At 43.4% G+C, this 60948-nt stretch overlaps 1 protein-coding gene across 1 annotated transcript; it reads right to left on the minus strand.

The window, feature by feature from the left end:
* Positions 1 to 19888: 19888 nt before the first annotated feature.
* LOC137439874 (uromodulin-like 1) lies at positions 19889 to 57632 on the minus strand. The gene is made up of 5 exons (XM_068136072.2): positions 57525 to 57632; positions 35913 to 36158; positions 35018 to 35177; positions 22106 to 22199; positions 19889 to 20146 (listed from the first exon to the last, which is right to left on the minus strand). Exons 1-5 carry the CDS (start codon positions 57614 to 57616, stop codon positions 20013 to 20015), a joined length of 726 nt encoding a protein of 241 aa, XP_067992173.2. The 5' UTR covers positions 57617 to 57632; the 3' UTR covers positions 19889 to 20012.
* Positions 57633 to 60948: the final 3316 nt, after the last annotated feature.

Raw genomic sequence — 60948 nt, forward strand, 5'->3', positions numbered from 1 at the left:
CTTCCAATTTTCTTCTCGTTTTTGCATCCCAGTCTTAAATGATCTTAGCGACTATGGAAAATGAAATCAGATGATGAATTAGAGTTGAGATAAAGTTGTGAGAGAGTCAGAAAGCACGACCCTACAAAAAAGGCTCATGTATTCTTCAGAACTATGCCGAACAAACAAAATGGTGGAGATTTGTTTTTGCAGCCCTTTCCTGAATGGATGAAGTCCCTCACTGAACGAGTGAAGCCCCTCCCTCTACGGGGGATGCCCCACCCTGAACCGAAGCCGGACGGACAGACAGACTGGAGGAAAGTATTATCATGTCGATTCAAGTGGCGCAATCATTGATCCAGCTCACCTGTATTTTGATTATGCACTAGAATCCCACAAAAATATGGGAATAATTTGGGCTGTTCTAGTAGTAGTAGTAGTAGTAGTAGTAGTAGTAGTAGTAGTAGTAGTAGTATAGTACCATCTCAATATGGTGATGAGATGAGGCTGCTGGTTGCATCATTTGTTGGGGTTATGTGTACATCATGGGTGTAGTGCCTCTTGTAGATCAGGGCAGGAATTTTGAACTTTAGCCGACTACCGGCACACAATGGCCTACTTAGTGAAGGCAAAAGTAATTCTGTGACTGCTGACGTGCAAGATGTTGGGGTTGAGTACCCTCCTTCAAGGGAGGTGCTCACTCGCATGTTTCAGCAAGAGAGTTCAACCATAGACAACAAAGACAAGCAGGGTGCTGCATCATGGAGCACACCATGTTTTGGATGAGCATTAACTTGGCTGTCACATCTGTCTGTAGATGTCAAATGAACCATGTCACATTGATCGAGGAATAGTCACGTGTGTCATACATGGGATCGTAAATATAAATACCTACCACATACCTGGTGCATGTTTGACTTCTGCAGAGTTAAAAAAAACTTCTACCTAGAAGTGAACGGACCCAGGATGACCGTGGTATGCTGTCCGCAGAGCCTGACTGGGTTAGGGAGGTTAGGGACCTCTTCACCAACTGGTTATGGTACAGTACAGGAATGAGACTTGACTCGAATACATTTACGAGCAACGGTACCCGCCCTATGGGCGGGGCTTCAATTGGGAGGCCCAATTGAAAAGGCAAAATATTAGAAATTGAAGGCTTTTTTATTTTAAAATTTATATAAACATCCGTTGAATCATATCACACGCAAATCATCAAAATCTAAACAGTATCTTTAGAATTTCAATAAAAGCCACATCAATGTGCATATCAGTAAATATTATTCCATCGTTTTTCAAATCGTGATCGATACACTATGATCGTGAATTATTACTTATATTATTAATTATTAATTATAATTAATAATATAAGTAATAATTCGGGTACCGTTGCTAGTGATTGTGAACACGATTATCGATCACGATTCACGATCACGATCATATATATACTTGGTAATATATGATCGTGATCGTGAATCGTGATCGATAATCGTGTTCACAATCGCTATGTCGTATGTACTCCCGATATGTGTACCAAATTCCCGATACGTGTAACTGTACCAAATCAACAGTTAAAAGGATTTTGAGCCGATACGTGTTACTAGAGTCCCTGTATAGATATATTATATTGTTACGGATTCGTCCCTTTCGCTGTTGTGGTTTTCATCCACTTGAAACCCTTCTGGTTCTATGTATTATAATTGTTGTTGTTTAAGGGAAATGGTTATTGTGGTTAAATGGTTAAAAGCGTTCATGGTAAAAAGAGACAGGAAGCAGGATCGGGAACCGGAAGAGGAGGAGAAAAGGGGGAATGGTGGCGGAAAAGGTCGGACAAGACGCTTGACGTCGAGCTCCGTAGCGAGCGTTGTCTACCGAAGGTCGCGAGGGAATTTTGAGTTCCTTGAAAGGACATCTGGCGATAGGTATTATCGCTGGGATTGAGAAAGCTGCATAGTCAGGTTTAGGCTGAGATTCCGACGAATCCTTGCCTGGCCGGTTCGACTTAAGCAAGAGCCGTCGGCCATTTTGAACCTCGTGGGTCGTTCGCCGACAAAGGTTTTACTATGAGTCAGCTCTTCTCAACATCCTATCGTCTGTCAGGGTGTGTGTGTGCGCGACTGCTTCGTCTCCAATTACGTTGCGGTTTGCTGAGTGAGCTGTGAACGCGCACGTCTGGATCGCGCCTTTGGGATTTCCCTTTCCGACGCCAGTTGGCATCTGGGTGGACCACGTGACGGTCCACGCTTTACCTCATCGCTTCATCGCCTCTTCGCCTCATCACTATTCGCTGGAGCGAATCAACTTTGCCTTGGAGAAGGTTATAGAGACATTGAGGAGTGACCTTTTACACTCACTTGGAGCACAGTGAGTTATATATTGCAAAACTGATGGTACCATCATAGGACATATTGATTGTACTGTTGAATACTATTGTTGTTGTACCGTTATTCTTGTGTTTGATTTCAATACAATATTTGTTTATTGATAAACATTGGTGTGGTTTCAATATTGATTTTGACACGGAGTAACACATCTTTTCTGCCGTGGCTCCTCTCGGGGCTCGGAGGTACATCGTGACCAGGGGGTCGGGGTGGAGCACGTAACAGAAATTGGGGGCTCGTCCAATTGACTCGTGGGCTCGAAATTGGGTCTTCGTCCGGGATTAAATTCCATAAATTTCGTCCGGGAAAGAATTCCCTAACATTCCCAGAATTCCCAAATTTGGAATTTTTCCAACATTCCCAAATTTTTCAAAAAATTGAAAAAATTTTGTGTGAAGGTTAACAGGTGTTAACGGATAGTCACCATGGTGTTTGACGTAGGAGAGTTTGCGGCGTCCCCTAGTGAGGCACAGTTTCAAGCATTAAAAAAATCGGACCTCTTGATATTGGCCAGACATTTTAGCTTGGAGGTCCAAGCTAATATGAAGAAAGCAGAGATGCAGAGATTGGTGATAGAATCTCTGGTGGCACTAGGAACATGGAAAGAGGGCGCCTTGGATTGGTTACCGGAGGAACAAGAAAATGTGTAGCTCCGGAAACTGGAGATGCAATTGCAGGGCCAGGAAAGGTTAAAAGCAGAGGAAAGAGAGCTGCAAGAGAACTCGAGGAAAGAAAAGCAGAGGAAAGGAGAGTTTAACGAGAACTCGAGGAAAGGTTAAAAGCAGAGGAAAGGGGAGCTGCCAGAGAACTCGAAGAAAGAAGAGAACAGGTTTAAAGCAGAGGAGAGAAAAGCCGAAAGGGAGTTAAGGGAATGTGAAATGGCGCTTCAGCAGGAAATTAAACTCAAGGAGCTGGATTTAAAGAAAGAACGGGGAGAGGTACCATCTATGCTGGCTGGTTCGACAACTAGTCAGAACACCTGGGATGTTGGTAGACATGTGAGGTTGGTTCCACCCTTCAATGAAAAGGAGGTAGCCAATTTTTTTTCACACTTTGAAAAAGTGCCTCAAATGCTAAAATGGCCTGAGGAGTCCTGGACCATGTTAGTGCAAAGTGTTCTGGTGGGTAAAGCTCAAGATATTTATTCGGCTTTACCGATTGACCAATGTGCAGATTATGAGATAGTGAAGAAAACCATTCTCAAAGCCTACGAATTGGTCTCTGAAGCTTACTGGCAAAAATTCCGGAATGCCAGGAAGAGGGAGAGCGAGACCCATGTGGAGTTTGCCAGAATGAAAGAAACCATGTTTTATCGGTGGTGTGATTCAAAAGGGGTTGGGAAAGACTTCGAACTATTGCGACAATTGATCCTGGTGGAGGAATTCCAACAGTGTGTCCACGAGGACATTAAAGTACATCTGGAGGAAAGGAAAGTACCAAAGCTGTATGAGGCAGCAACCATGGCAGATGACTATGCCTTAACCCACAGGATGGGGTTCCACAAACTTAACTTCTCGCCTAGACTTAGCCAGGGGAGTTATGGTACATCCGGGGCGGAGAACGAAAATTCATGGAGGCGACCTAGAGAGGACTATGAATACAAATCTGATACCACGACTGCTAGGAATCAGAAGACGACAGTTCCAAGACAGGCCTATCTTCCGGGGGGCTCAAGACAAACCACGAGTTTCTCCTCCGGGCCTACTTGCGCTTTTTGGAAGAAACCTGGACACTTGAGGTCCCACTGGTATGCTCTGGAAAAGGAAAATCAGGAGCGGAGTCTGACTAGTACAACTCCGAATGTAATGGCAAATGTGAGAAATCGCCCTCAAAAGGGTTACCAACCATTTATTTCAGAGGGGTTTGTGTCACTGGATGGAGACTCGACTAAGCCGAGACCTGTTAGGGTATTGAGGGACACAGGAGCACATCAATCTTTAATGCTTGAAGGCATTTTTCCATTGTCAGAGGAGACGGCAACTAGTGATAGTGTTCGTTTACAGGGGATTGGTGGCTGTGTTAGAGCTCCACTTCATGTCATCCATTTAGAGTCTGATTTGGTGTCAGGACCGGTCACCGTAGGTTTACAAGCCACTCTTCCTGTAGAGGGAGTATCTTTTGTTATCGGGAATGATTTGGCCGGTTGTCAAGTTTCTGGTAACCTGATGTTTGTTGAAAAGGCGAGTAGGAAGCGCCCGGAAGAGAAGAGGAAGTACCCTGAAAGTAAGTGTCAGCACACGCAAGTCAGGGATGGAGGCAATATTGGCAAGCTCTTTGTAGGTGGACTGAACTTCAAAACAAAGGAAGATGTTCTGGAGTCTGCCTTCAACAAATATGGACCGCTTTTGGAAGTGCTGCTGATAAAAGACAGGGAGACACAAAAGTCAAGAGGGTTTGGCTTTGTCACGTTTGAAAACTCAAAGGATGCCAGAGATGCAGAAAAGGATCTGAATAACAAGGAGTTTGAGGGTCAGACCATAACAGTAGGGAAGGCATTTCATAGGTGTCGAGGGGGCTACAGAGGAGGACAACGGAGTAGTAGTTTTGGTGGTGGCCGCAATCGATATTATTATGGAGGCTCCCAGAGTTACGGCAGCTCCCGAAGGAAGGATTATATCAGAGTAGTGGCCGAGAAGGAGACCGCTATTCATGTGACTACAGTGACAAGCGGCCCAACCGTGATTATTATGAAAGTTCGGAAGAGTTGAAGCACTGAATGCTGCGGAGCGGCCGAGCCAAGATTCCTACATGGATTAACCGTGAACGCCACGTTCCTAAATGCATCCATGTAGTGAACTTTCCTACACGGATTAACCGTGAACTCCACGTTCCTAAAGGCGTCCATGTAGTGAATAATTCCAGGCCTCACCACCCAACCACCATGGAACCTGGCTCTCAGCTCGGCCTCCCGGAAAAAGTGCGGTAGATTTGCTTGACTTTGGATTTTTGATCACCACCCCTTAACCTTCATTCAAAAGAAACTAAAAAAGTAAAATCAGAGGGTGATGAGATGGAGTTTGGCTTTGCAGGGGTTCAACTTGGAAATTGAACATGTAAAGGGCAAGGACAATGTCGTTGCGGATGCTTTGTCCAGAGTGAGTTAACTTTGGAGAAATCTGTGGGTTGTGGGGAATTTTGTTGCTTTATTTTGGGGAAATATTGATTTTTGTTGCTCATGGGAATTGATGATTTGGGGGTGAGTTACTTTTGTTTGTTTAAAGAGTGTTGCCTACAAAGAAAGTTTTCACTATGTTCGACCTTTCTTTCTTGAGGGGGGGGGGGGGGGGGGGGAGTGTTACAGATTCGTCCCTTCCGCTGTTGTGATTTTCATCCACTTGAAACCCTTCTGGTTCTATGTATTATAATTGTTGTTGTTTAAGGGAAATGGTTATTGTGGTTAAAAGGTTAAAAGCATTCATGGTAAAAAGAGACAAGAAGCAGGATCAGGAACCGGAAGAGGAGGAGAAAAGGGGGAATGGTGGCGGAAAAGGTCGGACAAGACGCTTGACGTCGAGCTCCGTAGCGAGCGTTGTCTACTGAAGGTCGCGAGGGAATTTTGAGTTCCTTGAAAGGACATCCGGCGATAGGTATTATCGCTGGGATTGAGAAACCTGCGTAGTCAGATTTAGGCTGAGATTCCGACGAATCCTTGCCTGGCCGGATCGACTCAAGCAAGAGCCGTCGGCCATTTTGAACCTCGTGCGTTGTTCACCGACAAAGGTTTTACTATGAGTCAGCTCTTCTCAACATCCTATCGTCTGTCAGGGTGTGTGTGTGCGCGACTGCTTCGTCTCCAATTACGTTGCGGTTTGCTGAGTGAGCTGTGAACGCGCACGTCTGGATCGCGCCTTTGGGATTTCCCTTTCCGACGCCAGTTCGCTTCTGGGTGGACCACGTGATGGTCCACGCTTTACCCCATCGCCTCATCGCCTCATCGCCTCTTCGCCTCATCACTATTTGCTGGAGCGAATCAACTTCGCCTTGGAGAAGGTTATAGAGACATTGAGGAGTGACCTTTTACACTCACTTGGAGCACAGTGAGTTATATATTGCAAAACTGATGGTACCATCATAGGACATATTTATTGTACTGTTGAATACTATTGCTGTTGTACCGTTATTCTTGTGTGATCTCAATACAATATTTGTTTATTGATAACCATTGGTGTGGTTTCAATATTGATTTTGACACGGAGTAACACATCTTTTCTGCCGTGGCTCCTCTCGGGGCTCGGAGGTACATCGTGACCAGGGGGTCAGGGAGGAGCACGTAACAATATATACACAAAGAATTAAGTTAAGCACCCCCCCCGTTTTTTTACAACCTCGCACATTACAAGTTTGTTGTCGTCAAAACAGTGTAATATACCCATGATATTGCTATATTTTCTGGAGAAGTGATATTATGGTCACATAAAAACATAACAATCATGCCGTTTTCAATATTTTATTCTGAATAATTTAAGGTGAAAATTTTTGGGAATTTTAGGCATATTTTCACCTCAATTTAAGTATGGAGCTATAGGTCCATCACGGACAGTGTGGATGACGTTTATGTTTTCTAACGTACAGTCATTGTTCTGAGAAGACCTCTAGCGATCTTTGCGTCAATAACGTGTGTAGGACCCACGTGATCGGATCACTGACTAAACCAATCACTTTTTTTCACTTTGATCACTCAATTTCATCAATGGATAATTGCTAATGTCATACCAATCATTATTTGATCTCACATACCTTAGAATATATGCCAATGTATACATATACACAAAGAATATATATTAGGGGGTGCTTACCTTAATTCGTTGTGTAGGGGTGCTTAACTTAATTCTTTGTGTATATATAATAGATATATAATATAGTAAAAATGCGATTTGAACTTGTCATTTTCAATGAACATGTACTCGGTCATGTGTGACAGCAATGATGCATGAAAGGCATCAATGGAAAGCTGAGGATCTCCTCATAATTGGTAAACTACATGTAAATTGTCAAACTAAATAACCTTTGCGTATTAACCCCTTGAATTCGGATTACCTTTTTTTTGATATGCACTGTATGTATATATATATATATATATATATATATATATATGTTGCAACGCAGTGCCTTTGAAAAGGGGACACGTAAGACGGCCGGGAGAAACAGCCAGGTAGCAAGCCACAGTGTTGTATGTCCTGGGGTTGTACTTCAGCAGGGAAAGGATGTGAGGAGGAGAGTGAAATGGCCAGGTATGGGAGAAAGGGAAGTATGGGAGAGAATGGATGGAGTGATGTGTGGGGCGCTTCATAGGTTGAAAGGAAGGGTGGAAGAGAGATTCAGAAAGATGAATGAGATTGTGTTTGAGTATGCATGTGTCACGTTTGGAGTGAAAGAGTGTGTAGAGAGGGGTGAGAAGGAGGCAGAGGGAGATCCATGAGTTGAGAATGGAGTTGAGGAGTTTGAATGGAAGATGGAAGAGGGCTGTGGAAGGGGAGAGGAATGGGCTTGAGGTGTTGACGAAGCAGGTGAGGATGAGGTTCGTGAAGTTGAAGAGTGGAGAGGATGAGGAGGCGAAGAAAGGAGAGGCAGAGGAAGAGAAAGAGGTTCTTTGAGAAGCCTTTTCAGTTTATGAAGGATCTGTTGGAGCCGTCTCGATTTGGTGTACTGAAGGTACCAAAGGGAGAGTTGGAAGGTCACCTGCGTGTCACGTATGCAGACACAAGGAGGAACGAAGTGGTGGAGGACATCGAAGGATTGGTGAGACCGACAGAGCCAGGTGTTCCATTTGATTTGTCAGAGCCAAAGATGTCTGAGATTGAGGCAGTTTTGAGGAAGGCACGGGCGGCATCGGCCCCAGGACCAAGTGGAGTGCCATACAAGGTGTTTAAGAGTTGTGAAGGCATCAGGCAGTATCTGTGGAAGGCTCTGAGGTGGTATGGAGGCAAGGAGTGGTGCCCAGTCAATGGACTAGGGCAGAAGGAGTTTATATTCCAAAGCAGGAGGAGGCTGTGACACTGGAGCAGTTTAGACCAATATCATTGCTCGATGTAGATGGGAAGATATTGATGAGTGTCTTTGCGGCACGGCTCTCAGGCTTCATCAGAGGGAATGGTTTTGTGGATGGATCTGTGCAAAAGGCAGGAATACCAGGATCACCAGGATGCATTGAACACTCGGCAATGGTCTGGCAAGTGTTACAGGAGGCAAAGAGGCAAAGGAAGGATGTGGCGGTGGTATGGCTGGATTTGGAGAATGCATGTGGGTCAGTGCCGCATGCCTTGATCAGGTATGCCATGGATTTCTTTTGGGTGCCACGGAGATTTAGGGATTTTTTGATAGCATATTATGATCAGTTTTGGATGCGGTTTGCGACACAGTCCTATGTAACAGAGTGGCAGAAGTTGGAAGTGGGGATCCCGATGGGATGTACCATCTCCCCGATTTTGTTTGTGCTGGTTATGGAGTTGTTGATACGTGCGGTGAGTAGACATGGGATAGAAGTGGAGCTAGCCCCTGGTCAGAGGTTGCCAGCAATGTTTGGTTTCATGGATGACCTGACAGTTGTCCAACAGTCCGCTGATGCAGCAGTAGAGGTACTGGGACGACTGGAAAGGTTGATGCGGTGGGCAAGAATGGGATTTAAAGCAAGAAAGTCGAGGAGTGTGATAGTGAGACGAGGAGTGGTGGATAACATGCACAGGTTTGAGCTGGGAGGGGAGGTGGTTCCATCATTGGTAGAGGCCCCTGTGAAGAGTTTGGGAAGATGGTATACAGTGGAGTTGAATGATGTGGGAAGAGTGGAGGAGGTCAGAAACAAGCTTTTGAGAGTTTTGAAGAGGATTGATGGATGTGGTTTGCCAGGTAAGTTGAAGGCATGGTGTTTGAAGTTTGGATTGATGCCACGAGTATTGTGGCCATCTTGCTAGGCATTTCTTGCTTTTCTGCATTTCTTGCTAGGCTGGGAGTGTGTGGGACAGAAAGAAGGAGGATGTGTGACAATGTGGCCCAGGTTGCCTTGAAAGGCTAATTTTGGATATGGAGGAAGTTTATGGAGGCACGTCGAACGGTGTAGGTTGGTTGTGTGTGTGTGTTTTTCTTTTGTTTTTTTTACCATTATTACTTTTTTTTTTTTTTTTTTTGTTACCATTATTACTTTTTTTCTTCTTTTTTTAAATTTTTACAGAGTCGAGGCTCGTGAAAGAGCTAACATTTATCAAACAAACAAATCAAACAAACAAGCACACAAAGTATATAAAAAGGGGAGCGGTCGACAAGATGGGGAGAGAAGGGGAGGAAGCACACAAACACAACATTTGAGAGCAGGGACATCGGGAGATGTGTGGGAGGGAGAGGGCCTGGGGGGAGGCAGGATAGGTATAAAACGCAAGGACACCAAGGACTTCCAGGAAAGAAGACAAAAGTCACCTCAAAAAAGTGGATTTAGGGTGAAATTAGCGGGGGTAGAAAAGATCAAGGTTTTGGATTGGGGAAGATAAGAGATGGTGGTGAACAGCCGTTTTAAAGTTATTTTTGTGTTATTTTGTGTATATGAGTGAGTGGGTGAGGGTGTGTGTTTTTGCATGAATTAATTTTTGCATGAGTGTGTGTTTTTGTGTGTTGAGTGGTGTATGATGTAAGTGTAGGTGGTTCTTTGTTTGGTTGGTGTTCTGTATGTATGTGTGTGTATGTGTGTGTATGTGTGTGTATGAATGATCTGGTGTGTTTTGTTGGTGAGTGGTGAAGGGTATAAAGGTGGGTGTTTGAGTGTTCCACCATGTTTGTTTGGTGCTGTGGATTCTGGATGTGGAGGTGTTGTTGTTGTTGTAGTCTGCGTTTGCACTGGCTGGGGGTGGGGGTATGTACGCATCCGGATGCAGTTGCTGCATATGGATGTGTACGTGCCCCTGCTGGCCCACCTTAGCTGACCGTATCGAGGTTGAAGGACCGAAACGGGATGATGCTGAGGACCTCGACTGAGGACCCGGTCAGTGCGGCACACTTGTGACCAGGTGTGTTTTGAACTTATATATATATATATATATATATATATATATATATATATATATATTGTTGCGGATATGGGATTTGGCCTCCATATCCGCTTGTAAATATTCCCCTATTTCCCCAATACTCCCCAACTATCCCCAATCCCCCATTCCCTAGTCCCATTGTCTGTAAACAACACTCTGTAGAACCGACCTTCCCCTTTTTCCCCCATTAAATGTCGTGCCCAGGTCCACCGCATCTCACGTAGACAACTTTCGGACATCTTGCTAGTTATTCTTAGTCTATGTCAGTTAAGGACTCGTTTCCATTAATTCTGACTCTTCGTTGCACCAGAATGTGATTGTATGGCACCAGTAGTGAGTTTAGGACCTCCCCATACCTCCTCCCATCTTCCTCATGAAACCACAACAACAACAACAACTACAACAACAGCGCGCGGGGAGTGTGCGTCCTCACTCCGGCTTGGTTAGCCGCCATTGCCCATGTGCTCCGGCGGGGTTACCACGAAGGGGCTGACTGTCGGCCCCTCGTCAAGGGCGGAGCCCGGTAACCCCCAGCACCCAATAAGAAGCGGTGGGCCGATTCCATCTGGGGCGGAGCTAACGAGCCGAGGGCATGTCACTCCCCGCCGGATATACGCAGCCACTTACCGGACGTGACGTCAGATGCGCCCCGAGCTTGAAGTGAAGAGAACCAGACACCACCTCCGAGCGCTGAGAGACCTCCCTGCATCTTTTGGGCCGCGCTATCCTGTCCCTGAGCACAAGGTGCACCTTGTGCTGTCCACCGACTACCTGCCCTTCCTTGCCATCAATCCCGGTGTGAGTCAGTCTTGTCCTGTTTATCTGTGGTCTGTCGGGGTTACTATAAGACCGTGATTAAGTGCCTACCTTCCTATGCTGTCCCTCTTGTCCTTGTAATCTCAACGTTCCGAAATATTATAACCTCCTCCGGAGGTCTTGAGAACTGTACCCCTGGTGTCGTGTCATTTAACCCAGCCGTTGTGTCCTTTCCTCAATTGATTTAGCGTAGCGCGACTCGGCCAACGTTCGAGTATAATCGGGTAAACTGTGCAGACGCGGTCATACCAAACCGCTCGGTAAACCAACATCCACAACCGCGTCTGTAACAATATATATATATATATATATATATATATATATGTATATATATGTATATATATATGTATATATATATATATGTATATATATATATATATATATATATATATATATATATATATATATATATATATATATATATATATATATATATATATATATATATATATATACAGACTTGGCATTTAATATGGAATATTGTTTTTTTCTTGACTTGGGTTTACTTTCTTAACTCAGTATATCAATCTGGTGAGTTTCTTTTACACTTTGGTGATTTATTTGTTAAAAGAACCATGTCACTGATTGTCTGTCGCAGCAAGAAGTCAACAACAGGATTATATCACTGGTGGCGTGGCAAAATGTACGGACAGGTGCATTTGATGATTGGCTTCACAGTCGGGTATACAAGGGTTGTTGCGTTCTGTATTAGTGGAAAACAACTGCTGCACGTCTCCAAAAGTTATTGCCGCTTCCTCTGGAGATGGTCCGTCAACTCGACAATGCTGTTTATCATGGAGTGGTGGCTTTACGAAATTACGGCATGAAACAGCGTGCTATTGCTCGGCAGTATGGCATCACTCAAGGTCAGGTGTCAAAGATCCTGAAACGAAATGCTCAGAGGGGTGTCCCTACTCCAATACCGAGGCCAGGACGTCCCCGCAGAACCACAAGGAGGGATGATCGCCAGCTGCACCGGTTAGTCCGCAATGGCCGTACCAAGTCAGCTAATCGGCTTAGGGTTGAGTGGCAGCAACTGACAAATGTGCCTGTATCCAGAAGGCTAGTCAACCAACGACTGGTTCAAGCAGGCTATCGTGCCAGGCATCCCCTGAGAAAGCCACGCCTGACCAGACAACACCACCAGCGCCGATTGCAGTGGGCCAGAGAGCACCCTCAATGGCAGCCAGGACACTGGAATCACGTGATCTTCAGTGACGAGTCTAGATTTCTGATCTATCGTCAAGATGGCCACGTCCGAGTGCGCAGACAAGTGCATGAAGCCTACAACAAAGATTGTATAGTGCCAAGAGTCCAAGCTGGAGGTGGTGGGGTGACCGTTTGGGCTGCTTTTCATGCAGGGGGAAAAACTGACCTGGTTGTTCTGAATGGAAACCTGAACCAGTTCAAGTACAGGGCCATTCTGGAAGAAACATTGCTTCCATTTAGGCCGGTCATTTTACGAATATACCCACCACAAATTGCAATAGTAATGAAACTTGGCATTTTTGCTTCTTTTGACCCATGTAATAACATAGTAAAAGTCAAGGAATAACGAGGCATTGGAACACATTCATTTCGAGCAACCACTTTTTGACAGTTATGCACGAAAATAAGCTAATAAAAATGGCACAAAATAATGCACTTAATTTGTTATTTCGTTCACATTCTCAAAAGATGTCAGAAATGTAAGTGTTTAAGAGTGTAAGACAGGCCTTATGCCCTGGTTTTACAATACATTTGACATGTAAAGGTATATATATTGAGATAATTGACATTTAAGGTAGCTTTATCCCAATAAAATTGAATTTTTTCAAAAATATACATATCAATGAATTTTGAAAGCTAATATAATGGTCTATCATATTCTTATATCAAATTAGATTTTACTCTAGTCTAATTAGGTGAACAAAGCCTAATTAGGTGAATAAAATTTAATTACACGAACAATGATCTCCATAGCAACGACTTTGGACCTTGGATACGGTCGCTTTTATATAACCAATCTCAAAAAGTGTGGTATCAAAAGATTCGGAATAGCCTTACGGAATCATTAAAACTCCTTCTTCAAACACTCTTTGTCGGCCGAGATGCTGATAGGAAAGTCGGTTCTGTAGGCCAAGCAATCATGCAGGCAATTCGGCCCCGAGTGCTGCTGGCACCCCTACAGATAGGACTGGGTGTACAGATGCACCATCATTTTGCATCAAAGTTCTTGATCGACACGCTCCATGCTCACGGATATTGCAGTTCTTATCATGAGATACAAAGGTATGAACGGAGTGCAGCAGTTACACTAGGGACAGACATACCAAACTACCGGCCAGAGCAGGTCATCCAATATATGGCGGACAATGTCGATCACAACATCCGTACAATAGATGGCCTCAACACATTCCACGGGATGGGAATGATTGCGTCTGTCACTCCTGGCCCCCGCCGGACATCAACAAGAGTGCCACGTTTATCTGTGACACTGAAGGATGTTGAAGCTGTGGGTCGGATAAACATCCGGCATCTGACATCACCTTGCGATGGTCTAGATACTCTGAGGTATGAGGTTCTGCAAGATGAGATGGAAAAGGACAGATCTACCAACCTTGACCTCCTCTGGAAGCTGTCCCTCACATTGCGCTCACCACGACCAGCATGGTCTGGCATGATGCAAGCCGTGCACACTGGTCTACATCCAGGTCAGTCTGCAATCTTTCTGCTTCCCATGATCGACATGAACAGCAGTGATCCAACTTGCATCTATTCAACATTGACATTTCTATGTGAGCACGCCAAACAGTACAACGCAAAGGTCATCATCACATTTGACCAACCACTTTGGTGGAAGGCGCTTACCATCATCGAAAGCCAACCGGAGGGCAGTGACTTGCGTAAGGTTGTACTGCGCTTGGGAGGCTTCCACACGTTGATGAGCTTCTTGGGGAGTATTGGAAATATCATGTCAGGATCTGGACTGCGCTCTGTTCTGGAACTGGTGTATGCTGAGAACACTGTAACGCACATGCTCTCTGGCAAGGCATATGACCGAGCTATCCGTGGTCATCTCTTGGTTGATGCAGCACTGAACACTCTCCTCGCAGAAAGGGTACTTGGTACGCTAGTGCCTGCTTGTTCGCAGGCTCAGGATGATGGCCCTCAGGGCACTACAGGAGATGACGAACCAAGTGAAGACGCGATAATGCAAAGCATAGATGAGGCACAGGCAGCCATGGATCCGCATGATACCGAGGCAGGACAGGCAGCCATGGATCCGCGTGATACCGAGTCAGGGTCGCAAAGTGTGGGAGCTGGCCCAGTTGACCTGTGTGAGCTACGAAACCTGTATGATTCATTGTTGAAGGGTGAGGGTTGCACTGAAGATATCCTTTCAGCCCCGGTTCTGGACTCTGTTCGTGACATCATGAATGTTGCTCGACAATCGAAGAAGGATCTGCGTACAGCACAGCTATGGCTGCAATACATGGACATGATAGACATTCTGAGGACATTCCTGAGGTCGGAACGCACTGGTGACTGGCGTCTGCACGTGCACGCTTTGCACGACATGTTGCCCTACCTAGCAGCTGCAGGCCACAATCTGTACACAAAATCTGTGTACATCTACCTGCAGCGACTGGCACAACTGTCTATTCAGCATCCGGAGGTCCACCATCAGTTCCAGAATGGATTTCACGTAGTGCGGCGTTCAGATCGGTACTGGGCCGGCTTGTCCACAGATCTTGTGATCGAGCAAGTGCTCATGAGAAGTGTGAAAACCACAGGGGGACTAACAAGGGGTCGTGGAATGAGCGAGCCGCAAAGGATCACGTGGCTGCTGTCCACCTCCATATGTGCAGAGGTCAACATGGCTTTGCAAGAGTACACATCAGTGCAGTATGGGACCAGTGACCAGCACAAAGAACAAAGCGCAGCTCGACAAGGACGGGACACAGATGACACGCACAAACTTATTCGCTACCTGTCATCAAAGGATCCCTTTGGAAACGATCCAACTCTGCAAAGCATTGACACTGGCATCACAGCTGGAGATTCGGTCAATGCTGACCAAGCAGCGTCAGTCGGCAGGAAGATCTTAGATGGAATGCTTGACAAAAAGGTTCTTGATCACACGTTCAAGAAGAAAGATCAGGTTGTGACTCTTGACACACGTTCATCATTGAAAACTGGCAGACAATCCGTTCTGATAGATCCACAACTGTTGTTCCAACGTCTGAGTACGGCAGGATCACGCTGTGATGACCTCAAAGATGTCCTCAAGTACGAACTAAGCAGTTTCCCACCAGCACTGTTTAAGACCACTGATATCCTGCTTGAGGCCGACAAGCCAGCGCTAGCCGAAGCCATTTGGAAACAACTCCCCCTTGACGTTCGCAACACAGTGCTGCCACAGAATGTGCAATATGTTCTGGATGGTGGGGCATTGCTACACAGAATTCCTTGGAATTCTGGCGAGACATATGGAGGAATCGCCAGTCACTACGTGCGATATGTTGGAGACAGGTATGGTAACGCTGTCATAGTGTTCGATGGATATGTGAGCGCACCCTCCACCAAAGATGTAGCGTACAGCAGGCGCGTTCGATCTCACAGCAGTCCCCTTGTCAACTTCACAACGGACATGGTATGTACTATGAAGAAAGATGACTTCCTTGCCAACCAAACAAATAAACAACGTTTCATCAATCTACTGAGTGATGACCTTCAACGGCGGCACAACGCTGTTCATCATGCCAGGGCAGATGCAGATGTTCTCATAGTGGAGACAGCCATTGCATGTGCAAACACCAAGGACACCGTGATAGTTGGCGACGACACCGATCTTCTTGTTCTCCTTTGCAGTCGTGCAGGGCCCACATCTCACAACCTGTTCTTCCGACCTGAGCCTAAGCTGACGTCAAGGAGGCAAGCAAGATGTTGGAATATCGAGCAAGTGCAAAAGACACTTGGACGCAATGTTTGTGACAAGCTTCTTGTTGCACATGGACTCCTGGGTTGTGATACCACGTCAAGAATTTACTCGATTGGCAAATCAACAGCCTTGAAGAAGCTGAACTCCAGTGCGTATTTCTCCGAGCTTTTGGCAAACTTCAACACTCCTGGAGCGTCAAAAGAGGATGTCATGACAGCTGGAGAGAATGCCCTGGTTTGCTTGTATAATGCCCAGCCCGGGGAAACACTGGACATGCTGAGGCTTCAACGCTTCCACCAGAAGGTTTCAACAAGCACTGTCAGAGTTGAGCCTCGTACCCTGCCCCCTACATCAGCATCTGCAAAGCAACATTGCCTACGGGTGTATGTTCAGGTTCAGCAGTGGCAAGGAGTTGCCATGGATGCCAATGGTTGGGGATGGGCTATCCGTGACGAGAGAATGGTTCCCGTGATGACCGAGATGAAGCCTGCTCCAGATTACCTTCTAGATGCCATCCACTGTGGCTGCAAAACAGACTGCAGCACCCTACGATGCAGCTGTCGCAAGTACAGCCTGGAATGCTCTTACGCATGCAGTGAATGCAAAGGACTTCACTGTTCTAATGTGACCTTGTCAGAACCAGAAAGTGATCCAGAAGAAGAATAAGCTCTTAGGTTGGTGCTTGAATCGCAGTTCATTCAATTATTAAATAAAACACTTTTTTTTTTTCAATTTTTTTTTTTTTTCAATATTATTTTCAATATTATTTAACGATTTTTTTTGTATATATAGTACGATATGAACTTGTTCACATAAAGCCATTACATTGCAGGCCTCAGGGACATAAAATTGCAGGATCTCATAAGGATTTAGCACGGAAACAGTTTTTGGTCTGAAAAATTTATGCAGATTTTCGCTTAAAACCTTCTCTTAAAGATTGCAAAAATTGGAAATGTTCCAATGCTCCGATTCTCCTTGACTTTTAGTATGTCATTCTCCACTAAATTTGACATTGAAAAATGCATGTTTCATTACTATTGCAATTTGTGGTGGGTTCGACCCCAAAATGGCGTAGATTGACTGGACTAATTTGCTCGTGCAGCCTTTAGAGGAAACTTTGTCTTCCAAGATGACAATGCACGGCCTCATCGTGCTCGCATGATCCAACACTTTCTTGCTGACCAGAATAATTTTACTGTCCGTAATCCCAGTCATAATTTAACTTTCGTTTTTGTTAAAAATTTTTTGGCTAATGTGCAAAATAAAGAGATACTTCTGGAAAACGTACAGAAGTTTAACACAGTACTGTCCATGAATTGAGTTCGATATCAGTTTACATCACTTTCAAGGATCAATTTATTTGTTTCGAAATGTCAAATGTGGTTTTTGTTTCTTTTAAAGGTCACATTAACAAAATCTAGAATAATTTCAACATAATTCCAATCAACTTTTGGTTCTAAGACATCTTGAAAAGTAAGTTCACCCCCACAAAAAAATATACCATATAAAATGCCAAGTCTGTATATATATATGTATAATTATATATACACACACACACACACACACACACACACACACACACACACACACAACTGTGTCGTGGTGGTGACACATCCAAGATTATAATAACCCTTTCGGCAAGACCCTATTGTCTGTATCGAGCATGGTACATAATAATAACAAAATAACAATATATGTAAATATAATATAATGAATGATTAAACTGGACAACAACAAATTTGCTACTGAGATAGATGTTTGAGTCTTAGACGAATTGGAGAATCTGAAATCAGAATTAACCCAACACGTACGCCACCATAAGGATTTTTAGTTACAGGGAAAAAAATGGAAATCCAATGTCATGTATTTTGAGTGTTCTTTTTAATCACGTGTATACCTCAATATTATAATGATCCTATATTTTAATATTATATTTCAGATTTATATGAATAGACGAAATTGTCTGAACAGTGCAGACTGCTTTTTATATGTATGTGACGAGTATATACCTCATACCCAATGGATGGAGAAACATACCAATCATGTCAAAGTCGCGTACAAGGACCACTTCTGATGCAAGGTGGGCGACGAAGACAAGACATGGAAATCACACACATTTGTACCTCCGGACTGACACAATGGGTTAATGGGACCAAATTGTTTTTTTTTATTGGACCTCAAATTTGGGATTTATTGTCCGATCTAGTCATCCAATTAAAGATGAACCCCCTGGAGCTGGCTGCATGGGAGACTTTCATACTGGTAGTCCACAATTTCCTGGGGAACCACAGAGCGGACTCAGTTTGCCGAGTTGGTTCAATATATGATTGTTAAGGTATGTTGTGCAATGAATGTCCTTGATTTTTAAAAAACAATGCCAGAAAAATGTCATTTTCCTGTAACTAAAGATCCTGACGTGTTGAGTCAATTCTGATGTCAGATTTGGAATCGGCATGCTCGAATTAATAAAGGACCCTACATTTAGTTCGGTAGCAGACGGAAAGTTTTTTGTTGTTGTTGTTGTTGTTGTCCAGTGTTGTCATTGCACTCTGGGATGTTAATTTCAGGGCCTACATTTTGCATGCACGACGCAGTGCAAACAAACAGCAGTTTCTAAGTCTTAGCTCAATAACTTCGTTAAGTTCATGGTTCCCCAAAGTTTTGGTCGAACATAGATTTTGGAGTTCTGGTTGCTGAATTTACTCATACAGGTAAAACCCTTTCTTTCTATTCCCCTTTACAAGATGGACACTGTAATCGAGGGAATGAACAAACAGGAAAAATGAGACATGGCAGGGAAGTGAATATGGTCAGTGCACAGGTAAAAGTGTCATCAACATCAACAATATGGTAATGTACAGGTAAAAGTGTTATCAACATCAACAATATGGTAATGTGCAGGTAAAAGTGTTATCAACATCAACAATATGGTAATGTGCAGGTAAAAGTTTTAACATCAACAATATGGTTAATGCACAGGTAAAAGTGTTATCAACATCAACAATATGGTAATGTGCAGGTAAAAGTGTTATCAACATCAACAATATGGTAATGTGCAGGTAAAAGTGTTATCAACATCAACAATATGGGAATGTGCAGGTAAAAGTGTGATCAACATCAACAATATGGTAATGTGCAGGTAAAAGTGTTATCAACATCAACAATATGGTAATGTGCAGGTAAAAGTGTTATCAACATCAACAATATGGTTCATGCACAGGTAAAAGTGTTATCAACATCAACAATATGGTTCATGCACAGGTAAAAGTGTTAACATCAACAATATGGTAATGTGCAGGTAAAAGTGTTATCAACATCAACAATATGGTAATGTGCAGGTAAAAGTGTTATCAACATCAACAATATGGTTCATGCACAGGTAAAAGTGTTATCAACATCAACAATATGGTTCATGCACAGGTAAAAGTGTTATCAACATCAACAATATGGTTCATGCACAGGTAAAAGTGTTATCAACATCAACAATATGGTTCATGCACAGGTAAAAGTGTTATCAACATCAACAATATGGTAATGTACAGGTAAAAGTGTGGGTATCAAACATCACCATATGACCAAATAATGTTTGTGACCAAATAGTCGTGTCGTACTCAAGAGTGAGAACTTTAAAACTAAAAGTGAATCACAGGTAAAGTGTTCATGTGAAGGTAGTCAAGCACGTTTTCAATGAAGAATATAATATTATTTTAATTCCAATTTAACAATTAACTTCAATAATTGCATCAACAAAATCAATTGATTAATTATTTATCCTTGCATTGTTATGAGTTCGCATTTATTATCTGAAATGATTTTGAGTAAAGGTGACTGATTTGAGTACAGGTGTTATTGACTGTGTTGAGGTGTTGGAGACTCTTTTCAGTGCAGGTAGATGTTTCGGGATTACAGGTTAAGTCGTTCACGTAGTGATTTCCATAAACGAATGCAGTATCGGTACAGGGCGATTCCGGCAACAATGAACATCAGTAGAAGTGAGCACAGGACAGCAGGGAGTATAGCCGAGACGACGGCTTGCACTGCACACTCACACAGGTATCGTTTCATACAAGTATCGTTTCACACAGGTATAATTTCACACAGGTATCATTTCACTTAGGTATCGTTTAACCGAGGTATTGTTTCACACCTGTATCGAAAAAACCAAGGTATCATTTCATACACGTATCGTTTAACACAGGTATCGCTTCACACAGGTATCGTTTCACACAGGTATCATTTCACAAAGTCCATATGGATTCTACAAAAACAGTACTGCAATTTAAATTTTGCAAAACGACGAGGCCGTTTCAATTGTGTGAACAATTAGGACCAACTGAGGACACACATGTCACCGCCCGTTGAGAATCCTCATCTCAAGCACACTCAAACATCGCCCGTTGATAATCCTCATCTCAAGCACACTCGAACACCACCCGTTGAGAATCCTCATCTCAAGCACACTCGAACACCACCCGTTGAGAATCCATCAACACCACCCGTTGAGAATCAATCATCTCAAGCACACTCGAACACCACCCGTTGAGAATCCATCAACACCACCCGTTAAGAAACCTCATCTTGAGCACACTCAAACACCACCCGTTGAGAATCCTCATCCCAAGCGCAATTATTATTTTTACCCACAATGCTCCTTTGTGACACATTGTAAATCCCAGTGGCTCAATAATGCCCGTAGGCTATGAGCCAAGGGGGTTGGTCGGTACCATACAGATGGAGTAAGGCTCATTGTGATTTTTAGCAAGATATATGTCCCTAGATATGAAAAAAAAGTGATAGCAGTGTATAACTCTCGGCCATCTCTGTGTTATCACCCGAAATATTATTATACGCCCGCTTCGCTTCGCCAAAAAATGTGATATTTGCTAAAATTGGAATAAATATGTTTTTAAGGACCACAGAGTGCCAATAATTTGCATACTGGATGCCAACTAATATAGTAATAGAAAATAGAACATTTGTGGGGGTTATTTATCAAAATATTGATATAATGACAAAAAATATGTTAAATTTAGTGAAAAAGTGGTCGAAATCGCTTCGAGTTCAGAATTCACAGTGTACATTTTTGTCAATATTTCAAAAATGAAAACTCCCAGAGTAACATTTGACCCCTCAAAATCTTCGCAAGGAACCACTACATTGGAATATATCATTACTTTGTAATATGGTGGTTGTTTGGGGCACATATTTTGGCAAAGTTCAAAATATGTTCAACCATACCCCCTAATTTTGATATTTTGGAACGAAACATAGCTTTTGAACATTTTAGGTTTATTCGTCTACTACTTTTGGTATCTCAGTGTAATTTTTGGTATTAGCTAGTATCCTAAAGTAGGTTTGTAACATCAGCTACATTATATTTCACAATGCATGCAAACTTGCTCCACACTCTAGGTTTATCATGATCTCTCGAACAAATACGATCTCGATCTCGATCTCGGCACTCTGTGGTCCTTAAAAACATATTTATTCCAATTTTAGCAAATATCACATTTTTTGGCGAAGCGAAGCGGGCGTATAATAATATTTCGGGTGATAACACAGAGATGGCCGAGAGTTATACACTGCTATCACTTTTTTTTCATATCTAGGGACATATATCTTGCTAAAAATCACAATGAGCCTTACTCCATCTGTATGGTACCGACCGGTCAATTTGGGGGGTCTGGCTCATAGCCTACCGTCAGCGCGGAGCCAATCTGCCGGTCTCTTGTGACGTCGATGCACACTTTGCACTTCAATCTTAATGTCCTTGAGGCAACTTTGGATGGGCATCAAAATGCCATCTATGAAAAGGTAATTCCACCCAAAAGCAAATGGACGTTGCACCTTCACCCAGGTGTTCGTTGTCCGGTGTTCGAGTTCTCTTTCGAACAATTTATATTGCTCGTTTGATGACGTAGCTTACAGTTGGATTCGAACCACCGACCTACCCTCGACTCTTATAAGTTTGTTGCGAGTGTGCACGTTTGGCTTACCTGCTGATTCCCTTCTTTTGATTGGTCCAATAGTGATGACGTTGACCATGGAAAAGGATCCTTTGGATGTTTGAGGGTTGCTCGAAGGACATTCCTGAAAGGTTGGAGATCATTTCGATGGCATTTTAAAACTTGTTTCTTTTCCGTTTCAGGTTTGTTAAAACAATTATCCATTTTCAATGTTCATTATTTATTCCCATTGGTTGCATCTTAACCACGTGAGTGCTCCATTACAAATGAGCTTGCTCTCGCACTCTACAAGCGCAGTGTTCACACTCCTGAACTCCATTTAATTAGTTGATGTAAAACTCCTCATCAGGTATTTTCCCACAGTGTCTGAGGTTCAAGGATTATTTTTTTAAATTAAAGGTCAATAGGACAAATGTACAAATTATGTGCAACGGGATTCTAACTTTAGACTTGTGGACCTGTTGTGGAACGGGATTCTAACCCGAGCCGTTGTGAACCTGTTGTGAAAGCTCAGACGCTCACTCGGCTGCGTGTCCTGACTAGGTGTGGTGAGCCATGTTGCTGTATTTCTCACATTAAAACCTTTTAAACAAATCTCCATTCATGTAATAATGTGAATTTAAACAAATCTCCATTCATGTAATAATGTGAATTTAAACAAATCTCCATTCAGGTAATAATGTGAATTTAAACAAATCTCCATTCATGTAAAAATGTGAATTTAAACAAATCTCCATTCATGTAATAATGTGAATTTAAACAAATCTCCATTCAGGTAATAATGTGAATTTAAACAAATCTCCATTCATGTAATAATGTGAATTTAAACAAATCTCAATTCATGTAATAATGTGAATTTAAACAAATCTCCATTCATGTAATAATGTGAATTTAAACAAATCTCCATTCATGTAATAATGTGAATTTAAACAAATCTCCATTCATGTAAAAATGTGAATTTAAACAAATCTCCATTCATGTAATAATGTGAAATTAAACAAATCTCCATTCGGGTAATAATGTGAATTTAAACAAATCTCCATTCATGTAATAATGTGAATTTAAACAAATCTCCATTCATGTAAAAATGTGAATTTAAACAAATCTCCATTCATGTAATAATGTGAATTTAAACAAATCTCCATTCATGTAATAATGTGAATTTAAACAAATCTCAATTCATGTAATAATGTGAATTTAAACAAATCTCCATTCATGTAATAATGTGAATTTAAACAAATCTCCATTCAGGTAATAATGTGAATTTAAACAAATCTCCATTCATGTAATAATGTGAATTTAAACAAATCTCCATTCATGTAATAATGTGAATTTAAACAAATCTCCATTCATGTAATAATGTGAATTTAAAGAAATCTCCATTCATGTAATAATGTGAATTTAAACAAATCTCCATTCATGTAAAAATGTGAATTTAAACAAATCTCCATTCATGTAAAAATGTGAATTTAAACAAATCTCCATTCATGTAATAATGTGAATTTAAACAAATCTCCATTCATGTAATAATGTGAACTTAAACAAATCTCAATTCATGTATCTATCTATAATTCCACTAATCTCTGTGTGTATGTTTGTATGTATGTATGTATGTATGTATGTATGTATGTATGTTTGTATGTTTGTCTGTAACCGCTGTTTCTCGACAACTACCGGTCCGATATACTTGAAACTTGCCAGGTATATTGCTGGGGACCCGAGGATGTGCCTTTTCAAGGTTTCATATTAATCGGAGAAGTAGTTACCGAGCTATGTCCAAAAAACGATTCAACCAATCAGAGAGCAGCGAGCTATCACGTGTGCCGAACGTGGCGAACAGACTCTGCCTCGGACGGCACATTTGAGAGCGTATTCATTTATTTCACGTTGGAAAACTATGTTGCCGTTAAACTATGTTTTAAAACTAATTAAAACTAATTTGCGATTCATCGTAACTGCGATTTGCGACCTTCCGGACAGTGAAGACTTCACTTCCGGCAGCCAATCACAGAACGCTTTGTTGCGTAGGCGTGGCCGATGTGAGAGCGAGCCGAGCCCAGCGCGTGCGCCATTACGGTTCGTAATTCGATTTCTTCCGGAGAAAATAATAATTTCTCGATTTCTTATGCGCATTATTTCTCCCAATTCAGTCAGAGCGAAGGGCGGAAGCGAAGAGCGTTGTTTTTTTTGTTTACGGGCGTACGGGCGTACGGGCGGGGTAGAGCGTACGGGTAGCGTTTTTTTTTTTTTTTTTGGCAAGGAACGGGCACCCACGTACGGGCATGCCCTAGTTAATGTGAATTTAAACAAATCTCCATTCATGTAATCTATCTATAATTCCAGTAATCTCTGTGTGTCTGTGTGTCTGTGTGTTTGTGTGTTTGTGTGTTTGTGTGTTTGTGTGTTTGTCTGTGACCGCTGTTTCTCGACAACCACGGGTCCGATATACTTGAAACTTGCCAGGTATATTGCTGGGGACCCGAGGATGTGCCTTTTCAAGGTTTCATATTAATCGGACAAGTAGTTACCGAGCTATGGCGATTTCTTTACCAAACTCCGCAAGCCGTTCGCTTTGGACCAAACCATTTCATGTAAATAGAGGGGGGGGATTGTCACCGTACTCGCAAGCCGTTCGCTTTGGACCAAACCATTTCATGTAAATAGAGGGGTACGATTCAACCAATCAGAGAGCAGCGAGCTATCACGTGTGCCGAACGTGGCGAACAGACTCTGCCTCGGACGGCACATTTGAGAGCGTATTCATTTATTTCACGTTGGCAAACTATGTTGGCGTTAAACTATGTTTTAAAACTAATTAAAACTAATTTGCGATTCATCGTAACTGCGATATGCGACCTTCCGGACAGTCAAATGAGGACGTCACTTCCGGACTTACGGATAGTCATAGTGACGCTGAACGTGGCGAGCAGACGCTGCCTCGGACGGCACATTTGAGAGCGTATTCATTTATTTGACGTTGCAATCTGTGTTGATTGTTGTAAGGTACGATCGATTGTAGTACACGTTTATAATAACTCTGCCGATACAGGCCCGATTAACTGCAGTGCCATCCGAGCTGCGGCGTCGGGACGATACATTCATTGTACGGTCACATCACGCACTTACGGGCACGCCCATGCATGCATGGGCGAAGACATTTTTTTTTTTTTTTTTGGCAAGGAACGGGCACCCACGTACGGGCACGTCCTAGTCTATCTATAATTCCAGTAATCTCTGTGTGAATGTCTGTGTGTCTGTGTGTTTGTCTGTGACCGCTGTTTCTTGACAACCACGGGTCCGATATACTTTAAACTTGCCAGGTATATTGCTGGGGACCTGAGGATGTGCCTTTTCAAGGTTTCATATTAATCGGAGAAGTAGTTACCGAGCTATGTCCAAAAAACGATTCAACCAATCAGAGAGCAGCGATCTATCACGTGTGCCGAACGTGGCGAACAGACTCTGCCTCGGACGGCACATTTGAGAGCGTATTCATTTATTTCACGTTGGCAAACTATGTTGGCGTTAAACTATGTTTTAAAACTAATTAAAACTAATTTGCGATTCATCGTAACTGCGATATGCGACCTTCCGGACAGTCAAATGAGGACGTCACTTCCGGACTTACGGATAGTCATAGTGACGACGTACTGATGCTGAACGTGGCGAGCAGACGCTGTAAGGTACGATCGATTGTAGTACACGTTTATAATAACTCTGCCGATACAGGCCCGATTAACTGCAGCGCCATCCGAGCTGCGGCGTCGGGACGATACATTCATTGTACGGTCACATCACGCACTTACGGGCACGCCCATGCATGCATGGGCGAAGACATTTTTTATTTTTATTTTGGCAAGGAACGGGCACCCACGTACGGGCACGTCCTAGTAATGTGAATTTAAACAAATCTCCATTCATGTAATAATGTGAATTTAAACAAATCTCCATTCATGTAAAAATGTGAATTTAAACAAATCTCCATTCATGTAATAATGTGAATTTAAACATATCTCAATTCATGTAATAATGTGAATTTAAACAAATCTCCATTCATGTAAATATGTGAATTTAAACAAATCTCCATTCATGTAATAATGTGAATTTAAACAAATCTCCATTCATGTAATAATGTGAATTTAAACAAATCTCAATTCATGTAATAATGTGAATTTAAACAAATCTCCATTCATGTAATAATGTGAATTTAAACAAATCTCCATTCAGGTAATAATGTGAATTTAAACAAATCTCAATTTTTATTTTTTATTTTTTATTTTTTTTTGTATACAAGATCGAGGCTCGTGAAGGAGCGAACATTTATCACACAGAAAGACAAACCGACAAACCGACACATAACCGACAAACCGACACATAAAACAAAAAGCATCGGGAGCGGTAGACAAGATAGGGAGAGAGGGGGAAGGACACAAACACAACATTTGAGAGCAGGGACCGAGAGACATGGAGACATCGAGAGAACTGTGGGAGGGAGAGGGCTTTGGGGGGGGAGGCATGGGAAAGGGGGTGGGAGAGGCATAAAACATATGGACACTGCCAGGACTACCAGGAAAGAAGTTGGAATTACAAACAAGGTGGATCTGGGGTGAATTAGTGGGGGTAGAAAAGATCAAGGTTTTGGATGGGGGAAGATAAGAGATGGTGGTGAACAGCTGTTTTAAAGACCTGGAGGGAGGAGTGGGATTGAAGCGAGTGTGGGAGTTTGTTCCAGAGGCGGGAGAAAAGAGGAATGAAGGAGTGAAGGTTGGCAGAGAGCCGAGATTTTGGCAGTTTAACCATCAGAGGCTTGCTGGCAGATCTTGTGCGACCTGTAGGAATATTTGGGGGACAGAGCACAGAGAGAGCTGGGGGAGCAAGGCCGGAGAGGAGTCGGTACAAGACAGAAAGACCACCTACCTGCCTGCGGTGAGTGAGTGAAAGGCCCTCAGAGATAGCTTCATCGCGGGAGATTCCAATGATTCTGAAAGCTTTGGTTTCAACAGCGTGAAGCCGAGCTAGGTGTGAGGCAGGAGCACCAGCCCATAGAGGAGAACAGTATTCCATTGAGCTGCGGATGAAAGCCTTGTATGTGGTGAGGAGCTCAGGTGTGCCTAGGAAGGACTTCGCACGACGGAGGATGCCCAGTCGGCGACCAGCTTTGCAGGCCAGCTTGGAAATGTGGTTTTCCCAAGAAAGATCATGGCAGATAGTGAGACCCAAAAGCTTGAGCGACAGAACTTCTTGGAGAGGATTGTTGAGAAAGTAGATGGGAGGGTTGTCCAGTCGATCTTTTCGGAGAGACATAGTAAGAGTGTGAGATTTGTCAGGATTGAAAGACATGTTCCACTTGTTTGACCAGTCTGTGATTTTGTCCAGGTCTTCAGAGAGTGAGGAGGCTGCAGACTGCCGATCTGAGGGAAGGGGAATGGAGCGGCAAAGAGTGGAGTCATCAGCAAAGAGATAGAGAGGATTTTCCAGAGAGTCAGAGAGATCATTGATAAAGACCAGAAAAAGCACAGGGCCCAGCACACTGCCTTGGGGAACTCCAGCCTGAACAGGAGGGGAGATGAGAGAAATCCATTCAGGGCCACACGTTGACTACGACCAGAGAGGAAGTCCGCAAGCCATGCATGGAGATTTCCATGGATACCATAGGAGTAGAGTTTGGTGAGCAGAGCTGGGTGCCAGAACGTATCGAAGGCACGTGATATGTCGAGGGAGACAGCTCTGATTTCCTGTTTGGCATTGAGGACCTCCATCCATTGTTGAGACAGGAGAAGCAGCATGTCCAGAGTAGAGTGACCTGGTCTGAATCCAAATTGATGATCAGAGATCAAGCCATTGGAGAAGAGGAAAGATTTCATATCCGAAGCAATGATGGATTCCATGACTTTGCTGATAATTGGGAGCAGGCTGATTGGTCTGTAGTTAAAAGGATCTGTTTTTGCACCTTTTTTGTGTAAAGCGGTAATGTTTGCTGATTTCCATGATGCTGGCAGATGACCTTGAGCAAAAGATAGGGTGAAAAGAACAGAGAGAGGGTGAGATAGAGCGGCAGAGCAGGATTTTAGGACCCGTGGGCTGATGCCGTCTGGTCCAGTTGCAGAATCAGAGTCGAGGTTAGACAAAAACTCCTCCACCTTGTCAGGAGAGAAGGACACAGAGTCCAGGAGCAGTTGGGTTCGACTGGGAAAGGTGGGAACAGAGAGAGATGGGTTTGGGACTAAAGATTTTGAGGCAAACACAGAGTCGAGGCATTCGGCTTTGTCACGTGCGATGTCAACTGTGTGGCCATTTGAGGTAAGGGAGGGGATGGAGGGGGAACAAACACCAGAAATGGATTTGACCAGACGCCACCAGGATTTGGAGGAAGGAGACAGGTTTGAGAGTTCGTTCTTGAGTGAGGAGAGATAGTGCTTCCTGGCACTCCTGAGGGTAGACACACACTTGTTCCGAGCTTGGTGGAAGGAACTGAGATTGCCTTCAGTTGGATTAGCCTTCCAAGAGGCAAAGGCAAGTTGTTTCAGGGCAACTGCCTCACCACAAGATTCGGTGTACCATGGACGGGAGGAAGGGTAAGACGACTGAAGACGAGATGGGATAAATCTGTGCATGAGAGAGATCAGTTTGCTTTGGAAGAATTCCCAGGAAGAATTGATGTCAGAGGCAGTGGAGATGGGAGACCAATCCAGACGATTGATGGCTGCTTGAAGACCGTCCCAGTCGGCCTGAGTGAAATGCCAGACTCTTCGACGCTGAGGAGGCTCTCTGAGAATGGCCAGAGAGATGTCCACTTTGACAAGCACATGATCAGAAGAACCGATTGGAGCAGAAGAAGAGCAGCAGACATTAGCAGGGAAGTTTGTCATAACCAAATCTAGAAGAGAAGAAACTCCATTGGCTGAGATCCGGGTCGGGAAATTGACAGATTGTGTCAATCCCAGTGAGTCACAGAAGTCCTTTGCTGAGGTGCTATGACTGGTGAGAGAGGAACCCACACCCAACCAGGTGGCATGATGACAGTTGAAGTCACCACATATGAGGAAGAGAGAGTTGGGATGAGTGGATAGAAGTTGGTCCATGTTGTCAGAGAGTGAAATGTAAATTGAGTCATCACTGTTTGGGGGACGGTACAGAACACATATGAACAAAAGGTGGGAGCGGAGAGGAAGCCGTAGCCAGAGGTACTCCTGGGGGTGAGGAGGAGAGAGGGCAGTGCAAGGAGAATGAGGAAGAGAGTTTTTGATAAAGATAGCCACCCCACCACCAGGACGAGGCTCAGGTCTATCATACCGGAAGAGGGAGTAACCAGGAAGAGATATTGAGGAATCAGAGACATCTTGAAGGAGGAAAGTCTCTGTTAAGCAGATCAAGTCTGGATTGTCAGAAGCAACCTGTATGGAGAGATCAGTCAGGTTTGAGCGAAGGCCCCGGATGTTTGAGGTCCATACCGTTAAAGAAGAGAGAGGGGGAGCATCGGGTACAGGACAGGGGAGGGGAGGAGTAGGGTAAGATGAAGGATGAGAGGGGGAGGTAGGGAGAGCAGTTGATAGTGTGTCAGAGATTACAGAAGAGTTCCAAGAAAGGGAAGGATGAGGAGGATGAAAGGTTTGGTGGTGAAGGGATGAGGCAGAGTGAGGGGTTGTTTGAGGGGGGGCATGGGACAGTAGAAGGTTGGGGGGGATGGAGGCATGACATAGAAGGGAGACGAGGTGGGGAGGAGGCAACTTTGAGGAGGGGGGAGGAGGGAGAATTTGAGAGGAATGGTATGGGGGGAGATTTGAATGGGAGGAGTTAGGGGGGAGTTTTGAAAGGGGGGAGTGAGGCGGGAGTTTAGGAGGGGAGGGGCAAGGGGGGAGTTTAGGAGTGTAGGGGCAAGGGGGGGGGGTTTGGAGGGGAGGGGCAAGGGAGGAGTTTATGAGGGGAAGGGCAAGGGGGGAGTTCAGGAGTGGAGGGGCAAGGGGGGGGATTTGGAGGGGAGGGGCAAGGGGGGACTTTAGGAGGGGAAGGGCAGGGGGGGAGTTCAGGAGTGGAGGGGCATGGGGGGAGTTTAAGAGTGGAGGGGAAAGGGGGGAGTTTAGGAGTGTAGGTGCAAGGGGGGGGATTTGGAGGGGAGGGGCAAGAGGGGAGTTTAGAAAGTGGATGATTAATGAAAGACGAACATTGATAACAAATTGGGTTTATTGTGATTTTCAAGTTAGCAATCCGATTCAGAACGATGGAGGAGGGATGGAATGCATGTGAATTTAGACCATGTAGTGAGGGAGACGTATAAGATATTGAATTTCTTTTTTTTGACGTGGAATGAGTTGGAGAGGAAATTGAGAAAAGCCTTTTAAATAGGAAGAAAAACAGCGTGTTGTAATATACCACTGAATAAACCACTGAAGGGGAAAGGTTAAACATATTTAAAATAATATTTAAACAGAACCGTGAACAATCTTATATGCACAAAATACCAACGGGGGGAGGGCCGAGAGGGACCACCATGAGTCACGTGAACAGGGCAAAAGGTGGATGGCAAGGAGATAATGGGGGCGGGGCGAAAAGCACCGCGATACACCTGGACAGAAAGTACAGGATGAGACAACGGCACACGTGGAGAAAGGAAAAATAAATGTTTTTTTGTTTGTTTTTTTTGGGGGGGGGGGTGGGGTGGGGTGGGGTGGGGATTTAAAACGTTAGACAGAGAGTATTACGTTCGGTGTAGAAGGGAAAAACTGAGAGCCAAGCAAAACACGATGTAGGGGACTTAAGTTAACAAACACCGACAGGGGTACAAGGCCGCACACGAGGCGCAGAACAGGATTAATTAATTACGAGTTACAGGAAATTCAAACCAAAACTAACTATAAACAAACAATAAAGCATGGACGATAAAGTAACGAGTTGAAATTTGACAAACACACGAATGAAAAAATAACCACTTTGGATGCCCGGAGAGAAACCAAGCCTCCAGGTCGGAAGCTTCAACAACTAGGCCGCGTGGCCGCGCGCGGCACGAGATACTCGACTATTTTTTACAGGTATGAAAGATTAACCCCGATAAAACTTCCGAGGGACACTTAAAAGGTACACACACGTAAGATAAACAGTTTAGACAAGAATACAAATGTGACAATGACTTAGCTTCGAGCGTGCGCGAAGATCGTGGAACAGCTTCGAAAATCCGTGACCGCCCCGATCAATTCAGGTGATAATGTGCATTTAAACAAATCTCCATTCAGGTAATAATGTGAATTTAAACAAATCTCCATTCAGGTAATAATGTGAATTTAAACAAATCTCAATTCAGGTAATAATGTGAATTTAAACAAATCTCCATTCATGTAATAATGTGAATTTAAACAAATCTCCATTCATGTAATAATGTGAATTTAAACAAATCTCCATTCATGTAATAATGTGAATTTAAACAAATCTCCATTCATGTAATAATGTGAATTTAAACAAATCTCAATTCATGTAATAATGTGAATTTAAACAAATCTCCATTCAGGTAATAATGTGAATTTAAACAAATCTCCAATCATGTAATAATGTGAATTTAAACAAATCTCCAATCATGTAATAATGTGAATTTAAACAAATCTCCATTCATGTAATAATGTGAATTTAAACAAATCTCCATTCAGGTAATAATGTGAATTTAAACAAATCTCCATTCAGGTAATAATGTGAATTTAAACAAATCTCAATTCATGTAATAATGTGAATTTAAACAAATCTCCATTCAGGTGATAATGTGAATTTAAACAAATCTCCAATCATGTAATAATGTGAATTTAACCAAATCTCCATTCATGTAATAATGTGAATTTAACCAAATCTCCATTCATGTAATAATGTGAATTTAAACAAATCTCCATTCATGTAATAATGTGAATTTAAACAAATCTCCAATTCATGTAATAATGTGAATTTAAACAAATCTCCATTCATGTAATAATGTGAATTTAAACAAATCTCCATTCATTTAATAATGTGAATTTAAAGAAATCTCCATTCAGGTAATAATGTGAATTTAAACAAATCTCAATTCATGTAATAATGTGAATTTAAACAAATCTCCATTCATTTAATAATGTGAATTTAAAGAAATCTCCATTCAGGTAATAATGTGAATTTAAACAAATCTCCATTCATGTCATAATGTGAATTTAAACAAATCTCCATTCATTTAATAATGTGAATTTAAAGAAATCTCCATTCAGGTAATAATGTGAATTTAAAGAAATCTCCAATTCATGTAATAATGTGAATTTAAACAAATCTCCATTCATGTAATAATGTGAATTTAAACAAATCTCCATTCATTTAATAATGTGAATTTAAAGAAATCTCCATTCAGGTAATAATGTGAATTTAAACAAATCTCCATTCATTTAATAATGTGAATTTAAACAAATCTCCATTCATTTAATAATGTGAATTTAAAGAAATCTCCATTCAGGTAATAATGTGAATTTAAACAAATCTCAATTCAGGTAATAATGTGAATTTAAACAAATCTCCATTCAGGTAATAATGTGAATTTAAAGAAATCTCCATTCATGTAATAATGTAAATTTAAACAAATCTCCATTCATTTAATAATGTGAATTTAAACAAATCTCCATTCAGGTAATAATGTGAATTTAAACAAATCTCAATTCATGTAATAATGTGAATTTAAACAAATCTCCATTCATTTAATAATGTGAATTTAAAGAAATCTCCATTCAGGTAATAATGTGAATTTAAACAAATCTCCATTCATGTAATAATGTGAATTTAAACAAATCTCCATTCATTTAATAATGTGAATTTAAAGAAATCTCCATTCAGGTAATAATGTGAATTTAAACAAATCTCAATTCATGTAATAATGTGAATTTAAACAAATCTCCAATCATGTAATAATGTGAATTTAAACAAATCTCCATTCAGGTAATAATGTGAATTTAAACAAATCTCCATTCATGTAATAATGTGAATTTTAACAAATCTCAATTCATGTAATAATGTGAATTTAAACAAATCTCCATTCAGGTAATAATGTGATTTAAACAAATCTCCAATTCATGTAATAATGTGAATTTAACCAAATCTCCAATTCATGTAATAATGTGAATTTAAACAAATCTCCATTCAGGTAATAATGTGAATTTAAACAAATCTCCAATCATGTAATAATGTGAATTTAACCAAATCTCCAATTCATGTAATAATGTGAATTTAAACAAATCTCCAATTCATGTAATAATGTGAATTTAACCAAATCTCCAATTCATGTAATAATGTGAATTTAAACAAATCTCCATTCATGTAAAAATGTGAATTTAAACAAATCTCCATTCAGGTAATAATGTGAATTTAAACAAATCTCCATTCATGTAATAATGTGAATTTAAACAAATCTCCATTCAGGTAATAATGTGAATTTAAACAAATCTCCATTCATGTAATAATGTGAATTTAAACAAATCTCCATTCAGGTAATAATGTGAATTTAAACAAATCTCCATTCAGGTAATAATGTGAATTTAAACAAATCTTCATTCATGTAATAATGTGAATTTAAACAAATCTCCATTCAGGTAATAATGTGAATTTAAACAAATCTCCATTCATGTAATAATGTGAATTTAAACAAATCTCCATTCAGGTAATAATGTGAATTTAAACAAATCTCAATTCAGGTGATAATGTGAATTTAAACAAATCTCCATTCATGTAATAATGTGAATTTAAACAAATCTCCATTCATGTAATAATGTGAATTTAAACAAATCTCCATTCATGTAATAATGTGAATTTAAACAAATCTCCATTCATGTAATAATGTGAATTTAAACAAATCTCCATTCATGTAATAATGTGAATTTAAACAAATCTCCATTCAGGTAATAATGTGAATTTAAACAAATCTCAATTCATGTAATAATGTGAATTTAAACAAATCTCAATTCAGGTAATAATGTGAATTTAAACAAATCTCCATTCAGGTAATAATGTGAATTTAAAGAAATCTCCATTCAGGTAATAATGTGAATTTAAACAAATCTCAATTCAGGTAATAATGTGAATTTAAAGAAATCTCCATTCAGGTAATAATGTGAATTTAAAGAAATCTCCATTCAGGTAATAATGTGAATTTAAAGAAATCTCCATTCATGTAATAATGTGAATTTAAAGAAATCTCCATTCAGGTAATAATGTGAATTTAAACAAATCTCCATTCAGGTAATAATGTGAATTTAAACAAATCTCAATTCAGGTAATAATGTGAATTTAAACAAATCTCCATTCAGGTAATAATGTGAATTTAAAGAAATCTCCATTCAGGTAATAATGTGAATTTAAACAAATCTCCATTCAGGTAATAATGTGAATTTAACCAAATCTCCATTCATGTAATAATGTGAATTTAAACAAATCTCAATTCATGTAATAATGTGAATTTAAACAAATCTCCATTCATTTAATAATGTGAATTTAAACAAATCTCCATTCATGTAATAATGTGAATTTAAACAAATCTCAATTCAGGTAATAATGTGAATTTAAACAAATCTCCATTCAGGTAATAATGTGAATTTAAAGAAATCTCCATTCAGGTAATAATGTGAATTTAAACAAATCTCAATTCATGTAATAATGTGAATTTAAACAAATCTCCATTCAGGTAATAATGTGAATTTAAAGAAATCTCCATTCAGGTAATAATGTGAATTTAAACAAATCTCAATTCAGGTAATAATGTGAATTTAAACAAATCTCCATTCAGGTAATAATGTGAATTTAAAGAAATCTCCATTCAGGTAATAATGTAAAGATTACATGAAATGTGCCACGATTTAATTAATTTGGAATTCCGTTTGCACTTTAACGTGTGTTTAATTACACTTCTTATCCCATTCGGATGGTAATCTCGGTACATGTCCTACAGATGTTCCTTACCGACAGGCAAGACGACTTGGAGAGGAGGCACACGTCAACCTGACAGTGCAGGTATGCGATCTTTAAAGGTATAGCAGGAAATATTTCCATCTGTATAGCAGCCTTGTGGACCTCTTCCATCTGACGTTGAACCTCCCCTTTCACCACAGGTAGAGGACACCTGCACCATCAATTTAACATTACATGATAGCCTGTATGGTACGTTTGTATTGTACAGTCAGTCACTTCCTTTTAATCAGTACCTGTCTCTGACATTTTAAATATCCTTCCATAACCAATTACTGGGGTCACTTTGACTGGAAAGTCATATTTCCCTTTACCCCTCAGGAGCCTCTTAGTCAGGTACATTTGTCAGAAAGAATAAATATTTCCTCACTATTTATGTACATATCTGGTTTTATGCACAGTCAAGGCTCATTGAAGAGCGAGAATACAGAACGGATCAGGGTGCAGCAGAACAAAATAAACAGCAGGAGGAGAAGGGGGAAACGCCAACAGCAGGGCAGAGGGAAAAATAGACGGAGACGGACAAACAAGGGATGCAGGTAGACGGAGACGGACAAACGAGGGATGCAGGTAACGATGAGGAAGAACACAAGGGGTGGACAAGATGGCTACATAAACAAACTTTTGGGAGGGGGGATTGGGATAAAGGATTGACTCGGATTCCCAACACCTCATGTCTTTTCCTTCTATGCTGAAAGTGCCACCGTTTCCAGACAGTAAAGGTAGGCCATTACACACAAAAATAGTCCAATGCTAGTTAATGTATCAGCATAAACTAACAATACCTGCACCATCAACCACTGCTTTTCTTAAACTGCAATGAGTATTATAGTTGGTTAATAATGAAAAGAAATTCCATCAGATGACACATGCAGGGTACATTTCGTACCTGTCAACAATGATTGGAAAATCCTTTCCTTCGTCCGGATTATCTCTGTCAGTTGCCCAACATTCGGGCAGGATGACAGTGACACGAGGATCAGAGGAGGCTAGGTAAGCTTGTAAGATAGCCACCTGGGAGGCAGCCAACATCATTGAGGAGTCTGAACTTGAGGAGTCTGATGAAATTGGTTGGATGGTGAGACAGGCTGCATAGCGCCCCGTTCCATAGTCTGTGTCGGTTATGATTTTTGTCCTACAAAAAGGCAAACATTGACACAAACAGACTCGTCGATGTCATACATGTCATGTCAAGCAAAACTTTGATATAACGAGCGAGTGAAGTTTCACTGTTGTCCACACGTGTTTGTTTACACAATGGTGTATCATGGACGGACAAGAAATGCCTTTCAAATTGGCATCATCTTTCAGTGTAAACAACACCTTTGAGTTTCTTTGCACACTTAATCCAACAATCTGAACGAATCACAACTCGTGTATTACAAAGTTGTCTGCAAGTAATAAAAAAACATTTTAAAAAAATGTAAAGGGATGTAAACAAGGTAGGGATGGTCACAAGAAATGAATTTCTTTGAATAATTGTTGTCCCAAGAAAAGACAAAGTTATATCGAACGCACGACACACGCACACACTTAATTGTACAGTATTGGTTGTTCCTAAACATTATTAGAATTTAAAGAACTGTTTTGAAAGATTGGAGGTGTGTGTGTGTGTGTGTGTGTGTTTGTGAGAGTGTGTCAGCTCTATTACGAGCGTTAGCCCATGTCTATTAAAACAAGCGTGACGTGACGCCTAGGTCCCCGTCGGTGAAGTGATGAGTTGACAAAGTGGAAGACGCAAAGCGGCCATCTTGGATTTTGACGTGGCGACCCAATTTTCAACAGCGTTCTCCCTTATGCGTAGATACACCCACACACCAGATTAGATGTTAGTAGTTCGTTTATTTTTCAAGATATTTCGCTCACAAGGTTCAGACATATATATGGTGGCGGCCATCTTGGATTTTGACGTGGCGACCCAATTTTCAATAGCGTTCTTCCTTATGCCTAGATACACCCACACACCAGATTAGAAGTTGGTACTTCGCTTATTTTTCAAGATATTCCACTCACAAGGTTCAGACATACATGGCGGCGGCCATCTTGGATTTTGACGTGGCGACCCAATTTTCAATAGCGTTCTTCCTTATGCCTAGATACACACACACACCAGATTAGAAGTTGGTACTTCGCTTATTTTTCAAGATATTCCACTCACAAGGTTCAGACATACATGGCGGCGGCCATCTTGGATTTTGACGTGGCGACCCAATTTTCAATAGCGTTCTTCCTTGTGCCTAGATACACCCACACACCAGATTAGAAGTTGGTACTTCGCTTATTTTTCAAGATATTCTGCTCACAAGGTTCAGACATGCATGGCGTCAGACATACATGGCGGCGGCCATCTTGGATTTTGACGTGGGTTGCACCCACACACCAAATTAGAATTCGGTCTTTCGCTTACGCACGTACGCATGTACGCACGCACGCCCGCACGCACGGACGAACGCACGCACGGACGGATGCACGGACGGATACATGGACGGAGGGGAAAACCTTAGTCCCCCTTTCGCTCCGCGGTGCGACGGGGGACAAAAAAGGGCATGGCGAGAGTGGCAAAACGTTTTTGGCACTATAATAGAATAGCATTATAATAGAAAAAAGTTAATGTATTTTTGAATACATATATGAATATTTCAAGAAATCAGAAAGAATGTGCATGGATTTGAAAAGTAATTATTGTATTTTCATAATATGATTTCTATTGATCGTAAAGAAAAACATACAATTCCCTTAAGTGATAATGAGCGGTGCTCGATGGAATCAGACAAATATCATCAGCTTGTTTCAGACTACCAGCTGCTGACGGAGCATCATCATCATGCAAGTCTCCAGCTATCATTGTCAATATCGCAACAATTTATTCGCCACGTTCACCGGTCGCAGACTTCCCACCTCCTGTGTTTTGCATGTCGAGTTTCTTCCCACGAGCCAGCGCCTTTACCTTCATCTTCATCTTCCTCCAGAGTTCTCAAACAGAGGATTTTGTGCGCTCTGTAATCAGGTTCACTATGTTTTTTCGTTCAAATTTTTTGGAGATTAGCAAAACTATACATTTTTGGAATATTCAGAGCATGAGGAATCCAAAAATTAATGTTTACATTTGCGGAGACACCTTTGCGATAGTGACACTCAGGACAGTGATGAAGATCTGTAAAAGCATATTCCTGAACGGTATAGACCTCGTAGATCCTGTGTATCGGACTTATAGTTCAATCTGATACTAACAAGGCTGCTTTCTTGCTTTATAAACCCATACCTATAACTTCAAAGGACTTGCAATATCATGTATTATGTAATACAGTTATATCACAAATATAAAGACAATGGTTTTCCTTTGTTTTCAACAAATTACCTTTGTTTGTTGCTTTTCTATAATCCTGATCAGTCTTTCGAGGCCTTTATTGGATTCCTTGACCCAGAAAACATAGGATTAGCATATTTAATTAAGTTTCTAGGTTGACTAGAAGCCAAGATAGCGCAAAATATGTATTTTATGGCGGCCATTTTGAAAATCCAAAATGGCGGCCATGCACGTGTCTGAAAATGCCAACATTGATTTTCGGATTCTCCATGCTCTGATGATTCCAAAAATGTACAGGTTTGCTAATCTCCCAAAATTTTGAACGGAATTATATTTGTTAACAAAGTGAACCTGACTACTGGGAAAATGGCTGCCATCCCTTTTGAAATATCTTCCCATGCAAGCTGCTTTTTCTTATTTGCGCCCACGTCACTTCTCCTGTCTTACATTGTTCCTTGATGAATCTTCATTTCCTTGATTAAACCCATTCATTGCGCAAATAAAAAATTCCGCCTCTTTTCTTTGCCGACATGTTGCCGTCATTGGAACACACAGACTAAAACTTGTGTTTTTGGCGAGGCCAATGCAGTCATTGAGGATAATTGCTATCCTCCTATATGGTGGGCTGAACACAAAATACTGGATTAAAAGGAATTAATCATAACTTAGACGTGCATAACTAAATGCTTGTTTAGCTGTTTATACGATGTTAATATCACTTTGTAAATAGCTACAGTCGTGGCCATACATATTGGCACCCTTGCACTTTTTTCAAATAATGCACCATTTCCTCGAGAAAATTGTTGAAATAAAAAACTCTTTTGGTATCCACGTATGTATTTCTGTGGTTTGCAGTGAAACAAAACAAAAAAAAGCTGAAAAAATTAATAAATCATAGCTCATTCCACAAAGAAATCCTAAAATGGCCCGGACAATATTATAGCACATTTAGGAAGTTGTTAGAAATAATTAGATTTCAAGCAGGTGGATTCTCCTTTACTTTGGAATTGAACTCACCTGTGGTGAGTTGCAGGTGCCTGCAACATAAAAATCACTCATTCCACCAGTTTGAATAGAGAAAAGGAGTAATTCTGCTGTTTTGTGTCACTGTGTGTACCGCAATGAGCATGGAGAAAAGAAAGAAAACCAGAGAATTGTCAGAGGAGGTCAGACATAAGATTGTAGCCAAGCATGGACAATCTCAAGGCTACACGTCCATCTCCGGAGACCTTGATGTTCCTGTGTCCACCGTACACAATTTTATCAGGAAGTTTAAGGCCCATGGCACTGCAGCCAACCTCCCTGGATGTGGCGGCAAGAGGAAACCTGATCAAAGATTGCAGCGAAGGATTGTTCGAATGGTGGAGACAGCACCTCGATCAACTGCCAACCAGATTCAAGTTGACCTTCAGACACAAGGTACGATAGTTTCAACTCACACCAGTCGTCGCAAACTCAATGAAAGGGGGTCCTATGGTAGGAGACCCAGGAGGACGCCACTGCTGAGAGAGAGAGACGTAAGAAAACCCGACTGGAGTTTTCCAAAACACACCTGAACAAGCCAAATTAATTCTGGGAGAATGTCCTGTGGACAGATGAGACAAAATCAGAGCTTTTTGGTAAAGCACATCATCTCTATGTTTACAGACGTAAACATAGAGATGCCTTCAAATGCCTACAAAATGAAGCCTTCAAAGAAAAAAACACCTTCCCTACAGTTAAACATGGAGGAGGTTCAGTGATGTTTTGGGGTCGCTGTGCTGCCTCTGGCACTGCGTACCATGAATGTGTGCATGGCATCATGAAATCAGGAGATTACCAAGGCATTTTGGAGCACAATGTTCAACCCAGTGTCAGAAAGCTGGGTCTCCATCAAAGGTCATGGGTCTTGCAGCAGGACAATTACCCCAAACACACTTCAAAAAGCACCCAGGAATGGTTCAAGACAAAATGCTGGACTGTTCTGAAGTGGCCAGCAATGAGTCCATATCTAAATCCCATTGAACACCTGTTGGGAGATCTGAAAACAGCAGTTGGGAGAAGGCACCCTTCAAATCTGGGAGAACTGGAGCAGTTTGCACAAGAAGAGTGGCCCAAACTGTCAGTAGAGAGGTGTAGGAAGCTCATTCATGGCTATAGGAAGCGCTTGGCTGCAGTTATTTTATCCAAAGTCTGTGCTACCAAATATTAAGTCTCGGGTGTCAATAATTTTGTCAATGCCATTTCTTTTTATTTTCTTATTTAAAAGGATATATTAAGTTCTGAATCAAAAACAAAGGTTCTGTAATGTTAGCAGTGAAATAAAGAATTGTGGAGACCAAATACTTTCGTCAATTTCCACTTATTTTTAGAGAAAATTGTGAGTTATTTGAAAAAAAGTGCAATGGTGCCAATATTCTTGGCCACGCCTTTTTTTTCTCTTTTTTTTTTTTTTTTGTATACAAGATTGAGGCTCGTGAAAGAGCGAACATTAATCACACAGAAAGACAAACAGACACACAAAACAAATAACATCGGGAGCGGTAGACAAGATGGGGAGAGAGGGGGAAGGACACAAACACAACATTTGAGAGCAGGGACCGAGAGACATGGAGACATCGAGAGAACTGTGGGAGGGAGAGGGCTTTGCGGGGGAGGCATGGGAAGGGGGGGGGGGGGTGGGAGAGGTATAAAACATATGGACACTGCCAAGACTTCCAGGAAAGAAGTTGGAATTTCAAACAAGGTGGATCTGGGGTGAATTAGTGGGGGTAGAAAAGATCAAGGTTTTGGATGGGGGAAGATAAGAGATGGTGGTGAACAGCTGGTTTGAAGACCTGGAGGGAGGAGTGTGATTGAAGTGAGTGTGTGAGTTTGTTCCAGAGGCGGGAGAAAAGAGGAATGAAAGAGTGAAGGTGAGCAGAGAGCCGAGATTTCGGCAGTTTAGCCATCAGAGGGTGGCTGGCAGATCTTGTGCGACCTGTAGGAATATTTGGGGGACAGAGCACAGAGAGAGCTGGGGGAGCAAGGCCGGAGAGGAGTCGGTAGAAGACAGAAAGACCACCTACCTGCCTGCGGTGAGTGAGTGAAAGCCCTCAGAGATAGCTTCATCGCGGGAGATTCCAATGATTCTGAAAGCTTTGGATTCAACAGCGTGAAGCCGAGCCAGGTGTGAGGCAGGAGCACCAGCCCATAGGGGAGAACAGTATTCCATTGAGCTGCGGATGAAAGCCTTGTATGTGGTGAGGAGCTCAGGTGTGCCTAGGAAGGACTTCGCACGACGGAGGATGCCCAGTCGGCGACTGGCTTTGGAGGCCAGCTTGGAAATGTGGTTTTCCCAAGAAAGATCATGGCAGATGGTGAGACCCAAAAGCTTGAGCGACAGAACTTCTTGGAGAGGATTGTTGAGAAAGTAGATGGGAGGGTTGTCCAGTCGATCTTTTTGGAGAGACATAGTAAGAGTGTGGGATTTGTCAGGATTGAAAGATATGTTCCACATGTTTGACCAGTCTGTGATTTTGTCCAGGTCTTCAGAGAGTGAGGAGGCTGCAGACTGCCGATCTGAGGGAAGAGGAATGGAGCGGCAGAGAGTGGAGTCATCAGCAAAGAGATACAGAGGATTTTCCAGAGAGTTGGAGAGATCATTGATAAAGACCAGAAAAAGCACAGGGCCCAGCACACTGCCTTGGGGAACTCCAGCCTGAACGGGAAGGGGAGATGAGAGAAATCCATTCAGGGCCACACGTTGACTACGACCAGAGAGGAAGTCCGCAAGCCATGCATGGAGATTTCCATGGATACCATAGGAGGAGAGTTTGGTGAGCAGAGCTGGGTGCCAGACCGTATCGAAGGCACGTGATATGTCAAGGGAGACAGCTCTGATTTCCTGTTTGGCATTGAGGACTTCCATCCATTGTTGAGACAGCAGAAGCAGCATGTCCAGAGTAGAGTGACCTGGTCTGAAACCAAATTGATGATCAGACATCAAGCCATTGGAGAAGAGGAAAGATTTCATATCCGAAGCAATGATGGATTCCATGACTTTGCTGATAATTGGGAGCAGGCTGATTGGTCTGTAGTTGCAAGGATCTGTTTTTGCACCTTTTTTGTGTAAAGCGGTAATGTTTGCTGATTTCCAGGATGCTGGCAGATGACCTTGAGCAAAGGATAGGGTGAAAAGAACAGAGAGAGGGTGAGATAGAGCGGCAGAGCAGGATTTTAGGACCCGTGGGCTGATGCCATCTGGTCCAGTTGCAGAATCAGAGTCGAGGTTTGACAAAAACTCCTCCACCTTGTCAGGAGAGAAGGTCACAGAGTCCAGGAGCAGTTTGGTTCGACTGGGAAAGGTGGGAACAGAGAGAGATGGGTTTTGAACTAAGGATTTTGAGGCAAACACAGAGTTGAGGCATTCGGCTTTGTCACGTGCGATGTCAACTGTGTGGCCATTTGAGGTAAGGGAGGGGATGGAGGGGGAACAAACACCAGAAACGGATTTGACCAGACGCCACCAGGATTTGGAGGAAGGAGATAGGTTTGAGAGTTCATTCTTGAGTGAGGAGAGATAGTGCTTCCTGGCACTCCTGAGGGTAGACACACACTTGTTCCGAGCTTGGTGGAAGGAACTGAGATTTCCTTCAGTTGGATTAGCCTTCCAAGAGGCAAAGGCAAGTTGTTTCAGGGCAACTGCCTCACCACAAGATTCAGTGTACCATGGACGGGAGGAAGGGTAAGACAACTGAAGGCGAGATGGGATAAATCTGTGCATGAGAGAGATCAGTTTGCTTTGGAAGAATTCCCAGGAAGAATTGATGTCAGAGGCAGTGGAGATGGGAGACCAATCCAGACGATTGATGGCTGCTTGAAGACCGTCCCAGTCGGCCTGAGTGAAATGCCAGACTCGTCGACGCTGAGGAGGCTCTCTGAGAATGGCCAGAGAGATGTCCACTTTGACAAGCACATGATCATTACAAGGACATGATCAGCACGCCTGTAAGTAAATGGTTAATTAGCTGTGCATGGACAAAGATGGTTTTGTCAGCATCAAAGGGTTAGGCGTGTGTTAGTAGGACGCTCTCTAAACACCTTTCGTAAATTCGGCCCGTATAAGGGTATGGAAGGCGTGGCAAAACGTCAACAGATCCGCATACATAATAAATAGATAACCATTAATTAAAGTTATACTGTGTATACAACCCAAACATAAAACATGATCGATGTTGCAAAAACCATCATCGATCAGTTCAATCCAGATTACCCAGAGTGGCATACATGTGGGAACCATAGCTCGGATACAGACATTGTACACATTCACAGCTTCTTTTCCGTGATCAATGGTTGGAGGGATGCATGTATGAGTGGTAGGAGGGATGGATGAGTGGTAGGAGGGATGGATGAGTGGAAGGAGGGATGGATGAGTGGTAGGAGGGATGGATGAGTGGTAGGAGGGATGGATGAGTGGTAGGAGGGATGGATGAGTGGAAGGAGGGATGGATGAGTGGTAGGAGGGATGGATGAGTGGTAGGAGGGATGGATGAGTGGAAGGAGGGATGGATGAGTGGAAGGAGGGATGGATGAGTGGTAGGAGGGATGGATGAGTGGTAGGAGGGATGGATGAGTGGAAGGAGGGATGGATGAGTGGAAGGAGGGATGGATGAGTGGTAGGAGGGATGGATGAGTGGAAGGAGGGATGGATGAGTGGAAGGAGGAATGGATGAGTGGAAGGAGGGATGGATGAGTGGAAGGAGGGATGGATGAGTGGTAGGAGGGATGGATGAGTGGTAGGAGGGATGGATGAGTGGAAGGAGGGATGGATGAGTGGAAGGAGGGATGGATGAGTGGAAGGAGGGATGGAAGAGTGGAAGGAGGGATGGATGAGTGGTAGGAAGGATGGATGAGTGGTAGGAGGGATGGATGAGTGGAAGGAGGGATGGATGAGTGGAAGGAGGGATGGATGAGTGGAAGGAGGGATGGATGAGTGGAAGGAGGGATGGATGAGTGGAAGGAGGGATGGATGAGTGGAAGGAGGGATGGATGAGTGGAAGGAGGGATGGATGAGTGGAAGGAGGGATGGATGAGTGGAAGGAGGGATGGATGAGTGGTAGGAGGGATGGATGAGTGGAAGGAGGGATGGATGAGTTGAAGGAGGGATGGATGAGTGGAAGGAGGGATGGATGAGTGGAAGGAGGGATGGATGAGTGGAAGGAGGGATGGATGAGTGGTAGGAGGGATGGATGAGTGGAAGGAGGGATGGATGAGTGGAAGGAGGGATGGATGAGTGGAAGGAGGGATGGATGAGTGAAATGAAGAATGGATGAGTTGAAGGAGGAATGGATGAGTGGAATGAAGAGTGGATGAGTGGACAGAGTCCTGTGGACAGATGAGATGTGTATCACCTGTGGGATGGATAATCTCGAGAGAAGAATGAGTGGAAGGAGGGATGGATTGATCTCAAAGGAGGAATTGGATGAGTGTTGGGAGGGATGGATGAGTCGAAGGAAGGATGGATGAGTGAAATGAAGAATGGATGAGTGGAAGGAGGGATGGATGAGTGGAATGAAGAATGGATGAGTGGACAGAGGGATAGATAATCTCGAGAGATGAATGAGTGGAAGGAGGGATGAATTGATCTCAAAGGAGGAATTGGATGAGTGTTAGGAGGGATGGATGAGGCGAAGGGGGATGAATGAGTGGAAGGAGGGATGGATTGATCTCAAAGGAGGAATTGGATGAGTGGAAGGAGGGATGGATAATCTCGAGAGATGAATCAGTTGAAGGAAGGATGGATGATCTCGAAGGATGGATGGAAGAGTGGAAGGAGGAATGGATGATCTCGAAGGATGAATGGAAGAAGGGATGGATGATCTCGAAGGATGGATAGAAGAGTGAAAGGTGGGATGGACGATCTCAAGAGATAAATCAGTTGAAGGAGGGATGGATGGATCTCTCGAATGAATAATTTCATTGGTTGCTGAATCAAGAGCAAGATGACCTGGATCAACCTACAATGAAGAGCAATGCGCTGAATCCCCTCCAACAATTATTGTCCGTGGTGCTTTGAATCTGTGCAAGTGCATCATTTTGATTGGATGTTGAAGATATGGGCGGGGTTTCACAGGCTAATCGACTATTTATAGCGCACAACTATTACTGATGTTAGTCTCCTGTCTATTAGTGTATTAATTACGTGCTATTGGAATGTACCTTTTAAACCTTTCGACCAAAGACAGAAAATGCGCAACATCATACAGTAAGACAGGGATTTGCAGGGACGCCAAACATCGCACGTCTTGTATTTACCACAGAGTAAATCGTCCATTGCACCGAAATAGCATTTCCGTCCGCCAGACTGGTAACGGCGTGATGACGTACTTCCTGCCTGAAGCGCTTTCGACGATTCACGGAAAACCGTGAAGTTTAAGCAAAGCGGTGACAAAGAAAAGGAAGGTTCACACAGAAAATGGCTCCTGTGAAGATAAAGAAGAGACCCAATGTTCGACTGGTGGGTATCATCTGTGTGTATCACCTGTGTAGAGAATGTAGCTATCGATAAAAGTGACAAAATAAAGACACTACGAAACCAAGAATGAAGACTTCCATCGGAAATATCCATTCCGCAGCCGTTTCCGCCTTCCGGTGAGAGAAAATATTTTCAATGTCCGTGAATGAATTCTGTGATATTAGTATTACTGACGTAGCTCAGGTGGCACTGGACATGCGTTTTTTTCGACGGAGACAAATTTGCGGAGGAACTCTTGACCCTTTTACCTCACAATGATCGCACGACAGGTGAGGACATGTTTAATTCAGTGTACACCTTTATGTACGAAGTAGGTTTTGACGTGGCTCAAATGATTTCGATTACCACAGATGGCGCTCCCGCCATTATACTTATATATATATATTGTTACAGACGTGGCTTAGATGTTATTTACCGAGCGGTTTGGTATGACCACGTCTGCACAAGTTACCCGATTATACCCGAACGTTGACTAATCGCGCTACGCTAGATCAATGAAGGAAAAGACACACGGCTGGGATTAAAATGACGCGACACCAGGGATACGGTTCTCAAGACCTCCGGAGGAGGTTATATTGTAACGGAAGGTTAGATTACAACTACAAGAGGGACAGCATAGTAAGATAAGCACTTAGACACACTCTTATATTATTCCCAACAGACGACAGATAAACGGGACAAAAGGCTGACTCACACGGGGTTTGATGGCTAGGAAAGGCAGGATCGATGGCTCCAGGTGCACCTGGGCTCAAAGGTCAGAATCGACTCGGTCCGGTCCAGAGATGCGGGGAGGTATTCAGCGCTCGTACGTGGCAACTTCTCTCTCCAGGCTGGGGGCGCATCTGACCTCACATCCGGTGAGTCGCTTCGTATCTCCGGTGGGGAGTGACACGCCCTCGGCTCGTTAGCTCCGCCCCAGATGGAATCGGCACGTCGCCTCTCATTGGGTGCGTGCGGGGGGGGGGGGGTTACCGGCTCCGCCCTTGACGGGGGACTGACAAGGAGCCCCTTCGTGGTAACCCCGTGGAGCGCATGGTCCGGCGCGCATTGTCAATGGCGGCTAACCGAGCCGGTGTGATGACGCACACTCCCCCCGCGCAGCGTCGTTGTTGTTGTAATTGTTGTTGTAGTTGTAGTTGTAGTTGTAGTTGTAGTTGTTGTTTGGGGAAGAAGATGGAAGGAGGTATGGGAAAGGTCCTAAACTCACTACTGGTGCCATATAATCACATTCTGGTGCAACGAAGAGTCAGAATTAATGGAAAGGAGTCCTTAACTGACATAGACTAAGAATAACTAGCAAGATGTCCGAAAGTTGTCTACGTGAGATGCGGTGGACCTGGGCACGACATTTAATGGGGGAAAAAGGGGAAGGTCGGCTCTACTGATTGTTGTTTACAGACAATGGGACTAGGGAATGGGGGATTGGGGATAGTTGGGGAGTATTGGGGAAATAGGGGAATATTTACAAGCGGATATGGAGGCCAAATTCCATATTCGCAACATTGCACCCTTCTCTACCCTCGGGGCGTCCCGACCCGATAAATTTTTACCTACTTTAGTGTGGCACGCAATGTAGTTCCCTCTACTATTAACTCTACCCTGAGTGCGACAGTTTTACAGATATTCACAAATGAGTAAATATGTCCCCCTGCGACGTTGCACCCTTCTCCTCACAGAAACACACCCACAGGATAACCGAATCCGGAAAGAATCCTCAAACTAAACATACAGCCGGTAGGGAGCATTATTTACACAAGACTACGCTGATATTTACACTACGATCCAGGACCTGTTTTTGGAGGAACACATGCAGATGTTATGCATAGAGAGAGCACGCATGCTAGCATCGATACACCAACCCACGAGTGCTCTGTGGCCTACGGCCTTTAATAATGTGCAGAGCACCCCTTCCAAGCATCAAGCACCACCCCATCACACAGTGAGCACCATCCGGTGCACCAATAAAGTGTCTATAAATCACCGGTGGTGTCGCAGCCGGCCGATGTTCTGCCGCTGGTCTTGCCTTCATGTGGTGCACTTGGCCTTCTTACTTCTTTTAAACAAAATAAAGAAAGGCGCCAACCGCGTCCATTTCTTTATTGTGGCCGTCAGGGGGCCAACTATAAGTGGTTCACCTGTATGGCATAGGTGCCACGTTGACCCATAGGTCCATCCACGGGTGGTGCTTGGCCGCAAAAGAGCTGCGGTCCATTGTGGGTGGCCACAAACATTGCGGTCCATATGGTGTATCGATCCAAGCAGCAAACAGCGAAAGTGCAGGCCCACAACTGCGAAGCCAGCACCTCTCTCTCTCCTCTCTCTCTGCCCCAAAGCCAGATCCTCGGAGGTGGGAGACAAAGAAGCAGACAAGTGAGTAAGGTGGTAAGGGCGCAAAAGTGCACGCAATGCAAGGTAATGCACACTGGGGGCACATGGGAACCAGGTGAGACAGGTACGTTCCTATCGTACGCCCCCCCCCCCCCCACCAGGTAACCTACATGGCCCCTCCCTTACCCCTTACTGTATCCACACAACACAACACTACCCATAAACATCTACTTTACAAATCAACAAACATCCCTACTGTCTTCCCCGTTCCTCCCATAAACCAAATTCGTCTTCTCTCCCTCCTAACCAATCAAATTTGCCATTTTCAACTCTCATCCAAATTTGCCATCTCCAACTGCACATCAAAATTTGCCATTACCAATTCATCATCAGTCCCTCCTAGGGAGGGAGAGATGGAATCACCCCAATGTCTCATCCACGTCGTGATGCGTCTCACAATCCACACAGCAATTTCATTTCCTGCAACAAAACAAAGAAAACACAGGTGTGGAGTCATCATCATCACCACAGGTAAGTGGCTGCGTATGGTGCGACAGGTTCATCAATCCTAACTATTTCCTAAATGACTTTAACAACTTTACACTACCCGGGGTCTTTCTCCGGCCAAACCATTGGCCCTCTTACACTATGGGTTCTAAAAACCAATTCCCATTGACCAAACTGTGGTGCTTTTCAATTTGGGGTCTCACTCCCCCGATTCATCTCCCGGTGCCCTCGCACAATTTCTGGGCCGCGACGTGTACCTCTCCCAGCGGGTCTACCCACCTGCACACCTCCGCCACTGCAGTTGCCTCCGAGCTTACCTGCTCCCTGCCCTAACCTAACTACCTGGGGAAGGCCCTCTGGCCCTCTCCCCACTCGGTGCCCTCTCTGGCACTGGGCTACCCGGGTCCGTCCTCCGGATCCTCGGGCCCCACTGACACTAACGGCTCCCAGAGCCCACCTGCGGCCTCACCTGGCCGACATCCTCACAGTGGTGGAGTGCCCAACCAACTACACGCACTAACAGGCTACACGCCCAGCCATTTCCACAACACTAATGCACCCATCCACAACACCATTCTGCAACCGCACCACAAATGCCAATATCCAACCACTATTTACCTATACCCTCTACCTAACACTTACACTACCCGCCCCGGGTATCCGTGAAAGGGGTCCACTCTTCCCCCATCCACACCTTCGCACCATGCACACCACTCCGTACCACCTACTCCAACTCTCTCCACACACCTGTACTTGCACACCTGTGCTCTCACACCTGGTGCCACCTGCACCCTTCTCTCCCCAAGCGCATTCGCGCTGATCCACACACTCATTACTCACACACTGCTCCACACACCTGTCCAGTTGCACACCTGTGCAATCACACCTGTTCAATTCTCACACACACGGCATCATCTCAGCTAACTACTCCCTTCTGAAACTTGCGCTTCCCAGTCGTCCCTTTAAACTATTGCGCTCCCACGTCATTATCATCCACACTAATCTACCTGCGTCCCCACTACAGGTATCAGTCACTAACTAAACTTAACGTTACCTAATGTCACCTTCTAGGGCCCTATCAATATAACCTAACCCACCCGGGCTAGTTTTCACTGCCATACACCCCATAAACTATTGCGCATTTGCCCCCCAGCATGGGAAGGGTGGCAGATTTGCCATCCCACCCCATCGGGGGTCTCTCACTACCAATTTTGCACATCAAATTTCAACAAATTAAAAATTTGCCAATCCTACTCATCATCTGCCAATCACTACTGCCAATCCTTGGCCAATCATCAAATTTTGTTTTTCTCCAATTTTGGGTCCAAAACACTAACCTCATCACCCAGTCTACTCACTAATACCTCTCGGTGCGCCAATTCCTGTCCAAAGCCCGGCTTCGTAAAGCCAAGCCATGGATGCGGGTTGGTTGGTGCCAGCGGCTGGACACGTCCCGCATTCGGTGCAGGGACGGGGGCTTACCCGGGCCGAGATCCCACGCACCATCTCGGCGTGGAGCCATCCAATGTCCCGATCTCGACCTGCCGGACTGCCTCAACAAAAAGTGGTCGCCATGACGACCCTTTCTATCGGGCTGCCCGCTCCGCCTAGTGGAGCACGGACGCGGCCGTTCAACGCGAGGCCCAGCACGCACCGAGGGCCCGATTCGGCTAAAAGTCGACCTAACCTCTAACCCGTGTAACGTCGATGCTTCACCTGCATGCTTACACCCCGCAGCCCGTTCCTTGCTCACACATCCAGCCGTCCCCATGCTCCTCGTACCTTTCCTTACACATCCAGGTACCCTCATTCCACTCACAGCCTTGGTCACACACCTGACCACCGAACACTTTGGCACACATTCGTTGGTCGCACACCTCACCAACACACCTCTTCGCGCCCCCTCTTCTGTCACCTCCTCTGTGACAATCACAGGTGTGCCCTCATTCGCACACCCAACCACGTGCCTCACCACCAACTCCAGCGTGCATTCCCACTCACGCTCTACCATTCCAGGTGTGCATCCTTCCATCCCAGGTGTACATCCTCGCTCACCTGTCACAACCAACTCACTCTCCTTGTCACTCTCACTACTCTCACCTCCATTCTTGACAGCGCACTCACCCTTACTCTTGACAGCGCACTCTTTCCCCATGCACCTGTCCGTCACACACCTTTCTCGCGCACACTCTTGCGCACACTCTCCCGTTACACCCTCCGTAACACTCACCACACCACGCTTCCATGTGCTCCCTCGCACACGCGCTACGACCGACTCACTCTCGCCAGCACCCTCACTCCTTGGCACGCACTTTTTCCTCACACACCCCAGAGTCGGACTTTCTCGCACACCTCCTCTTTCGCACACCAGACCTGTCGCACACTTCACCAATGGCCTCTCACGAACACCCGGGTCCATCTCGACCCCCAAGCTTCTTAAATCACCTGGCGCATCATACGCACGACCATATTGGTCACCACTTACACCGGGTCCTCTTCCTCTTCGCTTCTCCTCCATCACCTGCGAATCCCTCATCCGGTTAATGAGCACATCATCACGATCCAAACACAGACTTTGGACCAATTCTTTTACTTCCTCCTTTATCTCTTTCTTATCCTCTCTCCGTCGCTTCTTAATTTCGCTCATCCCTTCTTCCACTTCTTCTAATTTCTGCTTCACCTCTTTTATGTCCCGGTACGTCTCCTCAAGCTCGTCCTCCAAGGCTACCTTGACCGTTTCCATGTGCGTCCTCACCTGCCGGTCCTTCGTCTCCATTACCTCTACCACCTCGTCCAACCTCGTTGTCAGTCCCTCACGTACCATCTGACATTCCCTCTTCGTCGCTACCAAGTCATTTTTTAAGTCATTTTGTGTCGCTTTTAACCCTCCTATTACCGCTGTGTTCTTCTTTACCTAGTCCGTTAGTTCTTTTTGTCCCTCCGTCAGCTGTTCTACTTCCTGCGTCAGGTCCTCTATGCCCCCTTGTAACTTTACAGTCCCCTTTCTCACCTCCTTCTCCATGTGCTCCTTACAGTGCCTCACCTCCTCGCGCACTCCTCCGACCTCCTCACTCACACCTCTTCTGATCTCCTCTCCCATCACTTGCATCTCCTGCCCAGATGCCACCCTCATCTGCTCCATTTCCTCCCTGTGAGCATCCAGTTTGGTTTCTACCCCCATTCTGACCCCCTCTATCTGCTGCCCCATTTGGTTAACTTCCCTTTCCGCTTGGTCCCTCATGTCCCTCAATTTGCCTTCCATACTGTTTTCTAACCCTATTAACCCATTTCTCACTCCCTCTATCTGATTCTCCTGGGCAGCCATTCTATTTTCCACCCCCGTTAACCCATGTTTCACCCCTTCTATCCCATTGTCTAACCCCTCAAATTTCTTGTCTAACTCCTTAAAATTATTGTCTAACCCCTCAACGGTACCCCTCGCTTCGTCCCTCATTACCCCCATTTGGTTTCCCATCCTGTTTTCCATCCCTTTGAAATTATCGTCTGTTTTTACCATAAAGGCCATCATCTGTTTCATAAACAGGTTCCAATTCATTGGCATCTCGGGTTCGGCTACCGCGCGCTCTTGCGAGGCGCCATTTTGCGCGCCCGCAACGTCGGGCGCAACGACGCTATTTTGTGCGTCTGCTACCCTCGCTGCTTCGCTCTCCTCCTGTCCCTCAATTTGGTCCTGGACCGACCCTGCCTCACTCTCCCCTACCGGACCCCAGCTGTCTTGGTCTGCCATAGCGCGACTTTCAAAATTCGGGTTTTTATTTTTGTAAAACAAATTCAAATTTCGCCGTTATAATTTCGCGCGGGAAACGCGCTCCGAATCGATTCTAATTGTTACAAATTTGGGCCTAATAAATTTAGTCCCGGGTTCGAATTCCACTCCTCGACACCAATTGTTACAGACGTGGCTTAGATGTTATTTACCGAGCGGTTTGGTATGACCACGTCTGCACAAGTTACCCGATTATACCCGAACGTTGACTAATCGCGCTACGCTAGATCAATGAAGGAAAAGACACACGGCTGGGATTAAAATGACGCGACACCAGGGATACGGTTCTCAAGACCTCCGGAGGAGGTTATATTGTTACGGAAGGTTAGATTACAACTACAAGAGGGACAGCATAGTAAGATAAGCACTTAGACACACTCTTATATTATTCCCAACAGACGACAGATAAACGGGACAAAAGGCTGACTCACACGGGGTTTGATGGCTAGGAAAGGCAGGATCGATGGCTCCAGGTGCACCTGGGCTCAAAGGTCAGAATCGACTCGGTCCGGTCCAGAGATGCGGGGAGGTATTCAGCGCTCGTACGTGGCAACTTCTCTCTCCAGAGTCCAGGCTGGGGGCGCATCTGACCTCACATCCGGTGAGTCGCTTCGTATCTCCGGCGGGGAGTGACACGCCCTCGGCTCGTTAGCTCCGCCCCAGATGGAATCGGCACGTCGCCTCTCATTGGGTGCGTGCGGGGGGGGGGGTTACCGGCTCCGCCCTTGACGGGGGACTGACAAGGAGCCCCTTCGTGGTAACCCCGTGGAGCGCATGGTCCGGCGCGCATTGTCAATGGCGGCTAACCGAGCCGGTGTGATGACGCACACTCCCCCCGCGCAGCGTCGTTGTTGTTGTAATTGTTGTTGTAGTTGTAGTTGTAGTTGTAGTTGTAGTTGTTGTTTGGGGAAGAAGATGGAAGGAGGTATGGGAAAGGTCCTAAACTCACTACTGGTGCCATATAATCACATTCTGGTGCAACGAAGAGTCAGAATTAATGGAAAGGAGTCCTTAACTGACATAGACTAAGAATAACTAGCAAGATGTCCGAAAGTTGTCTACGTGAGATGCGGTGGACCTGGGCACGACATTTAATGGGGGAAAAAGGGGAAGGTCGGCTCTACTGATTGTTGTTTACAGACAATGGGACTAGGGAATGGGGGATTGGGGATAGTTGGGGAGTATTGGGGAAATAGGGGAATATTTACAAGCGGATATGGAGGCCAAATTCCATATTCGCAACAATATATATACACACACCAGCCGAAAGCACCCAGCGTTGCCCGGGTTATTTTTGAATGAATTTACTACCATAATTCAGCTTTTACTCGCGGCCGTAGAAGATTGACTACTATAATTCAGCTCAGCTTTTAATTGCGAAATGGGCCCAGCCCAGCCAAAGCGGCCTCGACCGGCCTCGCCACCTCGCCTAAAACCTTCCCGGGGCTAGTCCTGACATTTTTGGTTATTTTTGAATGAATTTACTACTATAATTCAGCTTTTACTCGCGGCCATAGAAGATTGACTACTATAATTCAGCTCAGCTTTTAATTGCGAAATGGGCCCAGTCCGGCCGAAGCGGCCTCGACCGACCTCGCCTATAACCTTCCCGGGGCCAGATATTGTCTGGGCCATTTTAGGATTTCTGTGTGGAATAAGCTCAGATTTAGTAATTCTTTCAGCTTTTTTTTTTTTTTTTTTTCCACTGTAAACCAAAGTAATAGACATGTGGATACCAAAATAGTTTTTTTATTTCAACAATTTTCTGGAAGAATTGGTGCATTATCCCACGTGTTTTCATTATTTGAAAAAAGTGCAAGGGTGCCAATATCTTTGGCCACGACAGTATATATATTTAATCACTAACGATAGTTCTTGTGAGCTGAACTCCATAGTCTACAAGGTGAATATTGTCGCGTTTCTGGGGTGAAATTCCTGGGGTCGGATAGCCGAACGAGCTTTACACTCCAAGGCGTTCAAACCAATGGCGGTGTGAATATGTGCGGGGGATGAGGGCGGCGAAGCTCTTACCTGTACGATCACACTGGACGTCTTAGACCCTGGTAATCAATTCAAACCGACACGGAATTATAATGCAAAAATACCAGCTTTATTGAAAGAAATGCCGGTAACAAAATAATGCAAGGTAAACTAAAATTCCTAATCGAGGGACCCTCCACACGGACTCATATATAACACAAGGGGAAAAATAACTGGAAAATAATGCGCGTTTGTTTTTGTACTCAGCTTTGAGCAGCTCTTCAACCCTGTCGGGAATCGTCACAGCCCCCTCGTCCTTGCGCGGGAAAACACACCTTGGCGTGCAGTTCGTGCACTCCAGCCACGCTCGACCTCGTCGTCCGCTTCACACAGCACCGACATCTCTCAGCGCACCCAGACGATGCACAGCCAGCACCGACGAGCCAAGGAAAGGACAATGTGGTCATTTGAACCGATGAAAGCCAGGGATCTCGAAGACAAAATGTGCGACTGTGCACAGTCTATCCAAAACCAGGAAGCGAGAGGGATATCCAACTGCTCGTAATGGAGGCCAGCCCAGAGAGAGGGAATATATCGGGACCCAAGTCTTTTGTACCCAGGGCTCTTACGTCATCCGATGACGTCACGCCATGCTTCTATCAGCGAGTCCCATCTTATCGCTCTATCATACCGGACCAATCACTGCTCTTCAGGGCGTGGGCTTATGGGCCTGCCTGCTTGATATTGCGATGTGGCGGCTGGCGGCACCAGCAGTATTGTTCAATGTCCTGTTCCGGTTGTTTTTATTTAATGTTATAAATAATGCCGATTGCTTGGCTTGGCTATGTGTGTGTCGTGCGTTGTTATACGGAACAAAGGGAGAAGTACAGAGGTGATTTACATACAGGGAATTTACCATTAATCCCTAACTATTTAACATAACCCCACCCCTCGTCATGGGCACAAATATACACTCTTACGCGACATCCGGTCTAACGGATCCCTACTTATGGTACATGGCGGTTCTTCTTCTTCATCGCGACATACGGAGAATGGTAATCTATACACTTCTTCCTGGACTAAGGTATTTTATTGCCTTACCCCCCCCCCCCCCCCCACAAACGTAACAATATGTACCAAGTGTAACGGTCCAAGCCATGTGACTACATGTCTCTTAATTACGTACTGTTTGAACATCAGTTGCACCCTGACTACACATATGGAATGTACCTTTAGACTGCTGAGACTGAGTATCTTTCGACCCTTTAGCCTGCTGAGACCCCTTAGACCTTTGAAGACTCTAAGACTTTTAGACACAATTAGGCATTTACATCCTTTAGATACCTCCATACCTTCAGTCCTCCAAGACCTTTATGACCCCCAATATCCCTAAAGACCCAAAGATCCTTTAGATCTCCAAGACCACTTAAACCCCTTTGACACTTTTTACCTTTTGAGACCCTTTCAACACTTTAGACACATTTAAACCCCTAGAACCTTTAGACCCCACATATATTTTAGACCTTTACACCCCTTAAGTGCCTTGACTCCCTTTCGAACCCTCAGACCGTAACACCAATTAGACCGCTTACATCCTTCAGACATGTTAGATAGCTTGGACCCTTGACCATTTCGAGCTTTAGACCACTTAGACATTTTTAGACCCTTTTAACATGCTTGCGAGATTAGAACCTTTCGACCGCTTAGACCCTAACTATTATTGCAACGTATCCTTTAGACCTTTAGACCATTTAGAACCTTTTAGGCATACACCAATGAAACATCTATAGTTTTCTTGCAAAACACAGATTATACTTTTCCAGCAATTAATGTGCAAACTCGACCCACCCAGAGGGTGGCTACTCGGCTAGTAATGTGAATAAAAAGTGTGTGGGGTTGACATAGTCTTTTTAGCCTCAACATAATGTTAAGGTCATTACCAAATTAAAGACATTTTAACATTTCTCACCAAAATTCAACGAACATTTGTCTGATTGGAACGAAACTGCCCTCACTAGATAGTCTAGACTATAGCAAGGCACATTTACCCTTAATTAACACAATACACCTCCAGGTTAAAGATCAAGGTCAAATGGTGGTCTGAAAAATTAACGCATCACTCAATTTTGCCAACGCGGAATCTCAAAGACCGCTTGGCCTTCCAAGATGTTCTTGCATCATAATAGTGTACCTGCACTGAAGTTGTGCACCTGATATTTGATTAGTGTCCTTGATCTACTTTTTTTTTGGATTGTGACTGAATTAACAAAAACCACATTTTCCATACTAACTTTAATAATTTTCCTTTGATTTTCATGGTGTTGAGATTTTTGGATAGACTGTGCATGAGGGCACATTTTTTAAATTTATACTCTATCCCTAACTGTTGAAGGTCAAGGTGATATTGAGGTCTGAAAAAATAGAGCCATCATTGGACCACGGGCCAAGGGTAAGTCATGGGAGATCCACCAGTCGGGGGAGGCTTTCTCTTGTCGATCGCTTACCTAGTTTATATGGGGAATTATTGAACGACGTTAACAAATGTAGAAATTATCATTCTCTCGTTGTACAAATATTGTGAATTACCTGTTTCACTCAGCAGGTTATTGATGACACAGTTCCAGATGTAAATGCATGTTGTCAGTGTGTAATCACAAGAGCCTTTTAGGGCTGCCATTGCTCATATTACAGATAACTATTGTTATACTCGTATTTTGCTGTAATTGGTTCATTTTTTAATGAAATTGGAAAGCAACTATTTTGAAGGATGAACCATTGAGTAAATTGCATGTTATGGTAACATAACAGAGTGAAGGCCAAAGTGCCTGTATTATGCGTTCGACACACACGATCATGTGAAGCAGATAGATTTGAAACATTGCTTACCAATGATTCTCCTTCCAAGTATATTCAAGTATTTCCTAATATCCAAATTATATCCTCCTAAATGGGTTGGCCCGTTCTATGCTTGATCCAACTGGCCTCGCGAGATCCAACACAGTTAATAGGAAGCCTGAAACACGCATGCTCGGCCACATCCAAAATGTCAGCGGGGACCATGTCAGCTTGCTCACAGAATGATGAAAAGAACACTCACTTTTGTGGAGCATTCGCAGAGGTGGGTGATACAGCTGGGACATCATTGGGAATGACGCACGTGATGGGACACATGAGGACGAGATGACCCATTGTGTCCCGACCGCTGAGCTCGCTCTCAACCACAGTATGGCTTACATTCTGATGAACACACAAAGGCAATGCACACTATTTGAGGTTGTGCATAAAGCTCTGCCGAGCCTGGCCATAACATTATGTAGCATGACGTGATTGAGAGAAGGCCGCTTGTTTCGAGATGTTATGGCTTGTTCATTAATTTAATTAAGATTGTCAATTAGGCCATGAGTCAGGCCCCCAAATTTTGGCCACTGGTACCATCTGAGCGGAAATAATGCTCATAGTGATTTTTGGCCAGGTACGCACTCCTCGAGTTTGAAAATCTATGATAGTATTGCAGTGTTGTAGTTGTTTGTATTTTATCACTGTTTTTGTAACCTAATCCCAAAATAAACTAAAAAAAAAAAAAAGTACCTTGCACAGAATGAGACAGCCTACTTCAATCCTACTAATGGTTCTCTCTTGTATTATAATAATAATAATAATAATTCATTTATTTTGTATAGCGCTTTTCCAGAAGCCCAAAGGCGCTTTGACAGAGTGGAAAACATAATGCATAACAATACATGAAAACAACAATTGCAAAAAGACAAGAATCGATAGGGAAATATTTAAAGCAAAAGGAGGGAGAAGGAGAAGAGACCCATAGAGAATATAGACCATATTTATTTGACAATTGTTCGGCATGTAGCTCAGCCCATTTGCTCTTCAGAAAACGCTAATGAAAACCTATCATCCATTAATAAAAACTTCTCGTTCATTAATAAAAACCTCTCATTCATTGTTATCCATTTCAGGCAGAGAGCACGGAAGCCGCAACACTGCAGAAAATATAACTTCGTTTTCATAAAAAAGTGGAACAGAAAAGTTAATTTTGTGCATAACTTAAATAACTAGATGGTATTCAAAGAATACTTACCCTGCGAAGCGCTGCATAGAAAAAAATTGAGACATTGCTCATTTTAAAGAACTCCATGGGGAATATAATATGTTAATGATGATGTCATAGGTGGCTCCATTATGACGTCATCATTCGACAAGTACAGAACTTCATCCGATGAAGATGAAATTTATTGAGTGTCATCTGGGGATAAATTGGTGCAGAAAACAAAAATAATGATGACGTCATCGCTCATGTGTTTCGGTCGCTATATTTGTTTTGACACAAAAGCCTTAAACAACACGAAAACACATCCTGGCGAGGGTCTGCGATCTCTGATTGCTCTTTCTTGTTTTCCATATAGAGGTTTCAGAGATATAGAGGTGCAAAGTTTTTTTTTTTTCCCAAGATGGCGCCTGTACTACGTGACCTATGATGTCATAATTATCATTAGAAAAATTATACGGGAGGCACCCCTATGGTGAAGATTTAGTGTCCATTGCACCAACAGTTGCTAAGAAAAAAAGAATTTCATTACTTATCGAATCAAGCGTTGTACTTGTCGAATTATGACGTCATAATGAAGGCACCGATGACATCATCATTAACATATCTTATTCCCCATGGGGAGTACTTGACAATGAGCCACGTTTCAATTTTTTCCATTAAGCAGTTTGGGAGATATAGAGGTGTCACGTTTTTCCAAGATGGCGTCCATTCCAAGTAATCAATGACATCATAATTATCAGCAAAAAAATCTACAGGCAGAGGCGCTCATCCGGTAAAATTTCATGTCAATCGGACCAACGGTTGCTGAGAAAATGAATTTTAAAAATGCAGACACGGCACACATACGGCACACGTACGGCACACGGGACACGTACTCAACCGATTGCTAAACCCCGCTTTTCGCTTTGCGAGCTCAGGGTAATGATTAAATGATTACCATGTTTAGATACATGTATTCGAATGAAATTTAATAATTCAACCAAGAAAATACACTTCACGTCAGAAGTATATAAAAAATGTTATTTTAAAAATTGTTATTAAACAGATAATTCAAAAAATCAAGAAAAATCTCATATTTCTTTGTTTTTGTTTTTTTGTTTGTTTGCATGCTACAAACACTTCAACAAAGAAAACTTCCTGAAATAGCTTGGGGAGCATGGGTGATGCAAATATGACAAGAAGTTTCTTGTTTATTTCAAAATATAAATTTATCCACAGAAATAGATTTTTGCGAAATGTCCAGCAGAATATATTGTCCCCTTTTGGCAAATATGAACTTGTAAAGATTTATTAAGATATTCAGTGAAATAAAAACAGTTTATGTAACTATTTTATTTTAAATATTATAGTTAAATATGTCACTTCTACCCCCATATCGGAAAATCTCATAGTAATAAAAACCTTGTATGTCTTGTTCACAGTGCTTCCATTTTATTTATTACTACCAGTCACCAGTGGAAAAATCTATATTTGAACTAGAACTGTGAGCAGTGATGATAGGCTTCCAGAAAAAATGGCTGCCATACCACATGACTGATCATCATTTTCAAGAAATTTTCCTCATGGATAGTCGATAATATCTGTAAATTTTCGTTTGGATAGGTAAAGCGGTTCTGGAATATAGATTTTGAATTCTTTCTTCTTTAAATCCAAGATTGCCAGCATACCATGTGACTTATGATGTCATAGTTTGCAAAAAAAATCCACACGTGTAGTCAATCATATGTATGAAGTTTCGGATTGATCCGTTGAGTGGTTCTGGAGATATGGATTTCCATATATTTTTCCTTTAATCCAAGATGGCCACCATACTACATGACTGATGATGTGTTTGTTTCGTGTTGTTTATTTGTTTTGTTTGTTTCGTGTTGTTATAAAAAATATATTAAAAAAAACACATTTAGAGGCCATTTTTCCCCGCAAGCGGGGGTTGGCCTTTTTCGGGAACCGTGGTTGTTGTTGATTTTCGGTCCCCTTTTTGAAGCAATGTTTTACGGCCGGATGCCCTTCCTGACGCCAACCCTTTTTGCCGCCTTCAACGACAAACAGGGAATTACCAGTGAACTGGTACTCAATTTGCCGACCTCGGAAGGATGACAGGCTGAGTCAACCCCCCTGGTGTTAATTCAGCGATCGACTGGGAATTCGAACTCAGGATCCTCAGATCCTAAGCCGGCACCCTAGCCGCTAGCCCAACACCAGGCATCCCTTATTATTCTTCAATAACAACTTGTATTTTATTCTAGGAGAGTATCGTTCAATAACAACTTGTATTTTATTAGTCCCCTGCCGGTGTACACTGGAGGGGACTATAGGTTTGCACTCCGTCCCTCTGTCTGTCTGTCTGTCAGTCTGTCAGTCCGTCACGCAAAGAACAGTTTTCCGGACATTTTTTTTCTAAACTCTTAATGCTAATGATTTCAAACTTGGTACATGGTTTCCTTTGATAAGTTACAGA

This window comes from Myxine glutinosa, chromosome 14 (assembly GCF_964187855.1).
Source record: "Myxine glutinosa chromosome 14, kmMyxGlut1.1, whole genome shotgun sequence".
NCBI lineage: Eukaryota > Metazoa > Chordata > Myxini > Myxiniformes > Myxinidae > Myxine > Myxine glutinosa.

Bases quoted from the DNA above. Each gene is read 5' to 3' on its own strand.
- LOC137439874 (XM_068136072.2), bottom strand. From the start codon at position 57,616: ATGGGTCATCTCGTCCTCATGTGTCCCATCACGTGCGTCATTCCCAAT. The intron at 36,159-57,524 runs GTGAGTGTTCTT...GCCTTTTTGTAG, and splicing joins TCTGCGAATGCTCCACAAAA to GACAAAAATCATAACCGACA. The intron at 35,178-35,912 runs GTACGAAATGTA...TTGATGGTGCAG, and splicing joins TTTCCAATCATTGTTGACAG to GTGTCCTCTACCTGTGGTGA.